Source organism: Schistocerca americana, chromosome 4 (genome assembly GCF_021461395.2).
Source record: "Schistocerca americana isolate TAMUIC-IGC-003095 chromosome 4, iqSchAmer2.1, whole genome shotgun sequence".
NCBI classification, from domain to species: Eukaryota; Metazoa; Arthropoda; class Insecta; order Orthoptera; family Acrididae; genus Schistocerca; species Schistocerca americana.
The window spans coordinates 275,090,780-275,162,868 of record NC_060122.1 but is presented as its reverse complement, the minus strand read 5'-3'; the positions used below and the strand labels follow the sequence as shown (position 1 = coordinate 275,162,868).

The 72,089-nt window shown below is 42.8% G+C and overlaps 1 protein-coding gene across 1 annotated transcript; it reads left to right on the top strand.

The window, feature by feature from the left end:
* Nucleotides 1–42,849: 42,849 nt before the first annotated feature.
* On the top strand, nucleotides 42,850–44,080 carry LOC124613399. Its single transcript, XM_047142102.1, has 2 exons — nucleotides 42,850–43,132; nucleotides 43,416–44,080. Exons 1-2 carry the CDS (start codon nucleotides 43,000–43,002, stop codon nucleotides 44,078–44,080), a joined length of 798 nt encoding a protein of 265 aa, XP_046998058.1. The 5' UTR covers nucleotides 42,850–42,999.
* The last annotated feature ends 28,009 nt before the right edge of the window (nucleotides 44,081–72,089 follow it).

Below are 72,089 nucleotides of genomic sequence, written 5' to 3'. Positions count from 1 at the left end.
CAGCAACAGAACGTACCAGCGTGACTTCAAACAATTTGATACAGGAAATGTTCAAAATGTCCTCCGTTAGCGAGGATACATGCATCCACCCTCCGTCGCATGGAATCCCTGATGCGCTGATGCAGCCCTGGACAATGGCGTATTGTATTACAGCCGTCCACAATACGAGCACGAAGAGTCTCTACATTTGGTACCGGGGTTGCGCAGACAAGAGCTTTCAAATGCCCCCATAAATGAAAGTCAAGAGGGTTGAGGTCAGGAGAGCCATGGAATTGGTCCGCCTCTACCAATTCATCGGTCACCGAATCTGTTGTTGAGAAGCGTACGAATACTTCGACTGAAATGTGCAGGAGCTCCATCGCGCATGAACCACATGTTGTGTCGTACTTGTAAAGGCACATGTTCTAGCAGCACAGGTAGAGTATCCCGTATGAAATCATGATAACGTGCTCCATTGAACGTAGGTGGACGAAACTAAAATGAGCTCTAACAGGGAAATTAAGCGTTTCCGGACACATGTCCACATAACATCTTTTCTTTATTTGTGTGTGAGGAATGTTTCCTGAAGGCTTGGCCGTACCTTTTTGTAACACCCTGTATAGAGAATAATATCGGTCCAATCACACTTCCCTGAGGCACTCCTGTCGATACCCTTGTCTCTGATGAACACTCGCTGTCGAGGACAACATACTGGGTTCTATTACTCAAGAAGTCTTCGAGCCACTCCACATATCAGTGAACCTATTCCATATCCTCCTTGTAATTTCTTTAGCAGCGTGCAATGGGGCACATTGTCAAACACTTTCCGGAAATCTAGACATATGGAATCCACCTATTGCCCTTGCCCATGCTCTTCAACCATAATTCATAATGTATCATGTAAGAAGAGGGCAACCTGAGTTTCGCAAGAGCAATGCTCTCTAAAACCATGCTCATTCGTGGAGATCAGCGTTTCCGTCTCAAGAAAATTTATTATATTCGAATTCACAATATGTTCAAGAATTCTACAGCAAACCTATGTTAGGTATATTGGTCTCTAATTTTGCGGGTCCGTTCTTTTGCCCTTCTTATGCATAAGAACCATCTGCGCTTTTTTCCAGTCGCTTGAGACTTTACGCTGGGCGAGTGATTCGTGATAAATGCAAGCTAAGCAAGGGGCCAACGCCTTAGAGTGCTCTTTGAAAAGCCGAACTGAGATCCATTCGTACCTGGTGACTTATTTGTTTTGAACTCCTTCAGTTGTTTCTCTACGCCATTGATGCTTACTACTATGTCGTCCACACGGGAGTCTGTTCGATGGTCAAACGACGGTTTATTAGTACGATTCTCCTTATGAACGATTTATTGAACGTGAAATTCAAAACGTCGGCTTTCGTGTTGCCACACCAGACTGGTCAGCAAGTGACTGGATGGTGGCCTTATATCCACTTAGCGATTTTACATAGGACCAGAATTTTCTCGTATTCTCTGCCAGAGTTCTTGTTAACTATGACGGTAGCAGTAGCTGTATGCTTGGTACACAGATCTTCTCACTGACGCACGAATCACTACTAATTTTTGCTTGTCGTCATTTGTGTGTTGTCTTTTGATCTGAGAGGGTAAAAGACCCTATTTCCCTAGCATTTACCAAATCTCGTTATTAAACTATGATGGGATTTTTCCGTCCTTAATCCACTTACTAGGCATATAATTCTGCAGACTACGATTATAAATTTGCTTAGACATAACCCGTAATTCCTATACGTCCACCTTACTGGAACTACGTGATGTCAGTTCATTGTTTTCGTGAAATTCTAACAACTGCTTATCTGCTCTTTCTAACAGAAACATTCTCCTAGCCTTCTCGAATAATTTATTAACTTTAGTAATCGTAGTTGCTATAATGACATCATGATCGCGAATCCCCGTTTCTATACTGACACTGTCGATAGCTAAGAGGTCTACGATATTTCCATTTCGTGTGGGCTGCAAAACTAGCTGCTCAAGACAGTGTTCAGCAAACGTGTTCAAAAGTATTTCGCATGACTGTCTGTCTATACCCACCGCAATGAATCCATACACTTCCCAGTCTATACTCAGTAGGCTAAAGTCGTTTCCAATTAGTAATGCATGATCTGGGTGTACTGGGTATACTGACCAAGACACCCTTTGAATGACTCTAGAACTGTCACAGCAGTTAATATGGTTTCACCTAAACTTTTATACGCGACCATGTAACTTCGCTGTCACACTCAACTTCGACCACAAAGGAGACAATATTTTTGTCAACTGCAATGAATACCCACAAATCCTATGGCCTCTAATCTGTCTTTCCGATAACCTTGTGGCCAATGTTAACAGAACTTCAGACTTTTCGCATATGATACAGTTATTTATAATGAAGTACTGTCTGAAAGAAGCTGCACAAATATTGTCAGACCTTGATAAGATTTCAAAGTGGTGCAAGGATTGGAAACTTCCTTCAAATTTTCAGAAATGTAAAATTGTGCACGTCACAAAACGAAAGAAACCTAGTATCTTATGACAATAACGTCAATGAGTAGCTGTTGGAATGGTAAACTCACACAAATACCTGGGTGCAGCAATGTGTAGTGACGTGAAATGGAACAATCACATAGGATGACTTGTGGGAAAAGCGGGTAGCAGACTTTGGTTCATTCGTAGAATACTAGGGTTTTAAGCAATCAGCCTACAAAGGACACGAAACTTCCTGGCAGATTAAAACTGTGTGCCGGACACAGACTCGAACTGGGGACCTTCGCCTTTCGCGGGCAAGTGCTCTACCAACTGAGCTACCCAAGAGAGACGAGATACTGGCAGAAGTAAAGCTGTGAGTACGGGGCGTGAGTCGTGCTAGGGTAGCTCAGTTGGTAGAGCACTTGCCGGCGAAAGGCAAAGGTTCCGAGTTCGAGTCTAGGCCGCCACAGTTTTAATCTGCCAGGAAGTTTCATATCAGTGCACACTCCGCTGCAGAGTGAAAATCTCATTCTAGCCTACAAAGGAGATTGCTTACAAATCTCTCGTAAACCTCATCCTACACTACTGGCCATAAAACTGCTACACCAAGAAGAAATGCAGATGATAAACGGGTATTCATTGGACAAATATATTATACTAGAACTGACATGAGATTACATTTTCACGAAATTTAGGTGCATAGATCCTGAGAAACCAGTACCCAGAACAACCACCTCTGGCCGTAATAACGGCCTTGATACGCCTGGGCATTGAGTCAAACAGAGCTTGGATAGCATGTACAGGTACAGCTGCCCATGCAGCTTCAACACGATACCACAGTTCATCAAGAGTAGTGACTGGCGTATTGTGACGAGCCAGTTGCTCGGCCACCATTGACCAGACGTTTCCAATTGGTGAGAGATCTGGAGAATGTGCTGGACAGGACAGCAGTCGAGCATTTTCTGTATCCAGAAAGGCCTGTACAGGACCTGCAACATGCGGTCGTGCATTATCCTGCTGAAATGTAGGGTTTCGCAGGGATCAAATGAAGGGTAGAGCCACGGGTTGTAACACATCTGAAACCTAACGTCCATTGTTCAAAGTGTCGTCCATGCGAACAAGAAGTGACCGAGACGTGTAACCAATAGTACCCCATACCACCACGCCGGGTGATACGCCAGTATGGCGATGACGAATACACGCTTCCAACGTGCGTTCACCGCGATGTCGCCAAACACGGATGCGACCATCATGATGCTGTAAATAGAACCTGAATTCATCGGAAAAAATGACGTTTTGCCATTCGTGCACCCAGGTTCGTCGTTGAGTACACCATCGCAGGCGCTCCTGTCTGTGATGCAGCGTCAAGGGTAACCGCAGCCATGGTCTCCGAGCTGATAGTCCATGCGGCTGCAAACGTCGTCGAACTGTTCGTGCAGATGGTTGTCTTGCAAACGTCCCCATCTGTTGACTCAGGGATCGAGACGTGGCTGCACGATCCGTTACAGCCATGCGGATAAGATGCCTGTCATCTCGACTGCTAGTGATACGAGGCCGTTGGGATCCAGCACGGCGTTCCGTATTATCCCCGTGAACCCACCGACTCCATATTCTGCTAACAGTCATCGGATCTCGACCAACGCGAGCAGCTATGTCGCGATACGATAAACCGCAATCGCGATAGGCTACAATCCGACCTTTATCAAAGTCGGAAACGTGATTTCTCCTTCTTACACGAGGCATCACAACGTTCCACCAGGCAACGCCGGTCAACTGCTGTTTGTGTACGAGAAATCGGTTCGAAACTTTCCTCATGTCACCACGTTGTAGGTGTCGCGACCGGCGCCACCCTTGTTTGAATGCTCTGAAAAGCTAATCATTTGCATATCACAGCATCTTCTTCCTGTCGGTTAAATTTCGCGTGTGTAGCACGTCATCTTCGTGGTGTAGCAATTTTAATGGCCAGTAGTGTAGTATATTGGTTAAATGTATGGCACCCATACCAAACAGCGGATGGTCACAGGTTTGTTTGATCTATGGGAGAGTGTCACATAGATGTTGATAGAACTGAAGTGGCAGACTCTTGCAGATTCTAGAAAATTATTCCGAGAAAACCTACTTACAACGTCTCGAGAACTGGCCTTAAATGTTGACTCTAGGAACATGTTATAACCCCTACTTATTGCTCCCATGTGGATCGTGAGGACGAGATTAGATTAATTATAGCATGCATAGAGGCATTTAAATAGCCATTCTTCACACAGTCTGCATATAGATGTAATGGGAAAATATCCTAGCAACTAATAGAATGGAGCTTACGCTCTGCCATGCGCTTCACAGTGGTTTGGAGAGTATGGATGCATATTTAGGTGTAAATGTAAATTGTAATGTTGTGTCATATATTTACATTTACTGATCAAAAGTGTCTGGACACCTGTTAGTGGATATTAGCATGGGGTGTATCAAAACTTCACCTTTATGAGGACTTAAACTGTACTAGGGATGCTTTCAGCGAGGTGTCAGACTGCCAGTAGACGAACAGCAGCCCTTTCTTTCTGAAGAGCCAAAACCAGAGAAAGTGCTGATGTTAGACACTGTCGTCTGAAACACAGTCAACATTCTAACTCATCCCAAAGGTGTTCCATTGGGTTCAGGTGTGATTCTGGGCAGACCAGTCCATTTCAGAAACGTTATTGTGTACAAAATATTGCCTCACTACTGGGTCAACCTCTTACAATTTTTCTGCAATATGCAAAAATTTGTTACAGTTTTTCCGTAACTTGGGCAACTCGTTACTGGTTTGGAGCAACTTGTGGGGCAGTGATGGTGAGTTGACATGATACTGTCATTACACCATGCATGCATTTATCTTGACTTGGCACAACATGACATGCTTGGAGATTGCGTCAGTGTGCATGTGTAGACATCAGGAAGTCTAATGTGATGTCGAGTTGAGGCTAGTTCCACCAAGCTGCGACTTGTTCTAGCAACGAGCAAATGGTGAGCAAGTTGAGCCTTATCAGTGCCAACAAGTCAAGACCTGTCAGCGACTGGCGTGCGGGTGGGGGGGGGGGGGGGGGGGAGGGATGCCAGTTATACCCCAAATTTGTAACAAATTACCCCGCAACTGTAACAACTTGCACCAAAAGTGTAACAGCTTATCCTGAAACTTTATCAACTTTAGGGTGCTTGTTGTTGGTTCTTTCATAATTTTCAAGATCTATGATACTTCTTTTACAATCACCTCTGAGAATCGTTTCTGATATGTTCATAAATTCTTTGCATAACCACTGTATCAGAAAGCTTGTCTTTAGTGAGCAGTTGGCTCTCAGCCGATCATGTGCCTTGTCAGCAGAGTTCCCATGTGCCATCCTTGTTCAAAGCAAGACAGCCGTCCCATTCTGGTTCTAGTTACATTACATTTGATGTACAGCGCTTGGAGTGTTAAGTTGTGGCTGATTATGGGGCTGCATTTGATGGAGCATGCTATGCTGATGAAATTACTTTTGACTGATGGAGAGCTATATTTTGAATAATCTGTATGATACACAAGATTATTGGTTAATTCATTCCAAGTTATTTTATTGTACTGAATTCTATCGTTGGTTCGGTTATGACCTGGCATTCGTTCACGCACCTGTTTTCGCTCACAAGTATTCTCATGCAGCGATGTTTTTGTTGATGTGATCTCCAGTCCAGAGACTTGTTTGGTACAGCTCTCCATGCTACTCTATCCTGTGTAAGCTTTTTCATCTCCCAGTACCTACTGCAACCTACATCCTTTTGAATCAGTTTAGTGTATTCATCTCTTGGTCTCCCTCTACGATTTTTACCCTCCACGCTGCCCTCCAATAGTAAATTGGTGATATAGGCTGAGAAATGGAGCAAATTTATCAGGTATTGATTAGCTGGTTACTGTATCATTTCTAAGTTCATTTCATTCTATTTTGTACTCAGTTCGTCCATCCTGAGTTTTGCGAGAAAGAGATGGTTAGTTTGCTAGATGATATCAGATTGTGCTTCCAATGACACAAACTTATTTTTTAAGGTTGAATATGCACACAATTCTTATTGTAAGCTTTTAATTGGTATGTATGTTTTTGAAAAGCAATATATTTGTTATTAACAATATGTGTTGCACAATCCTTTCCAAACAAATCATTGCTTTTATTCATGTTGTTCCTCAATACACTGAACATGTGGCACCACTATCTTGTTGGCCTAATGTTAGACGAATAGTGGTCAAAAATGAAGTAATTCTTTTTAAATTATGTACTACGAATGCAAGTGGGAAACTGACGATAAATTTTTGTGCATTATCTCTGCATGGTAGTCACTTACTTTGAGCCATCAAATAAGATAAGGCAGCATTGGCTGCTGCTGGTGGACACCAGGATGTTACATGTGGTAACGCTATATCAAGCTATTATTTTTATTTTTATGTATGAAAAACGTGGAAGTGCTATAGAATGGCTCGCTAGCTATTGCATTTACTTTGAGAAGATGAGTTCACACCTGAGGTAACAGCTCCATTGCACTATGGGTTGCTACAAGCATGAAGCTAACACAAATTGATCGCACCTGTTGCTTTCATGAACCTGTTTACTAACGTATTCTACCCTACACTGAGACAAGCAGGCTCTTTATTGTCCACTGCGTGCAATTATATGAAATTGCGTGGTGTTTAACTGCTTTTGAAACACTTTTTGAGAGACATTGATAGCAATTCTTTCATGATCGTTATACTTTCCTGTTGGGCAATAGTGGTGAAGTCGCAGACAGTTGTCGACATACTGCCGACGGATTGCCGGTATTTCCCACCACCGATGAAGAACATTTCCTGTTGCAGAGCTATACAGGCTGTTACAAAAAGATACGGTAGATGCATGTATCCTCGCTAACGGAGGATATTTTGAACATTTCCTGTAACAAAGTGTTTGAAGTCACGCTGGTACGTTCTGTTGCTGTGTGTTTTCATTCCATGATTAATGTGATTTGAAGAGAAGTAATAAAATGAGCTCTAACATGGAAAGTAAGCGTTTCCGGACACATGTCCACATAGCATATTTTCTTTCTTTGTGCGTGAGGCATGTTTCCTGAAAGTTTGGCCGTACCTTTTTGTAACACCCTGTATGCATCGATGACCTTGTCAGTATGCTTCCCTCTCGCTCACACCTTAGTTCCTAGTTGTCTCATCTAAAGGGCTGCTGTCACGTGTCTGAGCGAAAACAATATCTTTCCGCTTTTCTTCGAATGTTCGGACGCATACATGCAGCCACATGTGTTGTAGCCTATACAAAGACCACAGCCTGAAAAAAGAAAGGTTGATTAGCTGTTACAAATGAGCTCAGAATCACACTTGATGAATTATGCTGAAAGTTCCAAAGTCTTGCAACTTATGCCAAATGCGAAGCAAAAAATCTGCGTAGGAAGACTGGCAGTGCAGGTGGCCCTTCATCCATATTGTTTTCATTCGATGTCACCAGATTCATACCATCTTGAGACGTACCTTAAGCAAAAGCTGATAGTATAAATAGTGGTGTGTGCACTGGAAAAAAATAAAATAAAAATTGTATTCACATTCAAAACTTTCCTTAATTAAATGTTTCAGCCCTTCTACTTACATGCTTATCGTCCTTGTATACTTCCGGTTTCATGGTACTTACCGATGAATAGAGAATTTTATACAGGTACATTAAACTTCTGTGTGAATCGCCAGTAACTAAAAACCGAAGATGATCGTCAGTTGGGTTGTAACTGGTAAACACTCTTTGACATTTGTATCAGTTTTAGCAATTCTCGGAGAAACTGGTTGTATGAGATATTCGAAATAGTGTTCCAACAGTTTGGCAAAATTCTGGAATGGATATGTATCCAGCAGACTTCACCATTTAAATTTTCTGAAGCATTTTGCTTACTTATAAAGAACACATCCACAAAGCCCAATTTCTCTTGTTCTTTCTAACTTGATTCCTCTTGTGATGTAAAAGCAGTAGAACTACAGTTACTGCCACTAACTCGCGTTCGTTCTTTTTATGACAACAGTGTGGCCTCATGTAAAAACTTATTGACCAGAAATTTACTGCCTCAAACATTGCTTGGCAATAGTGAGTAGGAGGGCAGTAAGCATTCTGGCACAAATCGCTGATGTCAGCCCTTTTTGGTACCGGCATCCCTATAAATCACTGTCCTTAGCATCAGCATTCTTGGAGTCACGATGTCAGCAGAAATTTTTTCCGCAGAATTCTCTTCTCCTGCCATATTTCCTGGAATTCCCTCCCCTATCCCCCCCCCACCTTCCCCACCCCCCTCCCACCCCACCTCCACATGGCAAATGGAATTAGATGTCTGCATGAATATCATCATGCTATCTGCCGATCATTTTGAGATCATGCAGCACTGGCGTTTTGGCCAGTGGTGTGCAAGCACAGCCCCCTCCCCCCCATTCCTTGAGCAATTTTAATTTTTATAATTTGGTTGTATGGGTGCCATTATTTGCCATCTGTACTTCATGTTGTTGAGAGGCTGTAGGGGTCCCACTGCTGTTGAGCAATACACTGTCAATTCTAGCTCAGTGCTCTGTAGTGAGGATTTGGGCCTTATATTTGTTATAACAAATTATTTTTTATTATCATTCCAGTTACACAAGTATTGCCATTCGCCATTAAGAATGGTGAGGTAAGATACTTTGACAGTATAAAATAATGACATCATAGTATAGTCTGCAGAATGGCGGAAAATTTTAGATGAGTGACACATAATTTGCCAATTGGCAGATTAGTAAAAAACTGCTAGTATTGGCTGCACAGTTGGCAAATTGGTAGGACACCAACTCTGGAAGTCGGGACATTGGCTATAAAAATGGCAGATTGATAGGATGCCAAATCCAGAAATTGGTAAAACTGGTAGGACAGGATAAAATGCAGTTGTACCAGCAAATAAAGAATTCAACACATTATGCAGAAGTGTATATGCCTACTGTGTAAAAGTTTTTATTCCTGCAGAAAATGATGCATTCTACATATTTTAGAGTATGACTTTGTAAAATGCTTGTTTGGCATAATGACACATGTTGATTAGGTGGCAGTAGACCTGAACTCGAATTTTTGGGAGTGTCAATCTATCCTAACAGAGGCACACATGCATTTTACGCAGTTCGTGACTGCTAAAAGTACTGACTCACATCAAGTACTTTTGCAAAACCCAGCTTGTCAGGGCTTATTAATACGAAATTGCAACACCAGTGCCACTGTGCAAATGTTACATTAAAGCAGCAGGAGAAGCAAATATTTTTAATCACAAAACTGTCAAATAATGATATTACAAAATTATGATTGAGTCCTACAAGTAACGTTACTTTGTAGGTCTTAAGACAAAAGAATCACTGTATCTAACACAAAATGTTATTCATCTGTCTGTAGCTTTAATTATTGAATGAGGAAACTGACACACTGTAGAACAGGAGGTGTGATCATGTCTTGCAGCATGTGGCTGATCTTCATACATTATTTTGTGTACTAAGCTTCGATTTATAGCTACAGTGTTTGCCCTACAAACAGATAGACGACATTAATTGGATAATATTATCTACACAGTGTGGATACATCAAAAATGATGTTAGCACGCCCACATATTGTCTTTGTCAAATGTGATGAGCTGTAAAAAGTGGTGGAATAGACCAAAATACAAGTGTCAAAATGGGTAGAATTAACTGCTTGACATTAAAATAACACATATTCTTTTGAGTAATTGCATGGATGTCTTTAACATGACAGGGACAGTGAAGCTAGAAAGTTTAAAAAACTTTTACTACTTACCAAAGAGACGATGTAATGTATCTACTCTCAACAATGTCCAATGGAACACTGTCCTATGTGAATACTGAAAATGTTTGATGCATGCATAAGGATACTATAGCTGCTGTGGCCATTTTAGTTTTTATAGTACTCCTTCAGCCAGAGTATCTACAAAGTGTGTATTTCCTACACACAGACTTTTTTGCGCATAACTCCAATGTGATGCCACATCATCACATTGCCATGCACACACCATACATATTCCACTCACACACTGCACATACAATGTACATACACCATGCATACACCTCATGTACACCACACATACACCACTCACATGACATGCCTCACACGATGTGAACGCATCACTCTGTCCTTTCTCTTTGAGATGTAAAGGCAGATGCTGGGCACATGTATCGCTTCCTGGTAACTGATGCACTGCTTGCTATCAACTGTAGCTGTGCCTTCTGCCGGATGTGAATCATGAAATCAGAATGTAGTTGCACACAAGCCACCCAGAATACTTAAAACATGAAATGGAATCTTTCAGTAAGATGTTTAACCATTCAAGTACAAACTAAAGCCGTCTAATTAATGGGAGGATACACTCGCTGCTGTTATAAAAAAAAGCACTGTCACAGTGCAATTATTGAGAAAAAAAGGAAAAGTATTACCATGTGTGTGTGAGTTTGCTTTTTCAAAGCTTCCTTCTCTTGTGTCTGCAAGGATGAATCAGTTGTCTTGCATCACTACATGATATGAAGTGTTTAATATAATATGTATGTTGAGTTATGCAGAGGCAATGAAAGTAGGGACTGACACCTTTACCATGAGACGATTTATATTGGGAAATGTTTTACTGCAATGTAGAGACCAGTTCCATGATGCATTTACACAGACGACAAATGCTCTGAACAATCCTTGTGCTTCTCCCAAAAATAGCTATGCATCAAACTACGTGTTGATGATAAGCTGAAATATCATTAATAAAGTACATCTGCCTCCTTTAGGGTATAAACACACAGACAGATTAGTTGAATCAGCATTAAGTTGATCTCTGGCATTTGCAGTGGGCTGGGCAAAGCAGTTTCGCACAGCTACCTCAACTAGTAACATAACACAATTTTGTCACCCTCTGTATGACAACGCCTCTGTGTTGTCGCAGCTCTATAGAAGGCTGTTGTTTAGGCCTGCAGCCATTTGCACTTCGCATCTGAAAGCTGGCAACAGTGCTGTGAGCTGTCAGGGATCTTCTTAGCCCTCTCGACTATAGGTAACATGGTAAGTGCCCTAGCAGCTAAGTGTGAGCATTTGTACACTTTCTGGGAGGATGTTAGTTCGAAGTCACATACAAGCATAACCGCCGATTGTACAAGGCAATGTTCCCCCACTTTGCCATTTTTTAATAACAGTTTTCGCATCCGGCATCAATCACACACTTTTCCTGCTGCTTTCAGTAAACATTTTTTTTTTTTTTTTTTGTAACACTTTCCGCACTTTAGTACGTACGCCTTGAACATGTATGCTACCCGTGCAGATAATTATTACTTATACGCTCCTAGGACTACAACTGGAAACCAAATGTTACGGGTTGTTACTAAACTCTTAACTTTAGGCACGCTCGCCTCACACCTAAACTGTCTATTCACAAAAAACTAGCCCCTTTTGAACTCTCCCCTATAACTGATGCTGACTAAACGATCGAAGTTCTGTAACTTACCATATCTTTGAAACAACCAGGTAGCGACTATGTGAATCGGCCGCAAGTTAGTCTCGGTGAGCGAGAACAACAATGCATGTATTCCAGCTGTCGGCATCGGAATGCACAAGGGTTAAACCATACTCTTTTTACTCTGCAGTGTGGTATGGCGTCAGAGGCGCTACCTAGGTGCTCGACTGTTATATTAAGTCTTGTAGTGACCAGCACGTTTCAAGGAGTACTCACAGTCTGGGAGAAGATCACAACAGGATGTCTACTCGTTCAAACAGTATTCAAGACTTGTAACTGTCGCGTCCCATTAGTGGTGGTTAGTAAGGCAAGCAAAGTGCAACACCAGTTCCTGACGTGCTAGTATGATATGTTATATCCAATGGTGCAGCAGCATCGGTCTAATGCAGGTAGAGGTTCAAATGGTTCAAATGGCTCTGAGCACTATGGGACTTAACATCTATGGTCATCAGTCCCCTAGAACTTAGAACTACTTAAACCTAACTAACCTAAGGACAGCACACAACACCCAGCCATCACGAGGCAGAGAAAATCCCTGACCCCGCCGGGAATCGAACCCGGGAACCCGGGCGTGGGAAGCGAGAACGCTACCGCACGACCACGAGATGCGGGCGCAGGTAGAGGAACAAGGTGTCTGACAGGGAAAGCGAGAGCTTGAAGCAGTATCAACATTGACACTTATATATCCATGTACGGAATGTATACTGAAATTCTAGAGCATAAGACGCTAGCAATATAGTCCTTACGTGTGTACATCAGCTCGATGACAGCTATTGCTATTGATAGCTGCTCTACACGTGTGTCAGAACTCATAACGCGAATGAGATGAGACACATATGACCATTACATAGCTACCACCGAGCGAGGTGGCGCAGTGGTTAGCACACTGGACTCGCATTCGGGAGGACGACGGTTCAATCCCGTCTCCGGCCATCCTGATTTAGGTTTTCCGTGATTTCCCTAAATCGTTTCAGGCGAATGCCGAGATGGTTCCTTTGAAAGGGCACGGCCGATTTCCTTCCCAATCCTTCCCTAATCCGAGCTTGCGCTCCGTCTCTAATGACCTCGTTGTCGACCGGACGGTAAACACTAACCACCACCACCACACAGCTACCAGGCGTTTTCCCTTACGACATAAATTTCATATGTCTATCCAGAAAAGGCGATATGAGGATGTAGCACATCCTGTGACTGACTCGGAAGGCTTGAATACAGTATGCAGAAACGAAAACTAGGAATAAGTAACTAAACAGTTATAATTTTTCCTCGTGCTTACACCAGTATTGGGAGTGAAGTTCTTGCTAAGGTCATTGTATCCGTAACTTTTCCAGTCAAAGTAGTACGTTTCCTACTTCCCATCTAGCGAGAGATGAGCATTTGAAGCGTAAAGTCATTGTCACTTAATAATGGCAAGTCTCCCCGTTCAGATCACATACCACTTAGGTTTCTTTCACCGTACACTGATGGAATACAGTATGTCCATATTTAATAACCTTATACAGCCATTGACTCGACGGAAGTCGACCTAAAGTCTGAAGAGTGTCTACAAGAAAGGAGGCTTCGTATCTGCATTACGGTTTCGGAAATATACAGAGTTCGAACATTATGAAACACCTCGAAGAAAGCGACACATAGTCAGAACGTGACTTGTATAGTTGCTGCATGTTCAAATCCTTCTGCCGTAAGTATTGTGCTTTTTCTTTTCTGATAGAAAGCTCACATTACGCATCGGATGAAAGAGTAAACGAGAGAATAGATTGCCTCAAGCTATATTTTCTGGTGAATACATTGCTCAATAAGCGTACAGACCGATTTAAAACTTCGCGTATTTATTCTTCAGTTTACACGTCATCTGTACTGTCTTCCATTTGTTCGTTTGTGGTTTACACGGGTCTTGAAACAAGTGTAATATATTCCTCTTCCCCGGTATGCCGGCGAAAGCAATCGCCCTTTAAAGGACAGCCTACGTGTGTTCGAAGCACATCATCCCGAATGCGAGTCCTGTGTGCTAACCACTGCACCAGCTGCATTGTTAAAGACGTGAATTATGTGTGTCAACATAAAAAAAATAAGCAACAGGTATATACCTCGAAGAAGCTTATTCTCACTATGTATCCCTTGGGAGACGAACGGTTTTATAGGTGCTATGCTGATTCAGTTTTTTGGCACAGGCACAAAATACCAAATTCGGTAAAAAAATTACGAAAAGAAATTCGAAATAAACCGCGTGGTGTTTTTGAGTCCACACAATGCCACAAAACGTTTCGGGAACTCTTATCAAGTTTCAAATACGAAGTGCTTTACCACTCTCTGTACGGCCCAGATATGGCTTCCATAATGGAAAAAATATAGTAGTATGTGCGACATCCAGCAAATATTTAAAATCACTAGCGTCAGAGTTCCACGACGAGCACACGTGTGCAGCAGCTCCACCAACGCTACGATAAGCACCTAAATACCGCAGGAAATCACACTGAGAAGTTACTTAAGATTGCAGATTTGAGACTGAAATTTTATGGTGGGTTACTGGATTCCTCACTCGTTTTTATTTTAAATGTTTCTAAGAGATGGCAGCACTTTCTTTATTTGCGATTCCAGCTAATTTTTTGGATGTAGAGAACTATCCACAAGCAGGTGCAGGTTTGTTTGAAGTAGTTGTGTTTCTTTCACTGGCAGCGCTGTTCGGACACCATACACCCCAGAGTTTAATTGCAAGCGTTTCTTCACACTTTTCAGTTTCTTTATGCGGCTTTTTATAGCGATATAAACCTGTGCTAGAGTTCCGTACATTATCCAGACAGCCATGTTTTTAAATTGTCGTGCCACTTGCTGGCACTACACTTATTATCAGCAGACATCTTATGTAACTTCACACACAGCGCAACAAATAAGCAGATTAGGCTAACCTTATGCGCTATTAATTGTGGTGTATGCAGATAAATATCAGCGTGTAACTACTAGAGTAAAGTGGGGCATGATTGCGCACTTAAGGTTTAAATAGCGATATACTAAAGGAAACGTCACAAATTACAATTATATTTTAACTGGTATTTCATCTGAATTTTGCCTGTTATACGACAGAGTCCGAAAGTCATAGAAACAATTTAAACTATAATTCGCACTTAGTAAAAAAAGTAATGCAAATGCGCAGTCTTCCCCGACCGTGGAGTAAGAGTGCGTTTCTAGTGGGGTAAATTCGCGCATTACTATCAAATGAGAAAAACATATGTGTCACTTAGTTCTTCGTCTTTTATTTGATTTATAGCGTACATAAACGTAATATACCTTGTTTCTCAGTATATAACAGTTACTGTTGATACAATATTTGACCTAATGAACAAATCTGGGCCTGTCATCAAAAACATGCAAAATATTCCTGTCGGCCGAAAATTTTTTTTAACGGAGATCACAAATGAAGTGTCCAGAACCTTCATAATAAGAGCAGGATTCATGCCCCCACTCCTCGCACTTGAGACATTGAATCCAGTCTTCTGTTGGTGGATTATTGTATTTTTCAGTACAGTCTGGACAGTCAAAAGTTTGTGAATTTTCCCTAGACGTATTTAAGTTTTGCTTTGCTTTCTTTTTGCTTGCTTGATCAGAATCAAACAGTTCCCTCTTTGGTTTCTTTTTTTCTTGTTCTGTTGATTCGGATTCCAGTTGCTTCTTGAATGGGGTCCCAGATACTATTTCTGACTTCTTTCCTTTCTTCTGTGTTTTTGGTAATCTTTTCTTCTTGGCAAAGGAATTATTTCTTTTGGGGAAACGTAGGTACTTGGTCCTGCTTGTGGTTCATTTGTAGATGTCTCTGAACTCTGGCTCTGGAGAGATCCAGTTTCAACTGCGGATGCATAATTAAATTTGTCACTTTGGTCTGTAACAGTCGAAGGCAGGAAATCATCGGTGAATATGTGACGATCGATTGGATAAATGCCACATATCTTGAACGCCTTTGTTGCCTTCGTCATTGTGGCCGTCCTTTGATAAGCGTTTCCAAATAATTCAGCGGTACATTCTTGCGTAATTATATATCCAGGGTGGTTAATGAGTCATTGGTCGCATTCCTGTGAAGAAAAGTCCTTCAGTGGCTTGAAAAAGCAGCGATCCAGTGGCTGCATTTTGTGGCTGCTGTGTGGAGGAATGGTAAGCAGGTGTATGATATGGTCCCTACAGTAAAGAACGGCGTTCGGATTCAAATGTGACGAGTGATTGTCCAAAATTAACAGGACTGGATTATCTTCTGTTGGCTGTGTATGTTTTTCAGAATGTTGTAGCCATGTGAGATACAAATCTGAGTTCAAGTATCCAGTGTCCGAACACATCATTAGTGACCCAGGAGGGCCACCGTTCTTCAAACTCTCCTTCATCCTTTCCCGAGGAAATATTACTCCTGGAGGGATGTAACTCCCCCCATCTCCCATACAACATGCAACCGTTATCAGCTGACCTCTTTCTGAAGATGCTATTTTGCCTATGTGCTTCTTGCCGCATGTTGAAATCACTTTCGGAACTTTGTTAGGAAAAGTTGTAATTCCTGACTCATCCATGTTATATACGCGATGAGGTTCAAATTTATATCTCTCCATCAGCGACGAAAGATTATCAAAGAAGATGATCATTTGCTGTTTGTTGAACCCCATCACACGTCCGAGATAGTTTTCTGTGGAATCCGAAGGCTAAGATTTCGTCTTTGCAGGAAATCATAAGCCCAGTCCTTTCTGGCCATCTTAGTGTTTTTGTCTAATTTTGTCTTTATGTTATTCCTCTCAGAGTAGTCATGAACTAATCTTCTGAAATCTTTCAGAGTCATACCATAATAACATTTGTCCAAAGATCTGCAGTGTTTGGCGAGTTCCAGTTCCTGTTCATCATTAAAAGTTCTTCCGAACCTTCCCACTTTGTTTACCCCAAAACCCTGAAAAAAGTGGGGGTGGGAGTATTAATTTTAAGCTTATCCCTATGTAGGCAAAAGTTTCCAAAATAAAAAATGTAGAGATAAAAGTATACTTGCAAGGGCCTCGTACCTCTTTAAGGCGATTTCTGAGGGCAGTTTCACTTATTCGAAGCTCCCTCGCTATTTGTCGTTTAAACTTGCCATTTTTCAAGCCCTCTTTTGCAGCTTCCAGCATTTCTGTTGTGCATGTTTCCGTTCGCTTTTCCTTTTGTACACGCTAAAATATAAAAAAGGATTCTTAGAGGACTACTGTCGATGTATAATATCCACCTCAACGTTCATAAATATTTCTAGATCTATGAAAAAGCTGATAATTATAACGCATGGGGTAAGATAACGCACTGCGCAGTTTTGCCCCACCTGCAGCGCGTAAACTTGCCCCGCACTACGACACTGCAGCTTTTGACTGCACATAGAAACGCTTTGTAGGAATATGGATGTGTTAACATACCACAAGACTGACAATGCATCGTAGTACACAATGGAATAAAGTTAAAATGTATAATCCCATTATTGCCTGAGTTATAGCTTATTTCTGGAGCATGAAATGTTATATGAAAATAACATAAAAAAGTTCTTACCGCACTGCGCAGCCGGTAACACCAGGACAACAATCAAACTACAGCAATAACGGTTCAGACACAGAGGCTATTTCGTGTCCTGCAGAGTAGCCAACTGCTGTATTACTAACACTGAGATACAAGCCTTGCGCAGTCTTACTCGTCGCGCAATCTTACCCTACTCTACGCCACCCAAACAGATCTTTTTTAAAACTGTTTGCATCTGTACTAATATCACTTAACAAAACTTCCTTGTCGATGATGAAAAGCTGTCGATGTAGTCGAGGCTTAAGCAACGTTAGATTTTAAATTGTGGTGCAGATACAGATTATCAGCGACAGAGAACCTGCTAGTTTAGAGCACAAACAAAATGTTCTAGAGTATCGAACGCAGTATATGGCTGTCGTGATGAAGCACAGGAGGTGGGCCCCGCACTTAAAATACTCCTTAGCTGAAAGAATTTAAATCCGTTATGGAATCGTAATTTTATACGATCTTGCTATACCATGTACCAAATTGTAAGCTGTCGGTAGTCCTAATCTAGCTGTGCCGCGTTAATAGGCAAAATATCTTCCCTGGTTTTGTCAGAGGAGACAATTAGAAAGAGTGCGTACAGGAATAAAGATATTCTCCAACATCTATGCCACTAGCTCTACATAGTGTACCAGTGAATGTGTTGTTACTCTATGCAACTCAGAAGAAGTCTGTGCTATGAGTTTCTCATACGTTATTCACATGTAACATTCCAGTACAGTAAACCTCTTAACAAAGCATGCTATATCCCCCCTATACCGTTACCCTGAATTGGTAGCCAGCATGGATATATCTAAACCACGTACATATTCTGTCAGCTTTTTTTGATAACTAACCCACTTCCACAATACTATTTCACGTCTACAAGCATATTATTCACATGTCTGGAACGTGAATTTTTGATTGTACTCGAAATACAGCTGTAAACTACTAGTCCAGTTACATTGTAATGTGTATGCCATGTCGTCATTATAAGGATGTTTTAGAGGGATCTGTTAGGTTTGAAGCGCTGGACACCGAGAATTACCGCCAATCCTGCTTTCCTGTTACCTAGATGCTGTTAGAGCAGTAAGAGTTCCGACAGCATCTCGTCTACGACAGTGTCATTTAAGACGGAACATAAACCGGTTACTATTCGAGTTGTAGAGATACACTGCATCAGATAGGTGTTTTGTAATATTACCTACAGAAAAATGTACATCAAGTACCCTGTAGCCCGTTGAATGACTACCAAGTTGTGATATAAAAACGTCTGACACATCAGATTATGAGCAAAGTAATTTCACATGGAGTAGCGAAAATCACTGGTAAATGTGGAGTCACTACCAGTGCATCATGTGCAAATAAACATTTTATTCAAGCGACTGTTTAGCAATAATCCGACCCCAGTAAGTTGGCTGGCCAAAAAAACAAATACCCAAGATCTGATACTTGCGCCTTCCAGTGTAAGTCATAGTGCTTTGCGGTGGTGAGTTTTCCTCCAAATACAGTCTTTGCTGTCTTTAGTTCTATCCTGATGACTGTCCAGAAAGTTTTGTGGTACATTCCTGTGACTACCATATGACTGCGAAGTACCATAGTGAGTTTCGCAACACGTCTGCAGATCTGTTCATGTAGATTTACAGTGTAGATTTATAAGGCGACGCAGTAATTGAATCCCACACGTGGTGAACTTTACAGTGGTAATTTATGGTAATGTTCTATGGGACCAAACTGGTCATTATAGTGTATGTATAAATTAATGACATGGCATATACTGAAAAATGTCAGGAAATTTACCAATTTCAGCCTGTAATACACTAAAACACACACACATGAATTGCTGGCTTTTGAAATCTTAAACCACTGCTTTACACCTACTGATCCTTACAAAAATTCCACTCCATGTCCCCTAATAGTGGTGACATCCATTTGTCCTTCCCTGCGTGATGATATCATCGCAGAATACATTATGAATACGACTGCCAAAGCTTCATATATATATACTCTGAAGCTACAAAAATGTCAATAGCAGCCTGCTGCTATATTCCCACGTGGCGCTTTCTATATAAACTCATGCTCATTAATTAAGGACAATGCTGATACATGGTGGAACAACGCTGTCGTGGACGGTTTGCGGGTTTAAATCTCCTCGGACTACGACTATGCGGTGCATTTGACCTGCGCTCGTCGCACGGTGCGCTGGCAGCAGTCCACATACGCAGAGGTGTGTTGGTGCATGTCAGAGTAAGGTGCAGCGAGTAAGTGTGCAGACGTTTACAGACGTGCTAATGGTGACTTTCTGTGGAAAATGGCTCAAAGAATACATATTGATGACGTTGTGGGGGGGTAGAATACTAGGGCGACTGGAGGCTGGTCAAACACAGCAGGTCGTAGCACGGGCCCTCCACGTGCCACAAAGTGTGATCTCAAGATTATGGCAGCGATTCCAGCAGACAGGAAACGTGTCCAGGCGCTACAGTACGGGACGTCCACAGTGTACAACACCACAAGAAGAGCGATATCTCACCATCAGTGCCCGCAGACGGCCACGGAGTGCTGCAGGTAGCCTTGCTAGGGACCTTACTGCCGCCACTGTGTCTCCAGACACAGTCTACATACGACTGAACAGACATGGTTTATTCGCCCAGAGACCTGCAAGATGCATTCCACTGACGCCTGGTCACAGGAGAGCCCATAAAGCCTGGTGTCAATAACACAGTACATGGTCATTGGAACAGTGGTCCCAGGTTATGTTCGTGGGTGAATCCAGGTATAGTATGAACAGTGATTCTCGCCGGGTTTTCATCTGGCGTGAACCAGGAACCAGATACTAACCCCTTTATGTCCTTGAAAGGGAACTGTATGGAGGTTGTGGTTTGATGGTGTGGGGTGGGATTATGATTGGTGCACGTACATCCCTGCATGCCTTTGACAGAGGAATTGTAAAAGGGTCAGGTGCATCGGAACGTCATTTTGCACCAGTATGTCCGCCTTTTCAGGGGTGCAGTGGGTCCCACCTTCCTCCTGATGGATGATAACGCACGGCCCCACCGAGCTGTCATCGTGGAGGAGCACCTTGAAACAGAAGATATCAGGCGAATGGAGTAGCATGCCTGTTCTCCAGACCTAAAACCCAACGAGCACGTCTAGGATGCTGTCAGTCGACGTATCGCTGCCCGTCTTCAAACCCCTACGACACTTCAAGAGCTTCGACAGGCACTGGCGCAAGAATGGGAGGCTCTACCCCAGCAGCTGCTCGACCATTTGATCCAGAGTATGCCAACCCGTTGTGCGGCCTGTGTACGCATGCATTGTGATCATATCCCATAGCGATGTCGGCGTACATGCGCAGGAAACAATGGCGTTTTGTAGCACATGTGTTTAGGGACGGTTTTCTCAACTTGTCAGCAATACCGCGGACTTACAGATCTGTGTCTTGTGTGTTCCCTATGTGCCTATGTTTTTAGCGCCAGTTTTGTGTAGTGCCACGTTGTGTGGCACCACATTCTGCAATTATGCTTAATTTATGAGCATGAGTGCACATTTTCTACATTTAGAGCAAGCTGTCATCCATCACAACTATTACAAATTCTGTTCAAGTCGTCCTCTAGCCTCCTACAATCGCTTAAAAATGACACTGTCCCGTACAGCGTCATCAGCAGAAAGCCATAGATTGCTGCACATCCTATCCGTCAGATCGGTTACGTGCACCCCTTACTACACAGTTTTTTCTGTTAAACACTCTGTGTCCATGACAAAGTACTGGGTTCTATTAATTAAAAAGTCTTGGAGCTACTCACTATCTGCCAACCTATTGCGTATTCACGGACCTACGCTAACATTCTGCAGTGGGCCACTGTCGATCGCATTCCGGAAATCTAGGAATACGGAATCTGCCCTTTCCCCTTCACCTGTGGCCCGCAAGATATGATGCGAGAAAAAGACAAGTTGAGTTTCGCACGAGCGATGCTTACAAAATCCATCTTCATTTGTGGATATGGCGTTTTCTCTGTCAAGGAAATTTATTATAATCTTTTAGGTTGGTGCATAAGTTCGTAGCGTTTTTTGTTTCGCATGTTGATATTCAGGCTGCTATGGGTTTATTTATCAGTTGCCATTTTTTATTTCTGGTTCACTGTTGCAATTTGGCTTTACATTTTGTCATTTGGGGGTACTGAGTGAAGAAGCTGACACTAGAAAATGGAGTACCCAGTGGAGAAATAGGAACATTCCGACAAATTCTTCCGTTTGAGTTCAATAAAGGGTGACAACAGCAGAGGAAGCCACAAAGATCTGAACCGTGTAAGTGGATAATGCCATCGGACAGAACACGGCAAGAAAATTGCTTTCTCGTTTTGACAAGGATTGTTTTGACTTTGCTGACTCCCTACATTCAGGAAGACTTTCAGGGTTCGGTAAAGACCGTTTAAATGAGTTGATCCACAATGATTCAAGTCAGTGTACACGACAACTGGCAAACATGGTGAACTGTGGTCATTCCACCATTGAACGATATTTTCATGCAGTGGGGAAGGTTCGAAAATCTGGTGTTGGGCACCACATGCTCTAAGCCAAAATTACAAAAATCAGCGAGTGGCCATATGTGGTTGCTCGTCATCAATTGACTCGTGGAAAACGCTGATCATTCCTATCCTGTATCGTTACTGGTGACGAAAAATGGTGGCTTTATGCTAACGTAAAATAGGAACACTTTTGAGCCATTCTGTAAAACTGATGGAAGCGTTCGGTACACGTGTTCAGTTCTTTCATTACGTGAATGCGCCACATTTCTTCCCTTTTTTCAACCATCAAGGATGTACCGAGCATGTCATTCGCTGCGCAGCATTTACGATCAAGTGCCTCAATATCTTCATCGGATGAAGACGACACATTTTAAAACATTCGTAGCTCGACCCGCCCACGTCTCTCCCTGACAGCGCCACTTCCGTGTGAACTACTCATGTCACGTCCGCACCACGTCCCTGACACGCCGCTGCCATACGTCCGCTCTACGCCATTTCTGTCTGAATCGCAGCTTTAAGCCCCCCGTCGACATTCGAACACTGGCCAGCAAGCACCTGAAACCCAACCCAACGGCGAGCCCAACATGTTGGGTGTGCTCCATACACCGTCGATTTTCAAACCGAGGTTCAGTAGATTTTTAGTACAGCGTCATTTGTGCAACTGGTTTTGAATCGGCTATAACTACACTACGTGATCCAAAGTATCCGGACACCTCCAAAAACCATACGTCTTTCATATTAAGTGCATTTTGCTGCCACCTAGTGCCAGGTACTCCATATCAGCGACATCAGTAGTCATTCGACATCGTGAGAGAGCAGAATGGGGCGCTCCGCGGAACTCACGGACTTCGAAAGTGGTCAGCTGATTGGATGTCACTCGTGTCATACGTCTGTACGCGAGATTTCCACACTCCTAAACATTCCTAGTCCACTGTTTTCGATGTGATAGTGAAGTGGAAACGTGAAGGGACACGTTCAGCAGAAAAGCGTACAGGCCGACCTCGTCTGTTTACTGGCAGACATCGCCGACAGGTCAAGGGGGTCGTAATGTGTAATAGGCAGACATCTATCCAGACAATGATACAGGAATTCCAAACTGCATCAGGATCCACTGCAAGTACTATGACGGTTAGCAGAAGGTGAGAAAACTTGTAGTCGAGCGGCTGCTCATAAACCACACATCACGCTGGTAAATGCCAAACGACGCCTCGCTCTGTGTAAGAAGCGTAAACAGTGGAAAAACGTTGTGTGGAGCGACCAAACACGGTACACAATGTGGCGATCCGATGGTAGGGTGTGGATATGGTGAATGTCCAGTGAACGTCATCTGCCAGCGTGTGTAGTGCCAACTGTGAAATTCGGAGGTGGTAGTGATATGGTGTGATCGTCTTTGTCATGGAGGGGCTTGTACCCCTTGTTGTTTTGCGTGGCAGTGTCACAGCAATGGCCTACATTGATGTTTTAAGCACCTTCTTGCTTCCCACTGTGGAAGAGCAATTCGAGGATGCATATTGCATCTTTCAACACGACCGAGGACGTGTTCATAACGCACGGCACATTGCGGAGTGGTTACACGACAATAACATCCCTGTAATAGACTGGTCTGCACAGAGTCCTGACCTGAATCCTATAGAACACCTTTGCGATGTTTTGGAACGCCGACTTTGCGCCAGGCCTCGCCGACCGACATCGATACATCTCCTCAGTGCAGCGCTCCATGAAGAATGGGCTGCAATTTCGCAAGAAACCTTCCAGCATCTGACAGAACGTATGCCTGCGAAAGTGGAAGCTGTCATCAAGGTTAAGAGTGGGACAACACCATATTGAATTCCAACATTGCCGATGGAGAGCGCCACGAACTTGTAAGTCATTTTCAGCCAGGTTTCCGGATACTTTTGATCACATAGTGTATGTGTGGTGTTTGCCTCAGTTAGGCGAAAAAAAGAAAACCTAGCTTGTGGGCTAAGAAGTGACTCTTAGAGCGAAATAAATTTGGTCACATGTCTTTACTGAAACAACTAGTCGCCAATGAGCCATAATATTATAAAACTATTTACGAATGAACAAGGAGTTTTCTGAAGGACTACTTGAACGAGTTTCCAATCTTATTCAAAAGTAAGATACCAGGATGACGGAATCTATTTATGTTAGCGGACGGCTTGTTGCCACAGTTCAATGTTTATCTAGTTGAAGAAGCTATGAGAACCTGTGCAGATGTACAATACCCGCTCAAATGCTCGGGAGGATTGTGCCTGAATTATGGACATCTGTTTTTGATGTTCTCAAGGAAGATTTTTCAAAGGTAGGCACACCATGAGTGAAACACCTTCGCTTTAACCTGAACTCACTATTCATTATCACTCAAAGTTTTGCTTTGTTGCATGTTGTAGTAAACAAAGTACTATACATACAAATCGAAACGAACGGAAATAGGGGAAGGTTACTAAAATTTTGTAGTGACACAATTTTAGCACGTTATAACAACGCGTCAGACCAATACTTGAGCCCGGGCCCCTGCATTTGGTGGGGTAACGTTGTTACAATTTTCTACTTTATTTTTTCTAGTTTTTTAAATTCAAATTTCGAAAATTTCTTGCGAAACCGTCCAGGAATAGCACGTCAAAGCGAAATCATGATGGAGAAATGGCTGTCATCCAGCTTGAGGTTAAAATGCTACAATTGTGCTACAAAGTTCTCAAAACAGCAAATACTCCGCTTACAACTCGAAACCTAACAGCCTAGCTGCGTTGCGTGGACATCTGTGGGCAGGGAGAATGGAGCGTGTTGGGCGGCATTTGAGGGTCGTACTCACAGGGTACCCGCGTAGCAGCGGTGTGGGCGGCGGGGGCGGATGTCTACTCGGCGGCGAAGGTAGGTGGCCCAGGCTGTTGGGGCTAGGACACGAACGGAGACGGCGGTAGTGGGCTACCGGAGGCTAACATGGGCGGCACCTCTGGGTGACGCGGCGGCAAGTGGGCTGCACATCCAGTCGGCAGGAACAGCAGGATTCGGGATGCGGACAGCTCGGCTGGTAAAGCTACGTGTTCCAACAGCCCGATGAAAACTACTCGATAGTTGACACTTCACGCGTCGTAGTTGCATTCCTCCAATCAAAGTATTCAACGTCACGCTCGAACCATTCGCCGTTGCCAAACTGTCACAACAATTATTTCACTACCAATTCCTTGTCCGGTTTTCTTGATGGGTTTGGATCCCTCCCGGATCGGCCCTTTGTCCGTTTTATTTCATATTTCATCACACCTAATAACCACAGAGAAACCACCCCCTCACACACACACACACACACACACACACACACACACACACATCGATGCTAACGAAATACACACTTCATACACAGTACTAACCAAACAATACTGCATTCTTCCACACAAGAAGCATCGCATATACAGTTATTATAATCATAGAGATCGGCTTACGTTAGATAAGCTTCGCACGACATTGCTTAAAGCTGAATTTTTGAAGGCTGCACTTAATCGTTGCGCCTGGGAAAGCAGGGTCATAAACGCAACAACCTTCTGCGGTGCGCTAGCGTATTCAGCTAATTAGTTTAAAGGTAATTTTTTATTTCTAATACTTTGCCGTGTCATTTTCATCATTGTATTGACTTTTTTATTTTTCTTCCTGTCATCTTCTTTTTTTCGTTTGAAATATGCTTGTGTCGCCTATAATCTGTCACCAAGTGCCAACCAGGACTGATCGTCGGTTGGTAAAGCGGCAGCCCGTGCAGCCAGTGTGAGGATTGTTTCTGGTAACTACCGACAGCGTCCGCAGCTCGTGGTCGTGCGGTAGCGTTCTCGCTTCCCAAGCCCGGATTCCCGGGTTCGATTCCCGGCGGGGTCAGGGATTTTCTCTGCCTCCTGATGACTGGGTGTTGTGTGCTGTCCTTAGATTAGTTAGGTTTAAGAAGTTCTACGTTCCAGGGGACTGATGACCATAGATGTTAAGTCCCATAGTGCTCAGAGCCATTTCATTTCAACTACCGACAGCGAGATATTGCAGTTTGCTTTTATTGCTTACACTGAATTTTTTCTGCCTTGAGTTCGCTCGTAGAGAATAAAAAGCCGTGAACAAATGGTTCGCGATTTTAGTTCTGCCGCAGATTGAAATCAGCTGTCGACAGAGCATCTCCCATTTCGGTCATACCTCACGGCGGCCGCTTCCAACGTTGCTCCGCGATACACATTAACAGCATTTGTGAAGTGACCCACCGTGTTTGTGTGTCATCTGCAACCAAGCGGTAGCCGACAGCGGATGTGGCGATACTGCAGCGGCAAGTGACAGAGGTCAACTATCAAGTAATTTTAATCGGACTATAGGTGCGAAAATTTATCCCAATGTGCTGCAGAACACGCTTACGTCTTCTGCCGTCCTATGCGGGTCGCAGGAGGTTGCGTGAAACGTTTCCATGGCACGGGGCGGTGCACCTAAAAACGTAAAAAATGGAAGTCCTGTTTCTCTTATAATTTGAGATACCTGTACACGACAGAGAGATGCGATAACTACTGCCTGATATTTTTTGTATTTCCATGAAAATTTTTGCTGTTGAAATAGAGACATATTTAAGCTTTTAAGAAAAGGTGATTTTTCACTCTACTCAGCATTTACTCCACTATATCTCCTGAACTACTGGTCGTTCAACAACTTAATTTTATAGCTCTCTTCAGTAGAATGTGCCGATAACGGCTGCAAACTTCCTGGGGAACAGAGTCAGTAATAGGAAGTAATAAGTTAAAATTTCAGATCTGAAGTAAGCGACGAACTTTCTCCCTTTACATTTTTTGTGGGAGGTGAAAACGACAAAAAGTTTCGGAAAGGTTTAAATTTATCTTTACGGTTTGTTGGAAGTCGGTGGGAGCTACAGTTTCTCCTAGACGAGTGAAGTACTGTGTGGTCCAGTGGCGCGACGCGAGTTCCAGCGTAATGCGAGGAACATTTTTTGCTCGACGCGATGCAGTGTGGTGCGACAGTAGTAGCGATGGCAGCGAAGGTCAAACATTCAGCGCAGTTCTTGATCTAAAAAACTGTTAATTTTAGCACTCCGAAAGTATGTGGACGCTAGGGAACAGGAGGAAGACTGTAATATTGGGAAGAGCACTCAGTAAGCGCAAAACAGTCAGACAAATGTTCTTACGTAGTGAAGAGTGGAAACGTTTAACATCGTAGTATCATTTGCTCGACGATGCGGAGGAATGCCAGGTCCTACTGAGTCATGAACGCAGACGCTTCAGTAATTAATGAACTGCCTAAGGACTATATGATACCCTTGGTAAGTGTCGGTGACTATGCGAAAACTGAGGGATTCATTGTGAGGAGTGGATTTACTGGCCGAGTTTTAGTCGTCGTTCTGGTCCTGATCACAATAACAATAACATCTACCTCATAAGTATGGTTAAAACCTCAGGACACATATACACACATCGAAAAAAGTTTTGCATCATCCCGGTTCCCAGAACTCCTGAAGGCAGACGTTGACTGTAGATATTGTATCACAGACACAGCGCCTCTGACTGTTCAGAGATGTCACTAAGCCCACCCAAAGATGTAAACAACGTAACGTGTTATCTATGGTTCAACCATGCCTAGACGTTCAATACCGCGGTTCGATTGCGTCCGCATTGTTACTTTGTGCCAGGAAGGGCTCTCAGCAAGGGAAGTGTCCAGGCGTCTCGGAGTGAACCAAAGCGATGTTGTTCGAACATGGAGAAGATACAGAGAGACAGGAACTATCGATGATATGCCTCGCTCAAGCCGCCCAATGGCTACTACTGCAGTGGATGACAGCTACCTACGGATTATGGCTCGGAGGAACCCTGACAACAACGCCACCATGTTGAATTATGCTTTTCGTGCAGCCACAGGAATTCGTGCTGCGACTAAAACTGTGTGCAACAAGCTGCGTGATGCGCAACTTCACTCCCGACGTCGATGGCGAGGTCCATCTTTGCAACCACGACACCATGCAGCGCGGTACAGATAGGCTCAACAGCATGCCGAATGGACCACTCAGGATTGGCATCACGTTCTCTTCACCGATGAGTGTCGCATATGTCTTCAGCCAGACAATTGGAGACGTGTTTGGAGGCAACCCGGCCAGGCTGAACGCCTCGACACACTGTCCAGCGCGTGCAGCGAGGTGGAGGTTCCCTGCTGTTTTGGGGTGGCATTATGGGGTGCCGACGTACGCCGCTGGTTGTCATGGTAGGCGACGTAACGGCCGTACGATACGTGAATGCCACTCTTCGACCGATAGTGCAACCATATCGGCAGCATATTGGCGACGCATTCGTCTTCATGGACGACAGTTCGCGCAACATCGCGCCCATCTTGTGAATGACTTCCTTCAGCATAACGACATCGTTCGACTAGAGTGACCAACATGTTCTCCAGACACGAACCCTATCGACAATGCATGAGATAGATTGAAAAGGTTGTTTATGGACGACGTGACCCACCAACCACTCTGAGGGATCTACGCCGAATCGCCGTTGAGGAGTGGGACAATCTGGACCAACAGTGCCTTGATGAACTTGTGGATAGTATGCCATGACGAATACAGGCTTGCATCAATGCAAGAGGACTTGCTACTGGGTATCAGGGGTACCGGCGTATACAGCAGTCTGGACGACCACCTCTGAAGGTCTCGCTGTATGGTGGTACAACATGCAATGCGTGGTTTTCATGAGCAATGAAAAGGGCGTAAATGATGTTTAAGTTGACCTCTATTCCAATTTTCTGTACATGTTCCGAAACTCTCGGAACCGAGGTGATGCAAAACTTTTTTTCAAGTGTGTATTTACAAATGTATTACATTGGAGTGACTGGACATAACAAAAGCCATTTCATTCATTTTTCTTCCGATTGCTGTCCAAATTCATTTTTCAACTCGGCTCGAGCCATGTTCCACAAAATACGCTATTCCGATACCAACTCGATAAGCTGCTTATTCTCTGAGGCGTGGTAGCCGTAAGCAGAAATTTATGGTTAATGCTTCAACAACTAGTTTGGAGGAATTAGCTTCTCTGCTGCTGCCCGTGCGCGCTAAACAAATATTTCAGCTGTCGCCCAGTAGTTTGCTGCTGCCCAATTCCACTTCCCCCACTCCTTCAACCAAGCAAATCGGTGCCACGTGCGGGAGAAACTCCACCCGCAGCACGCAAGCGTTTCCCACACGTAGATCCCGCAGCAGCACTGCGTTTCCCACACCCTAGATTCATTGATTGTTTGGTTGATTTTTGGGGGGGGGGGGCGGAGGGGACCAAACAATGAGGTCATCGGTCCCATCGTACTAGAGAAGAATGGGAAAGGAAATCGGCCGTGCCCTTTCAAAGGAACCATTCCGGCATTTGCCTGAAGCGTTTTAGTGAAATCACGGAAAACCTAAATCAGGACGGGCGGACGCGGAATTGAACCATCGTCCTCCCGAATGCGGCATCTACAAGATTTTCTCTGCTCTGTTTTGTCTGGATGGGCTGAATTGACTACGCCTCTTTTTTAGTGCCTTACGTTAAATCTCTGTCTGTTCTCTTCAGCAATTATTGGCTTTCAATTAGGCAAGTTGCATTGTTTGTGAAACGTTATTATAGTTTGGTGGACACTGGCGACCTGCGCGAGTTCCACTGCTACAATCTGAAATGAAGTTAGTGTATGTTGGTTTACTGGTTTCCTAGATTCAATCCAACTTCCACGTACATAATTTTAGGAGTATCGAAACTAATTGTTATTAATTTCCTTTTTATCTAGAATGCTTCCAAAGGAACGTAAATATTCTCTTTTAGTTCATGGAATTAATTTCAAAGGTAAAAAATGCCTAGAACAGAATTTAGCAGAGATCCTGATGTATGACCAGAATGGTTCCATGCGCTGAGTTATGAAGATTGTGACTGTGATATTGCTGACTCACAGAGCGAGGATTGTGTGCACGACAGCGGTTACGATTCAGGAACTGAACAAACTGTACCAGAAATTATGAATCTGAATCATAAGAAATTGTTCAACAGGACGCATTTCTTCAAGGAAAGGATGGGGTAACTAAATGGAGGAAATTTAAACATCCTATCAATGTTAGGACAAGATCTTGTAATCTTATTATGCATTTACCTGAACCTTAAAATGAAGCTCATATAACAGACAGATCAGATATTCTGAAGTTATTCTTGGATGAAAATATATTACGCATTATTGTAACACGTACTGACACGTCAGTGAAGGTCGTGTTAAATTTTCTGGAGAGAGGGATGTTGAAGAAGCAGACGTTATATGTAGAGATCGGAGCTGTCATTGACCTGTAATATCTGTGTAGATCTACGAGATGTTTTGGGAAGAAATTATCGAACTTGTGGGAGAAGTCAGAAGGCAACGGATTTGAATCATGTTACTTACGCGTTAGTGAAAACCGAGTCAGGTTGCTCTTAAGCTGTTTGAGGTTTATTGGTATTCCTGACCTGCGAGACAGATTAAGACTGAGAGATTGACATGTTGGCTACTGTCAGAGAGGTACTGGAGCTATTTACAAACAATTCCTAAAATATTTGTCACTTAGTGTATGTATATCTTATTGTATAATGTATTAAATGTATCGTATTTAAATGGGCCGTTTAAAGCGTCCAAGTACACCATTTATGTTGTGGTTGACACCTGTCATCCGCGCGAGCGACTGTTGTCAGGAACTATTGCGCGAGTAAGATAGGGTTAAGGGGAGCCGGAAGGATCTGTCTCCTCCATTTTAATTTTAGCAAATAGAACGCACATTTTTTCTAAAACCATTAAACATATTGCTCTGAAATTTGGACTACATGTTCAATGAATATATCTCTACAAAGGTATAGTGCCATGTTAAGAAATATTTATTGGTTTTTGTTTTACAATTTTTTTAAACAGCTGCTTATTTTTTCTCTAAAATTTTGCACTTTTTCTTCTTTAACTTTTGAATTATACAATATTTTTTACAATTTGTTATAAAAATGAAGGAAAAGAAGTAAACAATATTGTGTATAAATTTCATTGATATACTGTTAGCAGTTTTTGAGGAAATTTTCCTCAATGATGAAAATTTTAAAGTTATGAGAAATGGCTTCCAAAGTTTTTTAATACATTCCTGCCCTATATGATGGATTATCAGCATCCTCTTCTTTTTCCAGTGTTAGTTTCCTTTTCACTAGATTTTTCCCTTTTGTTGCATGTTGTAGGCTTTTGTCTCTTCTTCCTGCAACTCTTAGTCTTTCTCCATCAATTAGGCGCATTGTGGAAATGGTGTTGTGTCCTGGAAGCCTAAACGTTTCAGCACATCACATTTGATAATGTTTCCTTCATTGTATGTTGCCACTGCATCATACACTCCAAAATGCAATGTTTTTATCTGTACAAACACTCTTTTGGGAATCCTAATCCAAATTATTTACACTTTCATTTGGATTTTGTGTTTTCCCATGTAAACACTTTTCCAATAAACTTGGCTGTGATAAATCTCTGAATATGGACTTAATTACATCAAATACAGCATTTCGCAAACTGTTTTATGGCATATTCCTTTCCTGATTGGTACTTACACCATTAGCCATCACCTATGGAGCACAGTGCATGTTGTGGGTACTCATTTGTTGATGCAGTATGAAAAAATAATGGCCATACTGCTCTCCTCATACGATCAATGCTTCTTGTATTTTGCCTAATTGCACACCCATAATACCTCTGCAAACTATCAATTGCTTCATCTATCAATCTTCCTCTTCCTCCAAGGGTCTTACCATCACTAAGCTTCTGGGATCCTAATGTCTGCTTTAGTTTGCGCAAGCGAGCCCCCATGCGCTTCTCCACATGTCCAATGCACTCCTGTTTTTTTAATGTGAATTTCACTGCCATAAGGTTTGAGTTCCTCTACAGCTTTATATCCCTTAGAATCACCATCTCCTAGATAGTGTATCGTACATTATTCCACTCCTGTCATCAGGAAAAAATTGATTTCACTCCCTCTACTTCCATCGCTCCACTCGTGCCGTGAAAATTAGCTTCACAACTTTCACAATGTTCGTCCTTGGTATTGCTCTTACATCTACAATGTTTTGAGAGAATAGCAACATCAATTACTTTGCAACTGCGACAATTACTTTGCAACTGCGACAAGGCACCTTGGCTAGCAATGGGCGGCGGCAATTGGCGACGCAGGAGGGTGACATGGAGCTGGGAGGGGGGAAGGGGGGGAGGCGGCAACAGGGAAGCACCGGGTGGTGTGCTTGGTGAGACCACGGCAGCCGCAATGATGCATCGCGTGTCCTTTTTTTAAAAAAATTTATCGTATTTCGCAGCTTCAAACGTGACTGTATTCGATACACTGGATGTTTGAAAGAAAAAACGCCTTCAGTCACAACTTTTCGTGTTTTATTAAGTACACAATGCATTTCTGGTCCTGTGGGTCCATCATCAGGTGTAATTAGTCGTAATACATGCTTTATTTTTTCTCTTCAATGAGGTGAAATGCATATTCCTGTTACGAAAAGGTTTCATACTAGACTATGAATTTCGTAAGTCAAACGCGGAAAATACGTACGAAATAATGGAGAAGATGAACAGTTTAAACTTACCACATAATCCAATAAAAGCGTTGTTAACGTTTTAGCTCCAGCAAACATTCTTTTCTCCATCGTTTTCGTACATGTCTCTCCATTCGACATGCACATTTGCATAAACATGTTTGTAAACACTTCACAGATGTTTTTTTACATGGTGTGGTCAAAGATGAATTTATTAGTAGTGCTAAGGATATAATTATTAAACAATTGACATATGCGGAAAATAACTTAAGAATAGGTGTTTAAAATTACTGAAATAGCTGTGGTTTGCGAAATCAGTTTGTTCATTTTACACAGATTCTGGTTTTGTGATTTTGAGGAGGAATATCTCCAGTTGTTCTAATAAATTTAGGGTCTTACCATTGGCTTCGTTATGTAGTACTACCAAATTGTTTTCTAGACTGTTGATGACATATTTAGTTTCCAATATATGTTGTGCAATGACTGATTTTTCGAAGTGGTTGAGCCTGAGAGCATTTACGTGTTCTTGAGCGGGCTTTTGGAGTTTCTGCCTGTTTTCCCCACATAGTAGGCTTGACAGTTGGGGCGTATGTTTGCGTGTTTGATTTTATCTTATGAACGAGTAAGTTTCCTAACCTATTATTAGTTGAGAATGCAGCTGTTCCTTTTTTTTTTTTCAAAACGTTGGTGATTTTTTGTGATATGGGGCCCAGATAAAGGATATGGCGGATATTTTCTCTTCTTTCACAGTGTGGCCATTCGTTGCCTTAGTTTTGTGTATTTGCCTGTTTAAATTGTCAATTATTTTGGCTGTGTAGCCATTTCTTATGGCAATGCTTTTTATTGTATCTATCTCATTATTGTGGGTGTTTTCTTCTAAATCAAGAGAGTGTACTCTACATAGCGTGGACCTAACTGCAACATGTCTCTGTGTGGTGAGATGGCATCATGAATTGTCCAATGTTATATCTGTGTATGTGCGTTTTCTGTGTATGCTGAACTTATGTTTTTGTTGGTCGTTGGTAATTTTAAGATCCATGAAATTTATGCTTTTGTTGTCCTCATGTTCTATTGTGAATTCTATGTTTTTGTGGAAATAATTGAATACTGCTGGTAGTTCTTCGATCTCATCTTTTGTTTCATCAAATAGCAGTAATGTATGATCAACATGTTGTGGGTTGGCAGGAGAGCCAACACGTTGTTATTAGAGGAAGCCGAAAGGCACGCGTATTAGCTCACGCAGGCTGGCGTGAGGTCTGGAACAGGACAAGGAAATTAGAATTTAGAAAAAACGGACGTCGCTGGTGGAATACTTAACTTTTATCCATTAATGGTGAACGTCGCTCTTGACTGTACATTATTCACAATATCAATAGTAACTGAACATGGCGCCTTGCTAGGTCGTAGCAAATGACGTAGCTGAAGGCTATGCTAACTATCGTCTCGGCAAATGAGAGCGTATTTTGTCAGTGAACCATCGCTAGCAAAGTCGGTTGTACAACCGGGGCGAGTGCTAGGAAGTCTCTCTAGACCTGCCGTGTGGCGGCGCTCGGTCTACAATCACTGATAGTGGCGACACGCGGGTTCGACGTATACTAACGGACCGCGGCCGATTTAAACGCTACCACCTAGCAAGTGTGGTGTCTGGCGGTGACACCACACAACATATCTCCAGTAATATATTATTTTACTTTTAAATGTATTGTTTTCATTAATGAACTTACTTTCCAAATGATTGAGAAATACGGCTGCCAGAAAACTTTATATTCTGTGGCCCATGGCAAGACCTTCATTCTGATGGTAAACTTTCCCATTAAATGTAAATTTATTGTGAGATAATATTAGCTATAACATGTCCTTGACTTCTGGTGTTTCTGCAATTGACAATTTTTCATGTTCTATTAAGTTTTCAAAGATTATGTCTATTGTTTCTTCAGTTGGTACGTTTGTGAGTAGGTTAGTTACATAAAAAGAGGCAAATCTGGCACCTGCAGGAATATTTATATCTTTAATCTTAGTTGCTCATTCATTTGTGTTCTTAACTAAGTATGATTTATCAAACGTATAGTACTGTTTCAAAATTTTGTGCAGTGACTGGGAGACTTTGGAGGCTGGTGTATTTTTTAGAATTAACAATGGGCTTCAGTGGAACATGGGGTTTGTGGGTCTTAGGTTGAGCTCTCAGTTTTGGGGCTGTGGAATTCATTAAAATGCGTGTTTTTGCTTGTTTTTCTGTGAAGGGGAAATTGTATTTATTAACCATTTTTGTGTTTTTGTTTTGGAATTTTATAGTTGGATCTTGTTTGAGCTATGTTATGTTGTTTTCAGAAAAGAATGTCAGTTTTTTAGTGATGTATTCATCTTTATAATTAACTACTGAATTACGTTTGCCTGCTTTCAGAATCATCGTATTGTTATTATTGAGTTTCATGTTGATGCTGTTTACTAGCTTTCTCTCTTGATAAACTACTTTGGAGGTTTCATTATGGTTACTTATACTTTTCTCAATAATTTTATTCATGTTGTGTGGTTCTAGACGCTACAGTCCGGCACCGCGCGACTGCTACGGTCGCAGGTTCGAATCCTGCCTCGGGCATGGATGTGTGTGGTGTCCTTAGGTTAGTTAGATTTAAGTAGTTCTAAGTTCTAGGGGACTGATGACCTCAGATGTTAAGCCAAATAGTGCTCAGAGCCATTTGAACCATTTTTCATGTTGTGTGGTAAGACAGTCTGTTCAGTGTTACTTAGGTCAGCTAAATTAGCTACTTTTTTTTAGTATGTATGATGAAGTTTTTTAGGTTATTGTTACTTAATCTGGGTTTTACATTGTGTTTTAGCCCTTTCATGAGCAGATGTTGTTCTTGTTCACTGAAGGTGATGTCTGTTTGGTTAATGACTCTTTCATAAAACTGTGTTTTGTTGGATGGTTGGTTGTCTTGTTGCTGATGCAGTTTTAGTTGCATGGCTTTTAATTTCTTTTGATGCCTGTGTGATTTCAGTCTGCATTTTGTTTACAATACTTTCAACATACTCTTCAACGGCTTTTAGTTCTAATGGATGTAGTGTATTAGCTAATTGTAAATATGTGTTATAACAGCACTTAATGATACCTTCTTTCTTCTTATACTGAGATTTTAATTCTGACTTCATCCACTTTTTTATGTCGTAGCGCACTGTTCAGAGTAAGCGCGCGGCGACTGTGAAGCTAGGCCAGCTGCGACCGTCAAATGCGGCCGGCGCGCACGCAGCAGGCATGGCGCTCACAAGGTATACGTGTGTCGCTTGTTGCAGCTAACGGTGCAGCTCACTCCTGGCAGCGCACGTGATAGTATAGCCAGCAGCCGCACCTCGCCTAGCGCACGCGCGAAGCCTCTCGTCCGCCAGCACGCGCGCCTTACAGTTGTTATCGGCGCAGTGAAGATTCGTCTTACAAACGTCGCCCTTGGTAGTATTTCTTGTATTTAAATATCAGATCATGATGCATTGTCGGTAAACGCCTTCAGGAAATCGTACGAATAACGTGAGTAATAATACTGTTCCCACGCGCCGCTGTACAGCGGGGTCGTGTAGTTAAAAATGTCAAATTACGGAGCCGAAAGAAGATTTTTTCCTTCTGTATGCTAACATTTTTCATTTTCGCGTTTGTAACAGATTCTGGAACCAACAATGACATTTGTATTCGTACTTCTCACAAATATTTGGTCGCTTTTACCGAATTTGTAGCGATTTCTGAGAGTATGGTTAGGCAGCAGCCTAAGAGTAATGCAAGGGCGCCCAGACCCGGCGGCAAGGACGGGCCATGGCGTCCCCTAGCTCTCACGGAAAGGAAAGAATGTAGTGCCGCCAGTTGTTTTTCTTAAAAGCCGGTATAATGAGGGTTTGTAACAGAGTCGGAACTGGCACTTTTTTTACGGTTATTTACAAGCCGCCATTCGCCTTCCAAAAAACTGAAAATACTGCGTACCCCCAGGTCTAAGGCCTTCCTCCTCCCCTCACCCCCCTCCCACACACAAACTATCGTATGGGCGCCCTCTACTAGTGAAACGAGCAGCAATGACGTTTATAGGTCCTCACTTGTCACAATTATTTAGCTGTTTCATTCCCGAATGTGCACCTTTTATGGTACGTTATAATTTGACGTCTGTAACCACACGCCACGCTCGATATCGACATGCCAAAAGGCTTGCTAGCTACCGGGAGGCTTTGCGCATGCACAAGGTGAGGTGCGTGTGCTAGCTATAGGGCCTCGTGTGGCAGCGCTGCTTGCCGGCAGCAACCTGGACTTCGTCTCCGGCGCCTTGGAAAGGTCGGGACGTATCTCGATTCTGACGCGAATGTACGGGGTCGAGCAGTCAGGACTTGCGAGTAGGTGTCCGGAGATGATGTTGAGTGACAGAACAGGAAATTAATCATAAGAATTATATGAATTCGTGTTGTCTGTTCTTTCGGGCATGCACGAAAGAATAGACACCTGCCGGCCGGAGTGGCCGAGCGGTTCTAGGCGTTTCAGTCTGGAACCGCGCGACCGCTACGGTCGCAGGTTCGAATCTTGCCTCGGGCATGGATGTGTGTGATGTCCTTAGGTTAGTTAGGTTTAAGTTGTTCTAAGTTCTACGGGACTGATGACCTCAGAAGTTAAGTCCCATAGTGCTCAGAGCCATTTGAACCATTTGAACAGACACCATGCGGAATCTGCAGCTGTGATGCACTGAGGTGATAGACGTCTTGAGATACCTTCTGATGTCGTGTTGGACGTCCTTTTGCCCGGCTTAGTGCAGCGACATGGACTCGACAAGTCGCTGGAAGTTCAAATGGCTCTGAGCACTATGGGACTTAACATCTGAGGTCATCAGTCCCGTAGAACGTAGAACAACTTAAACCTGACTAACCTAAGGACATCACACACATCCATGCCCGAGGCAGGATTTGAACCTGCGACCGTAGCGGTCGAGCGGTTCCAGACTGTAGCGCCTAGAACCGCTCGGTCACAGCGGCCGGCTCGCTGGAGTCCCCTGCAGAAACAGTGAGCCATGCTTCCTTCCAGTATAGTGGAAGTGTTGTTAGTGTGGGATTTTGCGCACGAACTGACCTCTCGATTATGTCCCATACATTTTCGATGGGATTCATATCAGGCGATCTGGATGCCAAATCACTCTCTCGAATCGTCCCGAATGTTCTTCGAACCGGTGATATGGCGCATTGTCATGCATAGAAACCCCGACGTTGTCTGGGAACAAGAAGTTCATGAATGACTGCAAATGGTCTCCTAGTAGCCGAACAAACCCATTTCCAGGCAATGATCCTTCAGTTGGCCCAGAGGAACTAGTCCATTCCCTGTAAAGACAGCCCACACCATTACGGGGCCACAACCAGCTTGCAGAGTGTCTTGTTGACTTAGATCCATGGCTTCGTTTGGTTTCCGCCACTCTCTCGAATCCTACCATTAGCATGTACCAACTGAAAACGATAAGGTCACGAGCACAGAAGACGCGCTGCAGGCGATGTCGTGTTGTTAGCAAACGCATTCGCGTCGGACGTCTGCTGCAATAGCCCATGAACACCAAAATTTCGCAACGCTGTACTAACGGGTACGTTCGTCGTACGCCCCATGTTGATTTCTGCAGTTATTTCCCGTAGTGTCGCTAGTCTGTTAGCACTGACAACTCTGAGAAAACGCCGCTGCACTCGGTCGTCAAGTGAAGGCCATCGGTCACTGTGTTGGCTGTGGTGAGACGTAATGCCTGCAATGTGGTATTCTCCTCGTACTCTTGACAATGTCGATCTCGGAATACGGTATTGAATTTCGTAAAGATTTCCGAAATGGAATGTCTCATGGATCTAGCTCCAACTACGATTCCGCGTTCAACGTTTGTTAATTCCCGCCGTGAGGCCATAATCACATCGGAGACCTTTTCACACGAATCACCTGAGTACAAATGACAGCTCTGCCAATGCACTGCCGTTTTGCACCTTGTGAACGCGATACTACCCCCGTCTATATATGTGCATATTGGTATCCCATGAGCTTTGTCACCTCAGTGTATCATGTAATTTGAAGGTGGAGGATGGGGGTGGGGAGAGAAAGAAAATGGAAGGGAAGGAATTCCTGATGTCAGCTGCATTGGGACTTTATGCAGAGTCAGCAGGAACCACTGAAAATTTGTACCGGACCAGGGGTTAGAACCCGGCATCTCCCACTTGCTATACACTTGCGTTAACTACTGCGTCACCTGCACAGAGTGTATCGAAACTGCGCGGATTATCTGGCTACACCCGTCGCCCGACCCACCTGTCCGCGCCAGCCGGAGTGGCCGTGTGGTTCTAGGCGCTACAGTCTGGAGCCGAGCGCCCACTACGGCCGCAGGTTCGAATTCTGCCTCGGGCATGGATGTGTGTGATGTCCTTAGGTTAGTTAGGTTTAGGTCGTTCTAAGTTCTAGGGGACTGATGACCTCAGAAGTAAAGTCGCAGAGTGCTCAGAGCCATTTGAACCACCTGTCCGGAGACCCTGTCCGTATCCCCCTTGCTTGCTACTTTGAGTCTACCGCAGGAAGTCGAACTTCAGTGTACTGAAAATGGTTGAATCATCACCCGTCGAGGCGAATCAATTATGTGATTGCGTAGTGTTTTTTTCCTTTGGATATGCCCAAAAGAACTCATATCACGCGGAATCAAAAATGTTCTAATGTGTATGAAATATTATGGGACTTAACTGCTAAGGTCATCAGTCCCTAAGCTGACACACTACTTAACCTGAGTTATCCTAAGGGCAAACACACAAACCCATGCCAGAGGGAGGACTCGAACCTCCGCTGGGACCAGCCGCACAGCCCATGACTGCACCGCCCCAGACCACTCGGCTAATCCCGCGCGGCACGCGGAATCATCAGTGCGATACATATTATGTCAGATAAAGAGAATATATTTCAATGTATTGGGTACACGGGACGCCCATAAGGTAGGATGTTACTAGGTGTAGGTTGGTTGGTTGGTTGGTTTGGGGAAGGAGACCAGACAGCGAGGTCATCGGTCTCATCGGATTAGGGAAGGACGGGGAAGGAAGTCGGCCGTGCCCTTTGAAAGGAACCATCCCGGCATTTGCCTGGAGTGATTTAGGGAAATCACGGAAAACCTAAATCAGGATGGCCGGACGCGGGATTGAACCGTCGTCCTCCCGAATGCGAGTCCAGTGTCTAACCACTGCGCCACCTCGCTCGGTCTAGGTGTAGGCAGTCTACGAGGTCGAAGAACTAAAGAAAGCCGGCCGTTGTGACCGAGCGGTTCTAGGCGCTCCAGTCCGGAACCGCCCTGCTGCTACGGTCGTAGATTCTAACCTACCTCGGGCATGGATGTATGTGATGTCCTTAGGTTAGTTAGGTTTAAGTAGTTCTAACTCTAGAGGACTGATGACCTCAGATGTTAAGTCCCATAGTATTATTTTAAAAAAATAAAAATCTAAAGAAAATTGGCAGTGGGAGGAGAGGCGGTTCGTGTTAAGTTCTGTTGGTGGACGGTCACTGGGCACAGAGCCAGACGCTCTGCCCCCCAAGAAACACGTCTGTTCTATTCGAGGTCTGGAGAGAGAAGCTACTGAGTTCTGCTCTGCAGAAACCTCCAGCGTCCATACACGTGGCGTGCCTCCCACGCGCGCTGCATCTCTTGTGAGCATCTTTAACCGGACGAAACTGTCACGGTTCCGAAAGGAAGGCAACTTGTGTGAAGTAGTTACTCTGGCAGTAAACCTCCGTAGACTTGACTGGGGCCTTAGCAAAATATTTTTTTTAAACCAGTTTCATAAATATTCATTGACTGGCTGGCAAGTTGTGCAACTCGTCGACTAGTCTGGGATGACAACAGAAGATAGGAAAAGGAAAGACAAAGTTCTAAATTTCGCAAGAGGATCGTACATCTACCTCTACATGTACATAGATGCTCCGCAAGCCACCGTACGGTGCGTGGCGGAGGGTACCCCATTCACTAAAAGTCATTTCCTTTTTTGTTCCACTCGCAAATATAGCGAGAAAAAGCGACTACTGATACGCCTCCGTGTGAGCCCTGATTTCCCGTATCTTATCTTCATGGTCCTTACGCTCAGTGTGTGTTGGAAGCAGTAGAACTGTTCAGCAATCAGCTTTAAATGCCGGTTCTCTAAATTTTCTCAATAGTGTTCCTCGTAAAGAACGTAGCCTTCCCTCTGGGATTCCCATTGGAGTTCCCGAAGCATCGACGTAACACTTGCATGTTGTGCGAACCTACCGGTAACAGATTTGGCAGCCGCCTCTAAATGGCTTCGATGTCTTCCTTTAATCCAACCTGTATGGATACCAGACACTCGAGCAGTGCTCAGGAATAGGTCGCACTAGCGTCTCATTTACAGATGAACCAACGTTCCTAAAACTCTGTCAAGAAGCCGAAGTCGACCATTCGCCTTCCATACCACAATCTTTACATGTTCGTTCCATTTCACATCACTTTGCAACGTTACGCAGATATTTACACGACGTGACTGTATCAGGCAGGTCACTACTGATCCCAGAGCCGCCGGCACACGGACCGTGGATCAGAACGTTGAGTGTTGAGCGTGCCGAGTTTCTGACGTCATAGCGTGGAATAGCACGTTCGGGAGTCTTTCCGAACGTGCAGAGCAATATGTAGCATGTCAGATATTCTGAGCGTGCGCCTGAGCATTGACCAGCGAGATGGCACAACGCCACCTACGTCACATGCACGCCATCTCCCTTCAGCACAGAGCTGTGAGGCGCCATATTGGCACTCAGTTCAAGCCTATACATACATATGGAGTTTCTGAGCACCAGCAAACTGACAGTCACTCGAAAACCCGTTATTAACTGTGTGATTCGTTCCAATAAAGTAATGATAAACATCATATTCGTGGCAAAAGAATTATTGTAACTTATGTATTATGAGAGTATGCTATTTGAAGGCAGCGACACACTGAGGATCCGCCAAAATCACATTGTTCTTGGTACAATTTGTTATAATTAAATTGCAATTAGTAACATAGCTACGATTAAAGCTTTTAGCAAGTGGTAACATATTAGGATTGACCTAAAAGGTTTGTTGTCTGTTTAGCTTAGTGAGTAGCGTTAATGATTCACAACGAGATGTATGATATGGTGATGGTGCACATCTCAATATTTTTTTCCTAATGTTCGCATTTTTAATGGGTTCTGTTTCTTTATTATTAGTTTAATATAAGTATATACTACAATATTTGACGTTATGTAAATATAAGTTCACCTTTGTTCAATTGGCTTGATCTACAGGACAGCTTGAGCTACTTGTATAAAGAAATTTTGTTCCTTTTTAAATTTCGTAGTTCACATGTTGTAAAGATTCTGCTACTGGGTAGGAACAGTGACTAAGTAAGAATGACCTTAGGGTTCTACTAGAATGTGGAAACGATAAAATAATGTTTATCTTATGTGGAGAACTATTGCAAATTTGTGTCGTACTGTTTGTAATGAAACTTTTATAAGCCTGTGTCTTTATTGATTGGTCATGGTACTTTCGTCTTTATCTTAAAACATGTACATGGATATTGAAGTTGTTATTGTGTATATTACATACAGAACAACGTGACTGGGATGTGGACAGTGAAGGAAATGTGCGTTTTAGTAGAGCTAAGGTGTGAATTGTACGCGCACCTGTTGAGTAAACAGTTGATTTACGAACTAGAAACATCGCTCAACTGCCGCTAGAGTGCGTTGCGATCGCGTACACCACGTTGGGGCCCACGCACCGTATGCACAAGTCGCATCGTTCCTGAGCGTTCTGCAGCACAATGAACTCAGCAAGCTCATCTTTGCCGTTCATCACCACGGTCCGTGTGCCGACGGCTTAAGCAGACTCCCGTACAGACTCCCGTACTGAGGACATAGTAGCAGGCATCCCTGGCCAAGAGAAGCAGCTGAAAGGGCTGAAAACGAATAAGTCGTCAGGTCCATATTGCATTCCAATTCGGTTTAACAGAGAGCACTCTGCGGCATTGGCTCCTTTTTGTGTGTGTGGTGTGTGTGTGTGGGGGGGGGGGGGGGGGGGGGGGGAGTCATCAGTCTCCCGACTGGTTTGATGCGGCCCGCCACTTGCAACCTACGTCCTCAATTATTTGCTGGATCTATTCCAGTCTGTCTTAGGCTAAATTTACACTGCCTGCGATGCGATGCGATGCCGAGCCGAGCGAAGCGATGAAGCGCTGAAATCGCGTGACAATGGGCAGGCTTGGTTTAACAGTGGCAACAGAGCGGTGCCCGTTTAGACTGCAGGCTGGGCCGAGCGATGTGATGCGGTGCGATGCGATGACTCCGCTGTAGTCGCAACCGAGTTTGCGTTTCGCGCGAGTGTTTGGAGCGATTGCTTGTTTGCGCTTGCGTCTGAAGTAATTGCTTGCTTGCAATGGACATCGAAAGACTAATTAACAGTGTGCGTGAACGCTCCGTGTTGTGGGAGCAGAAAAATAAATATTACCACAATAGGGATTTTGTTCGTCAAGCATGGAATGAAATAGCTGAAGATTGTGGAACAGACAGTAAGTACAAAAAAGTAAAATAAATAGCTACAAGACTCCAAGAAATAAGTAACAGAAGCAACTTCGTTTATTTTCTAATTTTAATTGTGTATAGATACTATTACAGTATTTTGATAATGAAATGACGTTCACAATAGTTACAGTGTTTGATAATTTCGACATGAAATATATTTGCGTTAATGACTGTTGACATAGTTTTTGAAGGCCTCTCTGACACTCCTCGCTCTTCTTGAAGCACTACTGTTTGCTCTGTCATTTTGGAATTTCACGTCTATATTTTCAGGCGAGGTACTGAAGAATAAATGGAAGCACCTACGTGACACTTTCCGCTCTGAACTCAGAAAACCTCGTGCTGAACGTTCAGGAGACGAAGGTGGCATGCCGCATTTCCAATCCAATTGGCCATGGTACGAGCTAATGACCTTCCTGACTGACATAATGACGCCACGGAAGACCAAGACTAATGTTCATCACAGTAAAAGAACAGCATCGCAACACGACGACGTACCATTTTCACCAGCTCTTACAGAGAAACAGAGTGTTTCACCTGATGAAACCAATCAAGCCAGGTCTTCAAGACCGTCTGTAAGTTCAGAGGGTAGCGTTTCGATGCGTCCTCCCTCACCCACCCTACACACAAACCAAAACAAGAGATCCAAGAAATCGACAAAATCTGAGTTGCTAAATATAGAGAAGCAAAAGTTGAAGCTAATTGAGCAACAAATGTCGAAATCAGAAACGCAAGATGACAGCTATCATTTTGTAGTGAGTTTGCTGCCAGCAATGCGAAAACTATCACCAGCAGCTCAGTTGAGAGCCAGGATAAAAATTCAGCAGGTTCTTTTGGAAGAATTGGAACAATCAACCACTTCCACTGCACATTCGTTGATGTCACCCTATGCACCTGAAAATCCAGTTGAAATCGTAATTGCTGGAAATCATTTCTGAAAATGAACCTGATGACATTGTTATTTCAAGCCAACAAAATTCTGAAAACTTTGATACTTAAGTGAGTGAACTGTGATGTATTTTACTTCTCATTGTCAACTATATCAAAATTTATTAAAAGAAAGTTTGAATCTATCACAATTTGTAAATTTTTCATAATAAAATGATTGCTGTAAACTTAATATTGTACTTACCTAATGGTGATCATAACTCTTTCAGGGGTAATAGCCATTCTGAAATTTGTGTTTTGCTTCTGTGATGTATTTGAAACAGACGGCACTATATAATCAAATGTCTCTGTACTCATTCTGGATAACTCCAAAATTTATCCTCATCTTTTCTCAAGTCACTGTACAAATGATGAAATTCTCCTAAAGCCCTCCTCTCCTTGTTGATTTCATGCACCCATTCACGACTGCGTTCAATTCTCAGAGCACTGTTTTCTAATAAAAAAAATTTACTGGGTCGAGGAAACACGACATCGTGCCGAGACTGCTCAATTGCTGGCCAGATCGCGGTCGCGCTGTATCGTGTGCAATGTGAACGCTCCATCGTATTGCATCGCTTTGGCCATTATGCTTCGCATCGCGTCGCATCGCATCGCAGGCAGTGTAAACGTACACTTACTCTACAGTTTTTGACCTCCACAGCTCCCTCTATAGTTCAATTCTTTTATCTTGGCGGCTCGCGCATGCCCGCCCAGACGCGGGAGATTGCTGCGTTGCCAGTTGCACACGACGCACACGCCAATAGAAGCAGCGCCATAGTATATAGCATAGTTCGCAAGCTTACGTTTAGGGGGGAGCGCGCAGTTCATGAAGTAAAGCCACCACGGCCGCATTAACCCTTTCGATGCTACAAAGACGTGCTCCCTGCATTCCGCGCTGTGCGCGATTTTGTCACTGAACTGCTCGCCTGTGCAGACACATCGTGTTCCGACTGCTTTGACACTCTTATCAATCGATTCCACAAAAACTATTTGGCCCAAAAATTTGATTTTTACACATCTTCTTGCCTGATACCTTCCCCCCATAAATGACTTAATTTTGTTTCGATGTTCAACGCAGTTATTATGCAGCATTAAATATAGTAAACCATTGCACGAAATTTTGAAGAGTTTGCAGGGGTAAAAGTCCATAGAGTATACTTTCCGTATGGTCGATTTTAGTTGCTTCAATGTTGAGAATGAAATGTGGACAAGATACCTAAATTTCATATAAAATTTACTGTATAACAATAGCTTATTTAAGTACGACATAGGTGTCGTATATAATATTGAGAAATATTCCGTCTTTCGCGACTCTAACAAAAGTTTTATTTACACTGAGCACGTTTGGCTTTATTTTAAAGCACTTCAATCAATCAAAAGGAAGTAGACAAAATACATTAAACTTACAAAAACATTAGGACTTGAATATACCGTCTATCAGTGAAGTGCTTTGAGCTAGACACGGGTTCACAGGTAGATGCCGTGTTTCCTGACTTCCGCAAGGCGTTCGATACAGTTCCCCACAGTCGTTTAATGAACAAAGTAAGAGCATATGGACTATCAGACCAATTGTGTGATTGGATTGAGGAGTTCCTAGATAACAGGACGCAGCATGTCATTCTCAATGGAGAGAAGTCTTCCGAAGTAAGAGTGATTTCAGGTGTGCCGCAGGGGAGTGTCATAGGACCGTTGCTATTCACAATATACATAAATGACCTTGTGGATGACATCGGAAGTTCACTGAGGCTTTTTGCGGATGATGCTGTGGTGTATCGAGAGGTTGTAACAATGGAAAATTGTACTGAAATGCAGGAGGATCTGCAGCGAATTGACGCATGGTGCAGGGAATGGCAATTGAATCTCAATGTAGACAAGTGTAATGAGCTGCGAATACACAGAAAGAAAGATCCCTTATCATTTAGCTACAATATAGCAGGTCAGCAACTGGAAGCAATTAATACCACAAATTATCTGGGAGTACGCATTAGGAGTGATTTAAAATGGAATGATCATATAATGTTGATCGTCGGTAAAGCAGATGCCAGACTGAGATTCATTGGAAGAATCCTAAGGAAATGCAATCCGAAAACAAAGGAAGTAGGTTACAGTACGCTTGTTCGCCCACTGCTTGAATACTGCTCAGCAGTGTGGGATCCGTACCAGATAGGGTTGATAGAAGATATAGAGAAGATCCAACGGAGAGCAGCGCGCTTCGTTACAGGATCATTTAGTAATCGTGAAAGCGTTACGGAGATGATAGATAAACTCCAGTGGAAGACTCTGCAGGAGAGACGCTCAGTAGCTCGGTACGAGCTTTTGTCAAAGTTTCGAGAACATACCTTCACCGAAGAGTCAAGCAGTATATTGCTCCCTCCTACGTATATCTCGCGAAGAGACCATGAGGATAAAATCAGAGAGATTAGAGCCCACACAGAGGCATACCGACAATCCTTCTTTCCACGAACAATACGAGACTGGAATAGAAGGGAGAACCGATACAGGTACTCAAGGTACCCTCCGCCACACACCGTCAGGTGGCTTGCGGAGTATGGATGTAGATGTAGATGTAGATATGTCAAATATAATTTTTGTGTGTAGCACACACAAACATCATTTATTTGCTAAAACACTTATCTGCCAACAGGAACGTTGAATATTGTGTTACCGCAGCACAAAACTACGAAAGGTGACTTGGCAATGGAGGAGACAAAATACTGTCCACTGAAGATGCTTCAAAAGAGAGAAACGCGTCTGGTCTAAATAAGCCCCTTATTACAGTTGCAGAAGAGGAATATATTTCAGTACCATTGGTAAAACTGCGACTGTGGAACAAAAACAAGAAAGAGAACATGAGTACCATTGTGTATGTGCCATACCTTTCCTTGATTGAAGTACTTTAAAATAAAGCCAAACGCGTCCGGTGTAAATAATACGTTTATTACAGTCGCGAAAGACGGAATATTTATCAGTATTACATACGACACCTATGTCGTACTTAAATTAAATGAGATATTGTTATACAGTAAATTTTATATGAAAGTTAGGTATCTTGTCCACATTTCATTCTCAACATTGTGGCAACTAAAATCGACCATGCGGAAAGTATACTCTATGGACTTTTACCTCTGCAAACTCTTCAAAATTTCGTGCAATGGTTTACTACATTTAATGCTGCATAATAACTGCGTTGAACATCGAAACAAAATTAAGTCATTTGTGGGGGGAAGGTATCAGTCAAGAAGACGTGTAAAAATCAAATTTTTGGGCCAAATAGTTTTTGTGAAATCGAATGATAAGTGTGTCAAAGCAGTGGGAACACCATGTGTCATCACAGGCGAGCAGTGCAGTGATGACAAAATCGCGCACAGCGCGGAATGCGGCGAGCACGTGTCTGCAGCAGCGAATGGGTTAACGAAGAGACAAAGCACTAGAAAATTCAAAAAATTGCATTCAAACGAATATAATTTGTGAAGTAAGGCACTTTGATGTTGTTTTTAAATAATGAAAATATTTAACTTCGCACGAGGTTCAAACCTTTCGCGTAGCAGCCCAACACCTTAACCGTTACACTAAGGCACCTCTTCTGGCTACAGAACGCCATGAGGACTATAACACGTCACGCAAAATACTGACAAACACTGTTGGTATGACTATGAATTACTCACGCTTCGTCGAAGTACAATAGGAAATAAACAATTACCGCTGTTCTTTATTGCGAAAAAGCGGTTCATGAGAGTGATACAAACACCTTTCCTTGCTATCGCCTGAATTAGGAGTCTTATTGCTTGTTTGGTTTAATTAATTAATAGAATATGAAGCAATTGGTATAAAGAATGCTTTTTCCAAACTTTCTGTAAAAGAATGTCTGCTATCAAGACATTGCTTTTGTTCTATTACTTTATTTATGACTGAACGTTTCTAAAACTGAAGACACTCGTCCATGCTCTGCACTGCAGTCGAGATGTGGCAACGCTGTTCTCTGTTCATTGGCTGACTGTGTTTTGTGACGTCAGATGCGCAGAACGAACCTAAACTCGGCCACCAACATAAATGACGCGCACTTTAGTACCATGGAAGTCATTCCCTCATGTCTTAATAGACGTTCTATGATCCTGTCCCTTCTCCTTATCGGTGTTTTCCATATATTCCTTTCCTCTTCGATTCTGCTCCTGGCTCTTATTAGTTCTAATTTACAGCGAATCTTTTCCCCAGCGCATAGGGAATGGAAGCAAAGAACGCAGGTGACTTCTGTATATGAGAATGATAAAGGATGGACCTGGAGAATTACAGACACCCTTAAGATCCATATGCTGCAGAATTCTTGAACACATTCTGAGTTCGAATGTAAGATATACCTCGATACATAAAAGCTTCTGTTCATAAACTAACATGGATTTTGAAAGCATCAGGCTCACGGATTAGGTTCCCAAGTACATGAGTGGCTCGAGGACATTTTAAGTATCAGAAACCCGTACGTTGTCCGCGACGGCGAGTGTTCATCAGAGACGAGGGTATCGTCAGGAGTGTCCAAGGGAAGTTTGATAGGATAACTCTTATTCTCTATGAAAGTAAATGCTCTGATGGACAGGGTGAGCAGCTATTCACTGCTGTTTGTTGATGACGCTGTGGTGTACGCCCAAGATGTCCGCCCCCGGTAGCTGAGTGGTCAGCGCGACAGAATGTTAATCCTAAGGGCCAGCCGGCACGGCAGCTCTCAGCGTGTTCAGTCAGAGGGTTAACTGCCCTCTGTAATAAAAAAAAACTGAGTTAATGGATCAACGACGAACTGAAACGGGTATCTTGCGACGTCCGCCCCGAGCAGATGAAACGAACAAAATGAGATTTTCTAAAAAAAAGAACCTTCAAAAAAAGGGCCCGGGTTCGATTCCCGGCTGGGCCGGAGATTTTCTCCGCTCAGGGACTGGGTGTTATGTTGTCCTAATCATCATCGTTTCATCCCCATCGATACGCAAGTCGCTGAAGTGGCGTCAAATCGAAGACTTGCACCCGGCGAACGGTCCACCCGACGGGAGGCCCTAGTCACACGACATTAATAATACGGCCAAGATGACTTAGATTTTTAGTAGGTGTGATGAAAGGCAGCTTGCTCTAAATGTAGTTTCAGATGAGCAGTAAAAACAATCGTCTAACGCTCGACTGCAGAATTAGCAATGTTTTGCTTGACACAGTAACACCGATTAAATATCTGAGAGTAACGTTGCAAAGTGATATGAAATGGAATGAACACGTCAGGTTGATAGTAAGGAAGGCGTGTGATCGACTTCGTTTTAGTAGGAGAATTTTTGGAAACAGTCGCTCGTCTATAAAGGAGATGGCGCATAGAGCGCTAGTGCGACCTATTCTTTAGTACTGCTCTAGTGTTTGGGATTCACATCACGTCGGATTAAAGGAAGACACTGAGGCAATACAGAGACATGTTGCTAGATTTGTTACTGGGAGGTTCGATCGGCACGCAGGTATTACGTAGATGCGTCGTGAAGTGGGACCCCTGGAGAGACGACGACGCTCTTTTCGCGAGGCACTATTTCGAAAGTTATGAGAACCGGCATTTGAGAGCCACTGCAGAACGATTCTGCTGCGTCCAATATACATTTCGCGTAAATGACCACGAAGACGAGCCAAATTAGGGCTCATACGGAAACTTTTAACCAGTCACTTTCCCTCGCTCTGTTCACAAGAGGAACAGGAAACGGAATGACTTAAATAGTGGTACGTGGTACGCTCCGCAATACATCTTACGTTGGTTTGCAGAGTACGTATGTAGATGTAGAAGCAGGACCTGTGTGAAAGGCGCCTTCATGTATACAAAGCAGAAAGCGTGCGTATTTGCTCGCAGTGTCGCTCTGCCGTACACGCGCCCGCGTCTTGGGACTCGCCGATGACGCCACCAGCGCTTGTGCTGGGTAGAGGGGAGAAGTGAGTTCCGTTCCGCGCTACGCGCGGACATAATGAGAGCAGAGTCCTCTGGCGCTCCTAAGGCGAAACCTCGCCCGCCTGCCGCCGCGTTCGGCGTGCGCTACCGGGCGTAGCAGTCTCTCCTGCTCCTAATTAATATGTACCGGTAAGGAGAGGCGGCGCACTGCACTCCGTTACAGGGCGGACTCTGCACGAAGATATGTACAGGTTCTTAAAAAACCGTAAGCAAGTACGGCGACATTTGCAGGTAATAAGCACTTGGTGTGAAGTCTGACAGTTTGTCCGCAACATACCAGGGCCATCTTTTAAGGGGGGAAACCACATTAGGAGGCTGTTTGACAATGATTTTTTAGGATTTATTTTAAGTGGGAAGAATTAATTAGAATTTAATAAAATTTGACACTTTTTCATCCATATTTCGAACAGTTTTTGTGAATTTTTTAAAATAATTTCAGCCAAAAATAACGAAGTTATGCCGTGATGTCCGCTGAAGGTTGTGAGTATAGTTCTCCAATTGCATGCAGCGTAGCCATTCGCGATTTTCATCTGAAATCAAAAAGGTTTCAATGTGACATTAATAATTTATTTTCTAAGAATATGAACCTCAGAGCAGGTGAAAATAATGAAAATTAAAAATTTTGCAGGCGTTGGAAGAATTTACTTCGATTCACGATTTTTTCCCTAATTATGCAAAGAAAAATGCCCTTAAAATTGTGATATCATCTCACAAGTTGGTTCATTTAATTCATAATTTTATAAAGAATCATCCTATCAATTTTCATAATGATCTGTTCTATACTTTTTGAGTTAGACTGCACGCAAATGTAAAAAAAAGTCATTTCGAGATAAACGCGTTTGAAAAATAAGTTCTCGGAAATTAGAAATTGAAGTAAGTGAGCAATAGTGTAATATTCTTACCGATTAATCTGCGATTCCAGCACTATACAGGTTGTTACAAAAAGGTACGGCCAAACTTTCAGGAAACATTCCTCACACACAAAGAAAGGAAATATGTTATGTGGACGTGTGTCCGGAAACGCTTACTTTCCATGTTAGAGCTCATTTTATTACTTCTCTTCAAATCACATTAATCATGGAATGGAAACACACAGCAACAGAACGTACCAGCGTGACTTCAAACACTCTGTTACAGGAAATGTTCAAAATCTCCTCCGTTAGCGAGGATACATGCATCCACCCTCCGTCGCATGGAATCCCTGATGCGCTGATGCAGCCCTGGAGAATGGCGTATTGTATCACAGCCGTCCACAATACGAGCACGAAGAGTCTGTACATTTGGTACTTGGGTTGCGTAGACAAGAGCTTTCAAATGCCCCCATAAATGAAAGTCAAGAGGGTTGATCAGGAGAGCGTGGAGGCCATGGAATTGGTCCGCCTCTACCAATCCATCGGTCACCGAAACTGTTGTTGAGAAGCGTACGAACACTTCTACTGAAATGTGCAAGAGCTCAATCGTGCATGAACCACATGTTGTGTCGTACTTGTAAAGGCACATATTCTAGCAGCACAGGTAGAGTATCCCGTATGAAATCATGATAACGTGCTCCATTGAGCGTAGGTGGAAGAACATGGGACCCAATCAAGACATCACCAACAATGCTAGTACTGTAGAGCAATGAGTCGCATGTCAACACAAGCACCGAAGTCAACATTACCTTCCTTCAATTGGGCCAACTGGCGGTGAATCGAGGAAGTACAGTACATACTGACGAAACTAAAATGAGCTCTAACATGGAAATTAAGCGTTTACGGACACATGTCCACATAACATATTTTCTTTATTTGTGTGTGAGGAATGTTTCCTGAAAGTTTGGCCGTACCTTTTTGTAACACCCTGTATAGTAATCCTTCTTCTTTCTCATAGGCTTTTGCGCTTGCAGTAGTGCTTTCCGAGCTTGATTTTCCTTCATTGAATAAGCCCGCTGCTAAATACGATGACTTTTAGTCCGGTGTGCAAGTGTTTAGGAGCTAATTGTCAAATAGTGAAATTAAAACTTTCATTCGCATATTCTGTCTGGCCACCTAAACATCTCTCCAGTAATTCATGCCTTGATAAATCTTCATATATTGGAATAATTTCCTTCTGTACTTCGGCGTGCAATGGAGTAGGATGCGGTTCACGTTCCATTCCAAGGGCTGTTCGTTTCTGCCACTCGCACCAGCTGTCTTCTCCCTCTGGGCAATGCTCGTGTCGAGGATTTTCATCCGTGGAAATCATATGATAGTATGTCGCTATAATTGCTTTTTTCATGTCTTGCACACTATCTATATGTCTTCGAATTGCCAGTCCACAATAAGTGCTGAGCTTTTCGACCTATGACTCTGTGAGTTTGCCTTTTCCACCAAGCTTTTTAGGTTTTCGAATGTTTCGGAATCGAGTCCCCATTATCTTCCGGGCGTAACCTACACATCGCTTTTTAAAACTTTTTAAAATTTCAACGAATGAGAATTTCGCTTTGAAATTTTGTCAGCGTGTTCTTGGATAGTTCCACTAACAATTTATGCAATAAAAAAATCGGGTTTTTTGAACCTCCTAATGTGGTTTCCCCCCTTAACTCTTTCAACTGACCAAGAAGCAAATTTCTGTAATTTTTAAAAATTAAATTCTGCTTATTTGAGGTTTCGTAATTAACTACTACGAACATTTCCAAATTTTTAATTTGTAACTCCAAGCTCATTTTGGCAGATGTGTACGTTTGCTATGTGATTTAAGAGTACATTACGTTCAGAAGTAGCAATATCTTTAAAAAATTGATTTTCTTGGGTTTTCTTTGTTTCCTGTCACTGTCTGTTGTGAAGTTAACAATGTACGTTTAAAGTGAAACACAGATGAACCATGCATTTATCACAAATATTGTTAAACGAATTTCAATTGTTTTGGAAGCACAATTAGCGTACCTTCTCACATATGTCTTGGTCTAGGACGACAAATATTTTCAATTCGATTTTATTTTTATAATGCCTTTCCCATCACACATACAGGCGTGTCTAAAGGACCAGACATTGTAAGGATAAAATATCACAGCCTAGACGAGCAAAAATGAAGATACTACAAACGTTGAACACGTTTGCCTCATTAACCACGTTGCGGGAATCCAGGAAAAGCTGCGAGCATTGGGAGGAGGTCGTAGACGCTGTGCACTGTGGCGTGTGGAGGTTTGGATCGGTACTGGAAGCGTGCACAGATAGCCGAGACTGTTAAGGCGACTGCTTGCAATAAGGCGAAAATTCGGGTTCGAGTCCCTCTCCGACTCAAATTTCCTGTGTCAGCAATAGGTATTCAGCTGACGTCAAAATTATTCGTACAGCTACTAATAATTCGGAATTTTAAGTTCTCTTCTTGATTTTGATGACTCTAACAGCCCCAAATTGGATGTGGAGCAACACACCACCTGCTTGCTAGAGAATTCATAGGCTTTCCTGGATTCACGTCAGCTTTACACTGTAATTTTTGATAGATGACAGATGAACTGTGCATATCAACATCTATAAGATAAAAAAAGAGCCTCAAATAGCGCTTTACTTTTGTTTTACTATCGATCTCATATGCTACCTTCTTCTGATCTGTGAGTTCAACACGTCCTATGCACTGATTCTTTTGATGCACCATCATTGGACAAGAAACATTAATTTTGTGATAAGTACCAGAATAGTTTCTTTTCACTGATTCTGTTGGAAGACGGGGTACAAAAATACAGTAAAGAAAGAGAGATTAGCCGGCCGGTGTGGCAGAGCGGTTCTAGGCCTTTCAGTCCGGAACCGCGCGACTGCTACGGTCGCAGGTTCGAATCCTGCCTCGGGCATGGATGTGTGCGATGTCCTTAGGTTAGTTAGGTTTAAGTAGTTCTAAGTTCTAGGGGACTGATGACCTGAGATGTTAAGTCCCATAGTGCTCAGAGCCATTTGAACCAATTTTTGAAAGAGAGATTTAAGGTCTATCCACTTCAAGGCAGTCAGACCATTGCTATTAAGCATATGCAGTGAAGATCCAAAGAAACTGGTACACCTGCCTAATAAGGTGTAAGGTACCCGTGAGCACGCTGAAGTGACGCTGCACGACATAGCATGGACTCGACAAATGTCTAAAGCAGTGCTGCACAGAACCAACATCATGAATTCTACAGGACTGTCCATCAGTCCGTAAGAGTACGAGGTGGTGAAATTTTGAACTCGGATTGGACCATGTTTAGGAAGGATAGGACTGATGCTATGGGAGGTGGTGTGTTCATTGGAGTTAAAAGCTGTTTAAACGTAGGTGAGATCGATACTGGGTCGGACTATGAAGTAGTGTGGATAAAGCTGTCAATCAGACAAGGAGTGACCATTGTATTTGGAAGTTTTTATAGACCACCAGCATCCACAACAAATGTCGCAGAACGTTTCAGGGAAAGTCTTGAGTACACAGGAAATAAATATCCAAATTATCCATTAGTTATAGGTGGAGACTTTAATCTGGCGTACATAGACTAGGGAAATTACACGTTTATCACAGGGGGCAGAAGCAAAGACTCGTGTGAAGTTATTCTATGAGCGCTCTCCAACATACAACCTTGAGCAATTGGTTAGTAAACCAGCTCGAGATGGGACCATATTGGATATCTTGGCGACAGACAGACCTGATCTTTTTAAGGAAGTCAATCTAAAAGAAGGTGTTAGCGACCATAATGTCGTTGTGGCTTCTTTGTCAGCGTAAGTTGAAAAAAAAAAAAAAAACAGCATAGAGTTTTCTTGTTTGGGAAAGCAATTAAAAGTGTTATTAATGAATATCTTCATACTCAGTTCCATACATTCACCGCATGACACAAAGATATTGAGCATCTTTGGTCGGAATTTAAAGGTATTGTCCGCCACGTGCTAGAGAAATATGTGCCTAGAAAAATATAGGGGAGGAAAAGGATCCACTTTGGTTCAACAAATGAGGAAGTTTCTGAGAAAGCAGAGAATTTTTCACAATCGTTTTAAACGTAGTCACTGCCCCGTTGACAAATAGAAATGAAAGCAGCTGTCAAAAGGTCAATGAGAAATCCTTTTAACGAATTTGAAAGCAATATTTTATCTGCAGATTCTAAAAAAAAAAACACAAAAAATTTTGGTCGTACGTAAAATATATGAACGCTACAAATAGTTCAATATCTTCTCTTGCTGACAGTACGGGTAATGTAACTGATGATGATAAACAGAAGGCCGAAATTCTAAACCTAGCTTTCAAAAACTCGTTTACGGTAGAGGACTGCAGCACCACTTCCCCTTTCAATTATCGAACAAACGCAAGGATGGCTGACATAGTGTTTAGTGTATCTGGGATTGTAAAACAGTTAAGATCCTTAGACGCCAGGAAGGCATCTGGCTCAGACGATATCCCCGTAAGATTTTATGTTGACTATGCTACAAATATAGCACCATTCTTATCCATCATCTATCAGAGAGCACTGGAACAGCGGAAAGTTCCACGGGACTGGAAGAAGGCACAGGTCATAACAATCTATAAAAAGGGTAGAAAATCGGATGCACATAATTACCGGCCAGTTTCACTGACATCGATTTGCTGTAGAATCATGGAACATATTTTGTGTTAAGACATAATGACCTTTATAGACTCTGAGAAGCTCATCTGCAGAAACCAGCACGGTTTTAGGAAACAGCGGTCATACGAGACACAGCTGGCCCTCTTTGTGCGTGACTGCAACAGGTTCTCGATACCGGCTCCCAGGCTGATGCCATATTCCTCGTCTTTCGAAAGGCGTTCGACTCAGTTCCACACTGTCACTTGCTCCAAAAAGTGCGCTCTTACGGTCTATCCGATGACATATGCGTTTGGATAGTAAGTTTTCTAAGAGACAGAGAGCAGTACGTCGTCCTGAATGGAGAGACTTCAACAGAAACAAGCGTGACATAAGGTGTGCCCCAGGGCAGCGTAATAGGTCCGCTGCTTTTTACGATTTACATAAACGATCTGGTTGATGGTATTGACGGCGGTATTATACTGTTTGCCGATGATGCTGTAGCCTACAGGAAAGTAGTATCACACAAAAGTTGTGAACAAATCAATGAGGATTTGCAGAAAATAAATGCGTGGTATAATGACTGGCAGTTACTCTCAATATTAGTAAGTGCAACCTACTGCGTGTAACAAAGCGAAAATCCCCGTTAACGTACGAGTACAAAGTAAATGCCCAGTCTTTGGAAGCGGTAACATCAGTCAAGTATCTGGGTGTGACTATTCGAAATGATCTCAAATGGAATTATCAGATTACACAAGTAACGGGTAAGGCGAACTCTTGATTGCGGTTTATTGGTAGAATCCTGAAGCGATGCAGTCCTTCAACAAAGGAAATAGCTTACAATACTTTAGTTCGTCCAGTCTGTATGGGACCCTTACCAGTTGGGTCTGATTCAAGAGATTGAGAAGGTCCAAAGAAGAGCGGCAAGATTCGTGACTGGTACATTTAGCCATCGCGAGAGCGTTACAAGTCTCATAGAAAGTTTGAAGTGGGACACACTTGCAGACAGACGACGCGCTAAACAGGACCTGCTCACTAATTCCGAAATCCAATCTTCACCGAGGATGTAGAGCATATATTATTATCACCAACATTCAAATCGTGCAATGATCACCATTCAAAGACAGGGGAAATTAGAGCTCGTACTGAGGCGTTCAGAGAGTCGTTTTTTCCTCGCGCGATCCGCGACTGGAAAAGAGGGGGGGGGGGGGGGCGGTGGGGGAAATATGACTTTGGCGCGAATAGTGTCCTCCGCCACACACCGCTTAGTGGCTAGTAGATATAGATGAAGATGTAGATCTCTTCTGAACAGCACGTTACGAGGCATCCCAAATATGCTCAATAATGTTCATGTCTGGGGAGTTTGGAGACCAGCGGAAGTGTTTAAACTCAGAAGAGTGTCAATTGAAAGAAAAACAACCCTCGGTCACTATTTTTAACGAATTAACCGGGTTTTAACAATGCTAGGAGTGTCTTCCTCAGAATTTAAATCAAAGAATGGTCTGTATTCTATAACATGGTCACAGAATTATGACTAAAAACATATGATATAGTATAAGTACGGAATAATCGTGAAAGACTGGCAGTACTTTATGACATATAAGTACTGCCAGTCTTTCACGATTATTCCGTACGTATGTATACTCTATCATATGTTTTTAGTCATAATTCTGTGACCATGTTATAGAATACAGACCATTCTTCGATTTAAATTCTGAGGAAGACACTCCTAGCAGTGTTGAAACCCGGTTAATTCGTTAAAAATAGTGACCGAGGGCTGCTTTTCTTTCAGTTGTAACTATTCACGGTCTCTGAACGTGCAGCCATGTACAAAATTTTCAGAAGAGTGTCCTTGCGGTCACTCCGTAGCAATTCTGGATGTGTGGGTGTCGCATGATCCTGCTGGAATTGCCCAAGTCCGTCGGAATGCACAATCGACGTGAATGGATGCAGGTGATCAGAGAAGATGCTTACTTACGTGTCACCTGTCAGAGTCGTACCTAGACGTATCAGGGGTCCCATATCACTCCAACTGCACACGCCCCACACCATTACAGAGCCTCCACCACCTTGAACAGTGACCAGCTGACATGCAGGGTCCATGAATTCACGAGGTTCTCTCCATATCCGTACGCGAGCATCCGTTCGATACAATTTGAAACGAGACTCGTCTGACCGGGCAACATGTTTCCAGTCATTAACAGTCTAATGCCGGGCCGGCCGGATTGGCCGAGCGGTTCTAGGCGCTACAGTCTGGAAGCGCGCGACCGCTACGGTCGCAGGTTCGAATCCTACCTCGGGCATGGATGTGTGTGATGTCCTTAGGTTAGTTAGGTTTAAGTAGTTCTAAGATCTAGGGGACTGATGACCTCAGAAGTTAAGTCATGTAGTGCTCAGAGCCTCTAATGTCGGTGTTCACGGGCCCAGGTAAGGTGTAATGCTTTGCGTCGTGCAGTCATCAAGGGTGCATGAGTAGGCCTTCGGCTCTGAAAACCCATATCGACGATGTTTTGTTGAATGGTTCGCACGATGGCGCTTGTTGATGGCCCAGCATTGAAATCTGCAGCAATTTGTGGAAGTGTTGGCGCTTCTGTCACGTTGAACGATTGTCTTCAGTCGTCGGTGGTCACGTTCTTGTAGGATCTTTTTCCGACCACAGCGATGTCGGAGATCTGATGCTTTACCAGATTGCTGATATTCATGGTACGCTCGTGAAATGGTCGTACGGGAAAATCCCCACTTCATCGCTACCTCGGAGATGCTGTGTACCATCGCTCATACGCCGACTATAAAACCACGTTCAAACTCACTTAAATCTTGATAACCTGCCATTTTAGCAGAAGTAATCGATCTAACAACTCCACCAGACACTTGTTGGCTTATATAGATGTTGCCGACCGCAGCGCTATATTCTGCCTGCTGACATATTTCTGTATTTGAATACGCATGCCTATACCAGTTTGTTTGGCGCTTCGTCACGTCATTTCATATCTTTATCGAGAGGAATTTATTTTGGCATAAATTTGCAGTTGATGCGTACTGTTCCACAACATTTGATATTGTTCTCAGCCAAATAAAATTGCACGACCAGAGAATTCAATACGTTATCTATACATATTATATCTGACACAGATTTACTTAGCTGATAATGTCTTAGCATTCGAACCTCGGGGTCTACCCGACACACTAGCTCGAACTGACCGTCCTATATACATATATATATATACATATATATATATATATATATATATATATATATATATATATATATATATATATATAAAACTTACTCAAGTTTTAATCGATGGAGTTTGAGAGGTGACATGCGACATCTGGACAGAATTGCTGACGAAAACTGACGAAGAAACAGAGCGTAAAAAAGTATTTAGTTTTGCTGCCTCTAGAGCCTGCGGTCCTTGGCTCGATTCTCGGTTGAGTCTGAAATTTTCTCTGCTCGGACACTGGGTATTGGTGTTGTTCTTATTCTTTCAGCGTCATCGCAAGTCACAGAAGTGGCAGGAAATAAAAGGCTTGCAGTAGATGGCCGAACAACGAGTGAACTAGAAGGGGTCTCTCAGCCAAAATGCTATACAATCATTTAATAAGTTTTTAGTTAGATGTAGAGTTACGGACTCAGCTCCAGAGACTTTTTTTTCAGTGCACAAATCACATTGAAACAAATATTCAACTTCAGAGTTACATCAACAACAACACATTGTAAAACCCCCATTTGATGGTTTACGTTTTATGAATTGGCGCGTTATATTATACTCTTCGAACTTGATCAACAGTTCGTCGACAGACTGAAAGTTTGTGTTATGCAGAGATGCCTGAAAGCTTTTTGTATTGGTGATTCTTTACAGGTCATCCGCTATATTAGGTTATCTGAAACCGACTGGTTTGCATTGTACGAAAATGTAGGTATTTACGAATCTCCTCAATTCTATGGAGAGACATCACTTGTGCAATATAAGGAATACCTTGTAAGACATGCAGAATAATCTCTATAATCGTAACATAGTTCCACAGGAGAGCATATTCATTTGCGTCTACAATGCAGGACTAATCGGGTGGAAACTGTCGCTGGGTGGCAGCGTCACTTATCTTCGTGCTCTCTGGTGTGAACTTTCGTCGACTGCCGTCTGCATGGACACAATACCCGGGGTAAAGGAGACTGCGCCCCCTCCCCCTAGCTCTGAGGTACAGGAAAAATATAGTCAAGTCGGGTGTTTTTCTTTCCAAAGAAAATGATTTAGAAGTCGACATTACGCAAGTTTTTAACGGGGTCGGAAATGGAACTTTTTATACTTGCATTATCATTCTCCACTTTCTTCTAATCTTCTACAGCATTTTCTTTCTGCTCTTCCCTGACTGCTGTGAGGTGTGTTGGATAATAAACTCTGTTTCCCTCTGAGTCACTGGTTTCAAAAGCTTCTTTTTTTTATGGCTCTGAGCACTATGGGACTCAACTTCTGAGGTCATCAGTCCCCTAGAACTTAGAACTACTTAAACCTAACTAACCTAAGGACATCACACACATCCATGCCCGAGGCAGGATTCGAACCTGCGACCGTAGCGGTCCTGCGGTTACAGACTGTAGCACCTAGAACCGCACGGCCATTCCGGCCGGCCAAAAGTTTCTTACCAAAATGTTTCTCCTCACCAATGACTTTATATTCTCATTCTGTGTTTCTGCTTTTGAAATTGTACGTTGGGCTATACATTCAACTTTCCTTCCCTTTCGTATCGGATTCGAAGTCTTTTCAGTAACTTCTACCACAATATTCTTCTCAAAAGTTTCCGCGTCCTTTGCTAAGGATATGGCATCTTCTTCGTCTGAAAGAACGTTGTCTTCGTGATCACCATCATTTGCACAGAATACTTTAAGAAATTTGAAAAAAAAATGAGAAAGTACTCACTTCTCCTGTAAGGTATCTCATAAAAAGTTATTTTGAAGTGTTCTTTCATACTCTAAATCAGACCTAGGTGACCAACGGGTTTGAGCAACACCGACTCAAAGGAAGGCCTCGGCGCTTGTTCGTGACGTCACGTCAGCTAGGCACGGCGAACGCCAGGTCTGTTGCAGGCATACTCATAATGGTGGTGTCTCCCTCTCTGACACAGGAAAATGTGAAACTATTGGCGGTATTTGACCGACACACATTGTTCTGAGAGATTTCTTCAATCAGTTAATTGTGCAATTGATTACACTTCTTAACAAATAGTGTACTCCTGAACTTAAATTTCCACCTGTTTTAAGGACTGACATACAAAAACAACTTCATGGTCCAGCAGCATCAGAATTCGTGCTTCTGTACCTTATTTGTAAATCCGAGGAAGTTACGTTTGTACTGGGTTGCTTTTACAAGAAACTGTGAACATATTGGTTCTCTTCTTAAGGTATCTTGGTTGACTATGGGGTGAGGAGCACTGAATGTTAATGAAATATCTTGCGATTGTACACGTTGGGGGAGGGGCTTGGGGACAGAAGAAAAGGCAAAAGAAAGATACTTGTTTTATCAAATAAATTTTTTTTTTGTCTTATTAAGTTTCTCCTTTCAGTGGCAAGAGGGGAATATTTATCTTTTCTAATGTGCATGTTTAAAAAAGTTTAAGCTCAGCAGTATTTTCGATGTACGAAGCTATTTTGTTTCCTGTTTAGAATTCCTTTCGTTGAAAACGACTGTAATATAATGACTGGCAACAGTTTGACATTTACACATGTAAATTAGTTCACATTTCCAGCGACGATGTCAAACGAAAATAAATAAATAAATAAAAGAAACGAGTTCATCGTAAGGGGGATGGGGTAAGTTTCGATAACAAAATGGATCAAGTAAATATAGTTACTTGAATGTAAAATTTCCGGAGCTTGCAATGGGGCAAAGCATCTTCTCATATTGATCTACGTTTGTTTCGACAGGATTCAGTAATACAGAATTATGATCATCTTTTGTAGCTTTACGATAGGAAGAAAATCTTTCCTCTAAATAAAACTGCAGAATCCAAAACAATACCAAACATTTTGTTCAAAAATAAGAGATTTATAGTTATAAGCACGCCCAGGCGTTTCTGCATGCAACAGACCTGGCGTTTGCCGTGCCTAGCTGACGTGTCGTCACCAACAAGCGCCGAGGCCTTCCTCTGAGTCGGTGTTGGTCTGAGTCATATACATAAGTGGCCTCGCTGACCGCAATGTCACGTGACGCGATTGCAGCACTCCTAGTGAATGAAATCATAATTATAGCGTCCATGACTAGAATGTTTATTGAGTAACGCATTGATATGAATGGCACTCATATACCGACATACCGCGCCAACAAATTATGGTTCACAAGATGCGTTTCCGAATGTACATTCATTGTATCTTGTCATCTTCAGATGTTTACATATATTTGTTTCCAGAATGAAATTTTCAGTCTGCAGCGGAGTATACGCCAATACGAAACTTCATGGCAGATTAAAACTGTGAGCCGGACGGAGACTCGAACTCGGGCGCACCCAAACAATCAAACTTCCTGGCAGACTGAAACTGTAGCCAGTCTGAGACTCGAACTCGAGCTCTTTGCCTTTCGCGGGCAAGTGCTGTACCTGTTGTGTGAAGTTCGGAAGGTAGGTGACGAGATACTGGCGGAAGTGAAGCAGTGAGGGCATATCCTGAGTCGTGTTTATTTAGGTCAGTAGGTAGGGCGTTTGTCCGCGAAAGGCAATATTTCGAGTTTCACTCCGGCATACAGTTTTGATCTGCGAGAAAGTTTCATTGTTTGTCTAGGTGCTCCGTTTTACAATAACTGTCCTAAAAATTTTCGTTGGAAAATTCTGCAGCGGCGTTAGTAAAGAAGTAATGTTCTCGGTTCGTAAATAAATGTAAACATCTGAAGATGGGAAGCCTGTTATCTTGAAATGTCATCACAAAAAAATAAGCGCCTGTAAATGTTCTAATACGGTCACAATGAACAACAATTATTTACTAATGTTAATACGAGAAAGAACAGTAAAACAAAATACGGCAATTAGGTTGGTAATTCCAGTCGACAACCAATTAGGAGTATCTTCCCGATTTTTGGCAACAGGCAGGTCATTCGTGTGCTTGAAATGTAATGTCCACAAACACCACTGGCGAGCATTTTTTTAATAGCTGTCCAAAAATACTGTTGATGATTGATCGCATAGGCATCGGTTGTTTCTGTAACACTAAATAAATTAAGCCATCATTTCTTCGTTCAATTTAAAAAGTTTAGCTGTCTAAATCGCTTGAACTTAGCATATATCGACTGTATTACATAGGAGACAAACATCTACATGTACATCTACATGGTTATTCTGCAATTCACACTTAAGGGCAGAGAGTTCATCGAACCATTTTCATAATACTTCTCTACCATTCCACTCTCGAATAGCGCACTTTTCTTTGTTTAGTGCCATTTCGCACCATACAGAAATTCTCTCTAGATCATTTTGTAATTGGAATTGATCGTCTGATAATTTTACTAGACGGTAAATTACAGCGTCATCTGCAAACAATCTAAGGGGGCTGCTCAGATTATCACCTAGATCATTTATGTAAATCAGGAACAGCAGAGGGTCTATGACACTACCTCTCAGAACGACAGATATCACTTCTGTTCTACTCGATGATTTATCGGTTATCACTACCAACTGTGACCTCTCTGAGAGGAAATCACAAATCCAGTCACACAACTGAGACGATACTCCATATGCATGCAATTTGATTAATAGTCGCTTGTGAGGAACAGTATCAAAAGCCTTCTGGAAATCTAGGAATATTGAATCGATCTGAGATCCCTTGTCTACAGCACTCATTACTTCATGGGAATGAAGAGCTAGCTGTGTTCACAAGAACGATATTTTCTGAATCCGTGTTGGTTATGTATCAACAAGTCATTTTGTTCTAGGTGATGCATAATTTTCGAGTACAGTATATGCTCCAAAATCCTACAGCAAAAATGAGGTCAGTGATATGGGTCTGTAATTCAATGGGTTACTCCTATTTCCTTTCTTGAACATTGGTGTGACCTGTGCTACTTTCCAGTCTTTAGGAACAGACCTTTTGTCAAGTGAGCGGTTGGATATGATTGCTAAGAAAAGCGCTATTGTGTCTGCATACTCTGAAAGGAACCTGATTGGTATACCATCTGGACCGGAAGACTTGCCTTTTTTAAGTAATTTGAGTTGTTTCGCAACACCTAAGATATCTACTTTTATGTCACTCATGCTAACAGCTGTTCTGATTTCGAATTCTGGAATATTTACTTCGTCTTCTTTCGTGAAGGAATTACGGAAAACTGTATTTAGTAACTCCGCTTTAGTGGCACCATCATCGGTAACATTTCCATCGCTATCGCGCAGTGGCGGCATTCACTGTTTTTTTTTTGCCGCTGGTGTACTTTACATACGACCAGAATCTCTTTGGGTTTTCTACCATATGTTGAAACAATGTTTTATTGTGGGAACTATTAAAAGTACCTCGCATTGACGTCGCACTAAATTTCGAGCTTCAGTGAAGCTTAGCGTCTTGGGGAAAATGCGAATAGCAGAATGGCGAATTGTCAGACGGATAATACTGACCATCACACGCTCAGTAGGTACTGGTAACACAGAGTATTTTGGTCGACTCCAATATTGTTCGTCAGTATTTCCAGTATTCACAATGCGACGGTACTCGCCCTCAGAAGGCACTAAATTGACGTATTGACAGTAATATTGAATCTCGTGTGTCATTTATACCATTACAAATGAAATGACACAATTTCAAAGACGTTACTCGTCTCGTAGAGATATGATGAAAAAAAAAATCTGCCATTGCAGATGACACGCCCGCATCATTTATTGTTAGCAGTTTTTGAAATGACCGAAGCCGCTCAAATCCATGACATCAGAGCTTACTTAATGGTCTACAGACTGTACGTCCAATAAAATAAAATAAAATAAAATACTCACGTAGCGTCATGCATCGACGGAAATATTCAAAAATGCATCGCGGGGGGAATACAAGGCGAGCGCCTCGGTCCTCACGAATTTCCTGCGCAGACCGGGTTGGCCGGCCGCGGTGACTGAGCGGTTCTAGGCGCTTCAGTCTGGAACCGTGACACGCTACGATCGCAGGTTCGAATCCTGCCTCGTGCATGGATGTGTGTGATATCCTTAGGTTACTTAAGTTTAAGTAGTTCTAAGTTCTAGGGGACTGATGACCTCAGATGTTAAGTCCCATAGTGCTCAGAGCCATTTGAACCATTTTGAAGACCGGGTTGAAACTAACCGCAGGCTGCCGGCTTCCCTCCCGTACTCTGAATATTTGGTCGCTCAAATAAATATTAAACCCAAAAGAAATAAATATATATACAGTTAACATTTTAAACTGTTGAAGTACATCTACGTAGATACTCTGCAAGCCACCGTACGGTGCGCTGTGGAGGGTATCCCGTACCACTATTAGTCGTTTCCTTTCTGTTCCACTCGGAGACAGAGCGAGAGATAAACGACTGACTATATGCCTATGAGCCCTAACTTCTCGAACTCTACCGAACTATTAGTTTAATAAGCCACGGCTGCAAAATACTAACGCGAATTCTTTACAGACGAATGGAAAACTGGTAGGAGCCGCCCTCGGGGAAGATCAGTTTGGATTCCGCAGAAATATTGGAACACGTGAGGCATACTGACCTTACGACTTATCTCAGAAGAAAGATTAAGGAAAGGCAAACCTACGTTCATAACATTTGTAGACTTCGAGAAAGCTTTTGACAATGTTAACAGGAACACTCTCTTTCAAATTCTGAAGGTGGCAGGGGTAAAATACAGGGAGCGAAAGGCTATTTACAATTTGTACAGAAACCGGATGGCAGATATAAGAGTCGAGGGGCATAAAAGGGAAGCAGTGGTTGGGAAGGGAGTGAGACAGGGTTGTAGCCTGTCCCGATGTTATACAAAAATGGCTCTGAGCACTATGGGACTTAACTGCTGAGGTCATCAGTCCCCTAGATCTTAGAACTACTTAAACCTAACTAACTTAAGGACATCACACACATCCATGCCCGAGACAGGATTCGAGCCTGCGACCGTAGCGGTCGCGCGGTTCCAGACGGTAGCGCCTAGAACCGCTCGGCCACTCCGGCCGGCTATGTATATTGAGCAAGCAGCAAAGGAAACAAAAGAAAAATACGGAGTAGGTATTAAAATTCACGGAGAAGAAATGAAAACTTTGAGGTTCGCCGATGACATTGTAATTCTGTCAGAGACAGCAAAAGACTTGGAAGAGCGGTTGAACGGAATGGACAGTGTCTTGAAAGGAGGATATAAGATGAACATCAACAAAAGCAAAACGAGGATAATGGAATGTAGTCGAATTAAGTCGGGTGACGCTGAGGGAATTAGATTAGAAAATGAGACACTTAAAGTAGTAAAGGAGTTTTGCTATTTGGGGAGCAAAATAATTGATGATGGTCGAAGTAGAGAGGATATAAAATGTAGACTGGCAATGGCAGGAAAGCGTTTCTGAAGAAGAGAAATTTGTTAACATCGAGTATAGATTTAAGTATCAGGAAGTCGTTTCTGAAAGTATTTGTATGGAGTGTAGCTATGTATGGAAGTGAAACGTGGACTATAAATAGTTTAGACAAGAAGAGAATAGAAGTTTTCGAAATGTGGTGCTATAGAAGAATGTTGAAGATTAGATGGGTAGATCACGTAACTAATGAGGAGGTATTGAATAGAATTGGGGAGAAGAAGAGTTTGTGGCACAATTTGACTAGAAGAAGGGATCGGTTGGTAGGACATGTTCTGAGGCATCAAGGGATCACCAATTTAGTATTGGAGGGCAGCGTGGTGGGTAAAAATCGTATAGGGAGACCAAGAGATGAATATACTAATCAGATTCAGAAGGATGTAGGTTGCAGTAGGTACTGGGAGATGCAGAAGCTTGCACAGGATGGAGTAGCATGGAGAGCTGCATCAAACCAGTCTCAGGACTGAAGACCACAACAACAAAAGCGATGCGTCACTGTAAAACTTACGTGTTTTTCGAACCTGTCGCTAACAAATCCAGCATCCCGCCTCTGAATTGCTTCAATGTCTTCCTTCAATCCGACCTGATATGGATCCCAAACATTCTAGCAGTGCTCAAAACCCGGTCGCACCAGCGTCCTTTATGCGGTCTCCGTTGCAGGTGAACCACTCTTTCCTAAATTTTTCTCAATAAACAGAAGGCGACTATTCGCCTCCCCTAACACTGTTCTCACAAGCTCGTTCCATCTCATATCGCTTTGCAACGTTAAGCCCAGATATTCAAACGGCTTGACTGTCAAGCAGGACACTAGTAATACTGTATCCGAACATTACAGGTTCGATCTTCCTGCTCATTCACATTATCTTATATTTTTCCACATTTAGAGCTATCTGCCATTCATCACGTCAACAGAAAATTTTGTCTAAGTCATCTTGTGTTTTCCTACAGTCACTCAATTTCGACGCCTTACCCCATACCACGGCATCACCAGCAAACAACCGTAGATTGCTGCCCACCCTGTCCGCTAAATCATACACATATGGATACACGCTGGTGAGTGAAATTTAAGTATGAAGATAACTTTCACATGATGTTTCAATGCCAAATAACAGAGCTCGATGAGCCTTGGACCATGCATATAAGGAACTGGTACAGTGTAGTATAGAAGGTCAGTGAAAGAAATACAGAATTAGGTGAATAGAAATGACACTTTTATTCAAAGACAATAATTACACTGAACTCTCCGAGATTCATGATGGTCCCCTACACATTAAAAAAGAAGGCACATGGTTCTTAATAGGGTGTTTCATCACTACGGACGGCAGTACATGTTCTACGATGTGCTCCCACGCTGGTCGCAAGCTTCATAAGGAGTTCGTGTGTTCCTCCAACAGCGCGGTTGACAACTCCTGTAGTCATTGGTGCATGTGGACATGCTGGAATATGTCTGCCCAAAGCATCCCACATGTGCTCGATGGGATTTAAGTGGGGGCTGGGGGAGGAAGGGACGGGCCAGTCCATTTGACGAATATCCTCTCATCCCAAGAGCTTCCCACCTGCACGGTTTCATGTGGTCATCCACTGTCATCCATAAAAATGGTCAGAATGCACCCCTGAAGGGACACACATGGGGAAGAAGTACATCGTCACAACAATGTTGATCAGGGAGCAAACTCCGCTCAAAGATACATTCGTCAGTAACATTTTACCTCTCCACCCTATAAAACCTGGACTACCAACACGACCATGTTCTACAGTATTCCCATCTCTCGCCATGTTCTGCTTTTTGTGATGTATAGGGGACCATTATAAATCGTGATGACTTCAGTGTATTCCTGATCTCTGAATAAAAGTATCATTTCTGTTGCTTTTATTGAATATTTCTTTGAGTAACCTTCTGTACTATACTGCAGCGGTTCTTCCTACCTGTGTTGTCATATTACAGCTGAGACACCTGCGCATTTTGTATTCCACAGAATCTCTAAGGCCATATCAGGAACCACATCTGACCATCTGCCAAGGCCATGTTCCATTTTTCGTCCAAGTTTTATCGAGCTACGTTACTTAACAGTGACACATCGTGCAAAAGTTACTTTCAACCTTAAATTTAGCACACTGAAGTATTTGAAGGTTGATTTCTTTGATACTTAAACTGTATGCATATTTAAACAGTATATGCAGAATACATCTTTTTATACGAGGGCGGTTCAGAAAGTAACCTCCGATTGGTCACAGTGCGGGTTGTGGGGGGAGTAGTGACGCCATCTGTGCGTTCACGCACTCAACAGGTCAGTCGGCATCAAGCCGTGGTCGAGTGAACGTCGTACCTGCGCTAGTTTAGTTTTTGTGGCAGTTTGAAATGTGTGCTGCAATAGAAAACCCCGCCAAATGTGAAGTGCGTGCTGTCATAAGGTTTTTTACAGCCAAAGGATATTCTGCAGCAGCTATTCATCGTGAGCTTTGTGCCGTGTACGGACCAAGAGTTACGAGTGAAGGAGTTGTCTGTGAATGGGTACGTTTATTTAAAAGTGGACGAGAAAACGTTCATGATGAAGAGAGGAGTGGTAGACCATCATTGGTGACTGACGAACTCGTTCAGACAGTTGATGCAAAAGTTCGTGAAAATCGACGTTTCTCAATGTCGGAGTTGTCTACTGGTTTTCCACAGATTTCTAAGACTCTCTTGTACGAGATAGTGACAGCAAGATTGGGTTACCGTAAGTTCTGTGCACGATGGGTACCCAAAATTCTTACCGACCACCACAAAACTCAAAGAATGGCCTCTGCATTAGACTTTCTGTCACGTTATGAGGACGAAGGAGAGCCATTGTTAAACAGAATCGTGAACGGTGACGAAACCTGGATTAAGTACGTGAACCCTGAGACAAAAGAACAATCAAAGATGTGGGCACATTCAAATTCGCCTACCAAACCAAGAAAAGCCTCGCAAGATTTTTCTGCCAGAAAACTGATGGCAACGGTGTTTTGGGATGCCAAAGGGGTGTTGTTGGTTGAATTCATGGAACGTGGTACGACCATTAATCAAGACGTGTACTGTGAAACAATAAAAAAGTTACGACGGGCTATACAGAACAAACGCCGTGGTATGCTGACTTCCGGTATCGTTTTTTTGCACGATAACCCCCGTCCTCACTCTGCTCGCAGAACAACGGCCCTTCTTGAGTCCTTCAAGTGGGACGTTATCAACCATCCACCTTACAGCCCAGACCTGGCGCCAAGTGATTATCACCTCTTCATGCATTTGAAGAAATGGCTCGGGTCACAGCGGTTTGATGACGACGAAGAGCTCAAAGATGCGGTCACAGGCTGGCTCCAGGCACAAGCGGGTGATTTTTATGCAGAAGGAATTTCAAAGCTTGTGAAGAGATACGATAAGTGCCTCAATCGCTATGGAGACTATGTAGAAAAATAGTGCAAAGATGTAGTTGTAAGATGTATATATTAAAATATTTTTATTTAACTTGGTGTATTTTTTTAAATCAACCAGAGGTTACTTTCTGAACGGCCCTCGTATTACGAATATGAATATGGACGCCATATTTTTGAGTCAACGATCTGAAATTAAATCGTCATACGATTACGTTCAGGTTACCCAGAGGGTTATGAAATAAAGCTATCTACTCTCTCCCTTACCATGGCCTTGGCAGATGGTCAGGTGTGGTTCCTGATATGGCCTTAGACGTAAGGAAGTACTGATGCTAAGTTCTGTGAAATACAAGATGCGCAATAGTCTCAGCTGTAATATGGCACCACAATAAGAAAGCACTGATGCTGATGTTAGCACTTTTCTGCCCAGAAACCACAGTAACCCACTACTGAAAGTTATGACAAGAAGTTATAGAAATTAGTGAAGACGGCTCACACCAGGACAGCTGTACAATATAATCAGTTAATGGAAGGTGTATATCCTGTTGATTCAGTGACAGCTTCTACAGGATTCAGATATGTTCCAAAAATTGCACCATAGAATATTTTTTGATGTACTTGATCTGAGTGCTTGCTTTCTTGACAGAGAGGAAGCACAAGTCGAAGAATGCGCAAAAAAACAAAAAAAAAGAAGAAAGAATGAATGAAAGAAAGAAAGAAATGCCTTACCCGAGTTCAAGAAGTACAGGCTCGCTGTTCCAGCGGAAAAGTGGCACAAGAATCCAAGGAAGTTCTAGAATTAGTTCTGTTGAGAGCTCCTGTACTACAAAGAAAAGAAAAAACCATTTGCTGTCCTGGCTGAAAAAGACATGCTACTGGAAGGCATAGGGCATTTGCCTGTTGTGTATCTGAAAAGATGGTGCAAGGCTCTGTCGTGCTATCGACGAGTCACAGCGAAGTGTGTGAAAAGCGTAATGAATTTGTGTTTCTTTGCAAATCAAAACTGTTTCTTTAACAATATGATACCTCATGTAAGGCCGGCCTGTGTGGCCGAGGGTTCTAGGCGCTACAGTATGGAACCGCGCGACCGCTACGTTCGCAGGTTTGAATTCTACCTCGGGCATGGATGTGTGTGATGTCCTTAAGTTAGTTAGGTTTAAGTAGTTCTAAGTTCTAGGGGACTGATGACCTCAGACGTTAAGTCCCATAGTACTCAGAGCCATTTGAACCATACCTCATGTAATCACTCAGGTTGCAATTTCAAGAGAGCGACAAAATAGTTTATGAAGATTTGTAGATAAAACTAAAAAACAGCTTCCGAACATAAAACTTTTCAAAGGTGTATTTTGAAGCATATTTATATCTTTCACAAAATAGTTTGCATGCTTAGGTAAATAAAAATATTCTGTGTCTTTTGGTACGTACGTCGCCGTATGATAGGGTCGTTTTTACAGTTGGTAAACAGTGGAATCAGTGACAGTGACAGCACAATAAACAGAACATCACAGTGAGGACGATGAGGAAAAAAGAAAATATAACAAACTGTGAAAGAAAATAGGCATTATGAAAACATTATACCTCAGAAAAACCACACCATGTGGTAAAAAACCATAAAATAAAATCCCACTGATGATACTTCAGCTGCAGTGAAACATGTTTGGGATATAACACAAAATTGTGTTTCGCTAAGGGCGGACCCCATCCAAAAAAGCAAACACGGGCATAAGAGCTTCAACCTCAAGATAATTTGATGGACTTGTTATACACAGTACTACTTTGGTGCAGCTGAGAACAAGCGGCGAAACTGTGATCCTGTTTGCCTTAACAAGCCGGAGCAGCAACATTATACCCCTTTCTCGATGTGTAGCGCTGTCCTTGGTGAAGGTCTTGGTGCAATCGTCTGCAGAGTAGCGAGGAGCGGCGCCTGCATTTCGTTATCGCGAGCACGAAACAGGCATTGTCGTGGCTGGCGATCTGTTAGACGGATCGCAATTACTCTATAATGGAGCTGTGGAATCTCGGCAGATCCACTGTGTCACACTCCCGTTCGCTGGCCATACAATGGACCAATTTGACTCACTTATATGGCAGTGCGTACAAGGAGATTAAACGTCGAGGCGACAGACCTGACACGAATAAGATTGCTCTCGGCACAACGAATTGTCCGAGATAACTGAGGTCTTAACTGTCGGTATAGCTAAGTCCTCACCACAGGCGCCCCAGTCAAGACCAATGCCAGTGCGAAGTCACGTTCAGAACGGGTGTTGCAAGTGAGACCCAGTAATAACAAAAGTCAAGACTGCAATCCTTTCCAGAACGGAGTCTGAATCAGAAGACCAAGTTTCACCATCCCTCGCTTTTCATCAGACCTCGATAAACTCTTCAAAAGCACTCAAGCAACCGCCCCCACAATAATTTCGTACTAATCACAAGACTCCACGAGGTCCGTGTCTGCTCTCTAACTTGTCTACTCTAGCCACAGGCCAATCCTAATCAAAGTTACTAATATTCTTCTCTTTTCTGGAGAAATAGTGAATCCCTGACTCGTAAATTCCCAAGCAGAGAGGGGAAGATGTTGTGCTCTCGACTTGCCGCTTTAGACAGCATGTTCCGAGTTTTTGTTTAGCCTTGAAGTGAACAACACTTTTA

Coding starts and splice junctions, on each gene's coding strand:
- LOC124613399 (XM_047142102.1), top strand. CDS start 43,000: ATGGACATCGAAAGACTAATTAACAGTGTGCGTGAACGCTCCGTGTTG. Junction 43,133..43,415: donor TGAAGATTGTGGAACAGACA/GTAAGTACAAAA, acceptor CTATATTTTCAG/GCGAGGTACTGAAGAATAAA.